This window comes from Heterodontus francisci, chromosome 36 (assembly GCF_036365525.1).
Source record: "Heterodontus francisci isolate sHetFra1 chromosome 36, sHetFra1.hap1, whole genome shotgun sequence".
In the NCBI taxonomy this organism is placed as follows: Eukaryota; Metazoa; Chordata; class Chondrichthyes; order Heterodontiformes; family Heterodontidae; genus Heterodontus; species Heterodontus francisci.
In genome coordinates this window covers 34,324,603-34,396,691 of record NC_090406.1, presented here as the reverse complement: position 1 = coordinate 34,396,691, position 72,089 = coordinate 34,324,603, and the positions used below count along the sequence as shown (strand labels likewise).

The 72,089-nt window shown below is 41.7% G+C and overlaps 1 protein-coding gene across 1 annotated transcript; it reads right to left on the bottom strand.

The window, feature by feature from the left end:
* Window positions 1-16,937: 16,937 nt before the first annotated feature.
* mydgf (myeloid-derived growth factor) lies at window positions 16,938-65,629 on the bottom strand. Its single transcript, XM_068016529.1, has 6 exons — window positions 65,436-65,629; window positions 53,405-53,455; window positions 51,896-51,957; window positions 50,755-50,836; window positions 18,806-18,878; window positions 16,938-17,975 (listed from the first exon to the last, which is right to left on the bottom strand). The coding sequence occupies exons 1-6, from the start codon at window positions 65,571-65,573 to the stop codon at window positions 17,896-17,898; spliced, it is 486 nt and encodes a 161-aa protein (XP_067872630.1). The 5' UTR covers window positions 65,574-65,629; the 3' UTR covers window positions 16,938-17,895.
* Window positions 65,630-72,089: the final 6,460 nt, after the last annotated feature.

The following is a 72,089-nucleotide window of genomic DNA, read 5'->3' as shown; positions in this document are numbered from 1 at the left end:
TTTGGGGCAGAAATAGAGGGCACTTTAGGCTGTATCTAACAGTATGATGAGATCCACGCTTTTCCATTGATTTTGTAAGTTACCTTCCACTATTCTGCCACCTGAGGGCTAAATAATGGAAGATCAGAGGTCACATTTTCACTGCGGGTAGGTAGTAATTTCACTATAATACATGTGAGTTTCTTAATTCTCAGTAGAACTCTGCGTCAGAGCTGCAGAATAATTTCCATACTATACGCTCCTGTGAATCAGATGCCTATGTTGTTCCACAATAGCCGTAATTTTCTCAAGAAGTAAGTAGTCCGCCGCTGGGACGGAAAGAGGGACCGGACCCCACGGGGGTGGGCGGCGGGACCCAGGGTGGCACTTTACTGGTGGCGGCCAATTAAATGGCCACTGCCAGGACTGCCACCCAATTGAGGACTGATAAAAGGTCATCAATCTGAAACATTAACACTGTTTCTCTTTCCACAGATGCTGCCAGACCTGCTGAGTATTTCTAGGGTTTTCTGTTTTTATTTCAGATTTCCAGCCTCTGCAGTTGTTTGCTTTTGCATTGCTGCTGTATTCGTAGTTCTGTCAGTTACAACCCTGCATCAAATTGTACAATGGGATGGTTTCAAATTATTTATAGTTACTATTTCTATGTAGGAATTTATTCGACAAGCATGTTTATCTTACACACATTGTACAGAAAATACAATAGCTAGTCTTCTATTATCTCAAATTGAGGTGTTAGGAGAAGTCTATTTTTTTTAAGTCCTTCCATTTTGTACTAGATATAGAAGCGTTGAACAGATATTTTGTGTCTGCCTTCACTGTAGAAGACACAAGTAACATCCCAGAAATACTTGTAAATCAAGAGGTGAAAGGGAGGGAGGAACTTAATTATAATCACCAGGGAAAAGGTGCTGATAAAACTATTAGAACTAAAGGCTGGCAAGTCCCCAGGACCTGATGGCCTGCATCCTAGGGTCTTAAAAGAAGTAGCTGCTGAGATAGTAATTGGTTATAATTTTCCAAAATTCCCTAGATTCTGGAAGGATCCCATCAGGTTGGAAAATAGCAAATGTAACTCCTCTTTTCAAGAAAAGAGGGAGAGAAAAAGCAGGAAACTACAGGCCAGTTCACCTAACATCTGTCCAAGGGAAAATGCTAAAATCTATTATTCAGGAGGTTATAGCAGGGCACTTAGAAATTCTTAATGTGATCAGGCAGAGTCAACATGGTTTTGTGAAAGGGAAATAGTGTTTGACTAATTTATGAGAGTTCTTTGAGGAAGTAACAAACAAGGTGGATAAAGGGGAACCTGTAGATGTGGTGTACTTGGATTTCCAAAAGGCATTTGATAAGGTGCCACATCACAAAATAAGAGCTCATGGTGTAGGGGGTAACATATTAGCATGGATAGAGGATTGGTTAGCTACCATGAAGCATTTCGGGTTGGCAAGGTGTAACTAGTGGAGTACCACAGGGATCAGTGCTGGGGCCTCAACTATTTACAATCTATATCAATGATTTGGATGAAGGGACCGAATGTATGTTTGCTAAATTTGCTGATGACACAAAGATAGGCAGGAGAGTAAGTTGCAAAGAGGATGTAAAGGGCTGAATTTTACTAGCCCTCCAGCGTCAGGAGTCGTGGCGGGGAGGGGCCCAGAAAATTCTTACGGGAGAGGCCTGCCACGACCCCTGATGCCACGAAGGCCCTGTCGCATTTTACCAGCTGCGGTGAAGCCTTGGTGCGGCCACCCCACCGCTCAATGGCGAGGCCTTCATTTGCCTAATAAAATTTATGCTAATACATGTTAATTAACTTACCTGGACCGGGCAACCGTCCCACGCCAATATTCCAGCTGGTGGCTGGAAGTCCAGCTCCTTCCGAAACCCGTTTGAGGATTCAAGGCGAGATACTGGTGAGGAAGGGGAGGAGTGTAATTTTCAGGTCGGGAGAGGGGGAAGCAGAGAAAACTGATTCAATTGGCTGAAGGAATGGTGGGAAGAGGCTGAAGGGCAAAGAGTATAAGGTTTGGGGTTGAAAGGTAGGGACTGGCAAAAATGGTTTTTCAGGGAGGGAGATGGAAATAAATTTATTGATTGATCTTTGAGGGGGGTGGAACAGGGGCTTTGATGTCTACTTTAATGTTTTTACTTAAATTACATGAGGTTGTGACTTTAAAATTTAACATCAGCTGTCAGGGCTTGAAGCCCTTTAAAAATGGCACCGCCACCAGCACCTGCATGGTTGCACCGGATGCCGTTGCTGGGGATGGAGCAGTTGCCCCCTCTAAGTCACCGGGGCAGCCACTCCATCCCCTCCATTTAAATGAGCCCCTGTGTGAAATATCGCGGGGGCTTAGCAATGGTGGATCCGTGCGGACAGACCGCTGAGATCGGAGCGTGCTGCCGCAATTTGCAGCGCCCTCATAAGATTCAGCCCAAAGAGCCTGCAAAGGGATATAGATATGTTAAGTGAGTGGACAAAAATTTGGCAAATGGGGTATAATGTGGGAAAATGTGAACTTGTCCACTTTGGCAGGGAGAATAGAAAAGCAGAATATTATTTAAATGGAAAGAAATTGCAGAACTCTGCTGGACAGAGGGATCTGAGTGTCCTGGTACATGAATCACTGAAAGTTAGTATGCAGGTACAGCAAGTGATTAGGAAGGCAACTGGAATGTTGTCATTTATTGCAAGGGGAATGGAATATAAAGGTAAGGACGTTTTACTGCAGTTGTACAGGGTGTTGGTGAAAGCAAATTGAAGGTGGTTACATGAATAAATTTGTGACTTACCTTATTTAACAGAAACAATATATCATGCACATTGAAATGAGCTAATCAGTTCAGCTCCCAAGAATGCAGTGATCAACTTGTTGGCCTAGAAAAGAACCGTCTAGTAACAAATATAATTAGCCAATTTGACACTCAAACTCTTGATCGCTCAAATTCAAAGTCAGCAAGATTTATTCATTTATGCCCTGCCCTAAAGTAAGGCAGCTGATTAGTTTCTCTGCCTCAGGGAGTAAAGGAAGCACCTCTTGTGATACTAAGCTCCATCTGGGTTGGGTAATTGTCTTGACCTTGACCTCTCCCAGGCGATATATGGATCCAGATAGGTGAGGACTAGGTGTGATGCATATGGCATCATAACTTTGTGGGACAGGCTGGATGGATCAGTAGGTCTTTTCCTGTCAGTTATTTTTGTATGTTTCTGCAGAAGAGGAAAGTGCCAGGCTCAGTAACAGTCTGTGCTCACCTTGGGTTGATCTCAGTTTGGGTGGTGGTGGAGACACTCTACCAATACTCCTGTTCCTGAGCAACATCCAATGGTTCCTATTGGAAAGTGAACTTGTGGATGGAGAGTGAGGACAAGTGCGCTGACCCTGTGATCAATGTTCTTGCTAAGCTGCAAGTTTGTGTGTGAGGCTGTGCAGCAGCCTGGAAGGTACCGTGCAGGCCTTGTTCCATGTAAATACTGCACATGTGTGGCCCCACAGTGGCCATGCAAAATAAATTTAAAGGGACCATACATTGAAAAAAACTGGCCATGCACAACGACGAAATTTAAAGGGGAACATTAACTGTGATGCCTCTTAGATTGAACAGGTTGCCGACACTTGGTCACAAGCAAAGTTTGGCCACCTCAGGGATATCTGAAGAGCTACCAACACTTTTGGACCAGAACCTTCAGAAGGGAAGAGAAAAATTGGGGGTGGGGGCAGAAGAGAGGAAATCTAGAAAAGTAACTAATATTATGATGCCTTCATTTCCAAACAGGTGGTGGGACAAATAGACCAATTGACCTCGAATCTAAGCCTTTCTGAGGATATACACAAGAGTTACAAAAGTGACACCCTTGACAGCAGTTCCAGTGGAGTGACAGTGTCTACTCTGGAGAAATCCAAAGATCAGCCAAGAGTGATTATCAGGACTGTACCAACTTCAACAACTGTCCTGACAGTGCTTCGCAAATCAAAACCCCCACCCCCACCACCACGGAGGACACCAGTCAGGGTGATGAGTCCAGCAAAGCCATCTTGTATAAATAACAGTCATAAAATAAATAGTGATGTCATCCACAATGGAACACATTCACCTACAGACCAACTAGTGGGCGATAGTGCAGGATGCAATCCAATTTCTGACACTCCAATGTGGGTGCCCCAGAATCAAATGGAAGCTGCTGGTCACACCAAACCACTGTCAAACACTGCTCATTTTGGCCAACAATCCTCAAAATGTAGCCTTTATCCCACCCCAACCACCAAACACGAGCTTCCCATTCAACAGCGGGACGTGTGCACTGCTAATGTGCATTGCTGCTGTACCAGATCACTCCTCCACCCCTGCCTTCACCGAAGAGCACCAGTATTCTGTAGCAGCAGCACCTCTATGACAACAAGTGTAAGCACAAAATTGCATCCAAAGAATCCCCAGACAGCAGTGAGAAAGCCTACCTCCACAACTGTTTGAATCATACATTTGGAAACAAACAATTTATCCCAGATATCTGTCCAATGGAGTTACATTGTCTGCCATCTTGGAATGTTCAGATCAGTAAGACAAGCAGGTAAGTGGTCCAAGAATAGAAAAATGTCACCGCAAAAATACCCTACAGTATAATCTCATGGGAGGAGCTAATAGTATTGTCCAATGTCTGTTTATAAATTGGTTTCATTGAGGCTAAACTGTTTCTGATCAGAATGGAACCAATACTGAATGCAGGGAGAAGAGGAATTGGGTTTTTGTGCTCCTAGCATCCTGAAAACATTGGCTTATGCTGGGCATGTTGCCACTGGTGCTGGTAGCCCCTAGGTACCTTACCCAAGTCGCTGTTCTTTGCGCATGAGTCTGGAAAGCTTTCAGTAGGGGGTATTGTGGCTCAAAGTTAAAAGGCTACTTGACGATGGAGTACATGACATATTAGCATAATGTTATCCATACAAGCACAATAGTAGGCCTGAGATCTGGATCTGCCATTCAATTAAATCATGGGTGATCTGTACTTCAACTCCACTTACTGATCTTTGCTCCGTATCCCTTGGTATCCTTACCTAACAAAAATCTATCAGTCTAAGTCCTGAAAATTTCAATTGACCCAGCATCCATAGCGTATGGGGGGAGAGAGTTCCAGATCTCCACTATCCTTTGTGTGAAAAGTGGTTCCTGATTTCACTCCTGCATTGTTTATAAGGATATGTCGCCTTGTTCTGGATTCCCCACCAGAGGAAATAGTTTAGAACTTATCAAATTCCTTTAACACTTTAAGCACTAAAGTCTTCTAAATTCAAAGAAATAGAAACCAAGTTAATGCAATCTGTCCTCATAATTTAACCCTTCTGGTGCCAGTCTAGCGAATCAGCACTGTACTCCACCAAGACCAATGTATGTTTCCTGTGGTTCAGTGCCCAAAACTAACCAGAAGTCCAGCCAAATCTCTGTACAACTGATATATCATTTTCTTACTTTTATAAGCATACAAAATTGACAGGCAGGAACAGACCAGCTGGTCCATCAGGCCTGCTGCACACCAGGATGACCTAACCTTCCCCGTGCAGTCAGGAACTCGTCCAGACTCCCTTTGAAGGCATACAGAAAGTCAGCACCTAACACACCAATGTTTTCCAGTGGCTCACAACTCTCTTGGAAAAGAATAGCCTAACATCCAATCTATTCCTAATCTTGCATAATTTAAACTCATGTCTCCTGATTCCCCCCAATCTGCTAAACTGGAATAATCTAGCAATAGAAATACTATCCAGCCCTTGAATTATTTTATAGGCCTCTATTAGCTCATCTCTAAGTCTAAGCTGCTCCAAAGTGAATAGATCAAAATCATTGAGCCTGTCTGAGAAGGTTCTTTAAGTTAGGAATCATTCTTGTAACTCTCCTCTGGGCCTCATCCAAAGCCACTGTATCATTCACTATGTGGGTGGACCAAAACTGGGCAAAGTACTCTAGATGTGGTTTGACCGGTGTTCAAATGATGTCCTTTGATTTATACCGAATGGTTCTGTTAATACAACCTAATGCCTTGCCAGCTTTACCTACAGTTTATCTACATTGGTCATGAACATTTAGTGATTTGTGCAAAATAACACTAATATCTTTTTCTCTATCATCCTCTTTCAGTATTGTTCCTGAAAATGATATGTGTATTCGTGTTGGCCCTACCAACATGCATGGTGTACAATGTGTGAAACAGTGAGGATAGTAGCAGACTTCAGGAGGACATATACTCGTGAAATGGGCAGAGGCATGACATGAAATTTCATGCAGAGAAATGTGAAGTGATGCATTTTGGAAGGCAGAGGAGAGGCATTATAAACAAAGTAGTGCAATTTTAAAGTGGGTGCAGGAACAGCAAGAACTGGGGGTGTACCTACTTAAATCTTTGAAGGTGGCAGGACAAGTTGAAAAGGCTGTTAAAAAGCATATGGGATCCTTGGCTTCATAAATAAAGGCATAGAGTACAAAGGCAAAGAGGTTATGCTGAACCTGTATAAATCAATGGTTACGCCTCCGCTCAAATATTATGTTCAATTCTGGGCACCACACTTTAAGAAGGATGTCAAGGCCTTGGAGAGGATGCAGAGAAGATTTACTAAAATAGTACCGGTGATAAGTGACTTGAGTTATGTGGAGAGATTAGAGAAGCTGGGATTGTTCTCCTAGGAGCAGTGAAGTTGAAGGAGAGATTTAATAGAGATGTTCAAAATTTTGATTGAATACATAGGGAGAAACTGTTTCCACTGGCAGCAGGGTTGTTAACCCGAGACACAGATTTAAGGTAATTGTCAAAAAGAAAAGCAGGGCAGCTGAAGATTTTTTTTTAAACAGAGCAAGCTGTGATGATTTGGAATTCACTGCCTAAAAGGGTGGTGGAAGTAAACTCAATAGTAACCTTCAAAGGGGAATTGGATAAATACTTCTAAAGGAAAGATGTGCAGGACTATGGGGAAAGAGCAAGTGAGTGTGACTAACTGCACAGTTCTTTCAAAGAGCTGAATGGGATCCTTCTGCACTGTACAATTCTATGAAAGTCAAACAGGTGCTGAAGTAAATCGTAAGTTTTTGTAATATCTTTAATTAGTCGCATACAGCGTGCACTTTCGGAAAATGTCTATCATTGGATGTCACACTTCAGCTCATCCTCTGACATGCCACAAGACATGCCACAGGAGATCTGTTAGAATTTTCTTTGTTCCCATCTCACAATAAAAATAGTGACTCTTACTGAGATGATATTCCGGATGCATCAGCCAACCTCCAGTATTTCACCCATGTGGCCATTATTCATACTTGTGCCTGGGAAGACTACAGAGAGGCTACAGTACCATTGTGGACTTCACATCAAGTCCATATGCCCAGACTTTCCAGTGATGTTCACTGGATAGTAATTTTTTTTTGAGATTGAGAAATTCAGAGATAGAAATCAAGTGAGAGAGAAAATAAACAGAGGTATAGACCAGTTGGGGTTTCTCTGCTGTAGATTCTATGTAATCCATTAGCAGTTTTCCCAGCTGCAGGATGTTGATCAAGCTGAGATTCTTGTTCTCCAGCAATATTATTTTGTTAGAAGCCATAGTCAACCCATATTCTAGAGCGTTAGTGAAAAAACTCTCAGCAAATAGAACCATCAGCCCACGAGGAAGTGCCTGGCCTCCACGCACCAACTGCCCACAACACCATTATAGAAATCATCTCGCTGTGTAAGGAGATGCAGAAGTGATGTAGGGTGACATTGACAGTGCAATCAAGCTCAACTTAAACAGCAGTAAATTGCTCACCGATTCTCAGTTTGGGTTCTGCCAGGCTCCTGACCTCATTACAGCCTTGGTCCAAACATGGACAAAAGAACTGAACTCAGGAGGTGAGGTGAGAGTCATTGTCCTGGATATCAAGGCAGCATTTGACTGAGTGTGGCATCAAGGCACCCTAGACAAATTGAAGTCAATGGGAATTGGGGGGAAACTCTCCAATGGTTGGAGTCATAGCTAGCACAAAGGAAGATGGTTGTGATTGTTGGAAGCCAATCATCTCAGCTCCAGGACATCACTGCAGGAGTTCCTCAGGGTAGTGTCTTAGGCCCAACCATCTTCAACTGCTTTATCAATGACCTTCCCTCTATCATAAGGTCAGAAGTGGGGATGTTCGCTGATGATTATAAGATGTTCAGTACCATTCGCAACTCCTCAGATACTGAAGCAGTCTGTGTTCATATGCAGCAAGACCTGGACAACATCCAGGCTTGGGCTGGTAAGTGGCAAATAACATTCTCACCACACAAGAGCCAGGCAATGACCATCTCCAACAAGAGAGAATCTAACCACCTCCCCTTGACATTCAATGGCATTGCCATTGCTGAATCCCCCACCACCAACATCCTGGGGGTTACCATTGACCAGAAACTGAACTAGGCCAGCCACATAAATGCTGTGGCTACAAAAGCAAGTCAGAGGCCAGGAATTCTGTGGCATGTGACTCACCTCCTAACTCCCCAAAACCTGTCCACCATATGCAAGGCACAAGTCAGGAGTATGATGGAATATTCTCTACTTGCCTGGATGAGTGCAGCTCCAACACTCAGGAAGCTCGAGACCATCTAGGACAAAGCAGCTCACAACCTTAAACATTAACTCCCTCCACCACTGAGACACAGTGGCAGCAGTGTGTAACATCTACAAGATGCACTGCAGCAACTCACTAGGCCTCCTTCGCCAGCACCTTCCAAACCCTCGACCTCTTCCACCTAGAAGGACAAGGGGAGCAGATGCATGGAAACACCACCAGCTGCAAGTTCCCCTCCAACCCACACACCATCCTGACTTGGAAATATATCACCATTCCTTCACTGTCACTGGATCAAAATCCTGGAACTCCCTCCCTAACAGCACTGTGGGTATACCCACACCAGATCGACTGTAGCGGTTCAAGAAGACAGCTCACCACCACCTTCTCAAGGGCAATTAGGGATGGACAACAAATGCTGGCCTTGCCAGTGATGCCCACATCCCATGAAATGAATAAAATAAAGCACACCTATAGTAAATTTTCTACCTTAGAGGGCTGTGGAAGCTCAGACATTGAGTATATTTAAAGCAGAGATCGACAGATTTCTAAATACCAATGACAGAAAGGGATATGAGAATAGTGTGGGAAAAAGGCATTGAAGTGGATGATCAGCCATTATCGTATTGAATGGCGGAGCAGACTCAATGGGTCGAATGGCCTACTCCTGCTCCTATGTTCCTAAACTAGCAAGAAATACAGGACGAATTGTAGAAGCATTTACAATGTAAAAAGGAAAAGATTAGTGCGGGGCAGAGGCAGGAGAAATTACAATGTGGAATAAGGAAATGGCAGAGACGCTAAATATTTTGTGTCTGTTTTCACAGCAGAAGACACCAAGAAAGTCTAGCTGCAATTATATGGGGCTTTGAGAATGTCTGGAGTACTGAGTACAGTTTTGGTCTCCTTAACTAAGGAAGCCTCAGAGTGGGTGCAGTGAAGGCTCGCTAGATTGGGATGGTAGGGCAGTCCTATGAGAAGAGATGGGCCTACATTCTGTCAAGTTTAGAGGAATGGGAGGTGATCTCATTGAAACATATAAAATTTTTAGAGGGCTTGACAGGTTAAATGCTGAGAAGCTGCTTCCCTGGCTGGAGAGTCTAGAATTAGGCGTTGTAGTCTCAAGATAACGGATTAGCCATTTAGGACTGAGACAAGGAGAAATTTCTTCACTCAGAGGGTTGTGAATCTTTGGAATTCTGTACTCGAATGTTGTGGATGCTCAGTTGATGACTATATTGAAGACTGAGATTAACAGAGTTTTTGGGCACCAAAGGATATGGGAATAGAGTGGGAAAGTGGAGTTGAGTTAGAAGAACAGCCATGATCTTTTTGAATGGCAGAGCAGGCTTGAAGGCCATATGGCCTACTCCTGCTCCTATTTTTTATGTCCTTATGAATGTTCCATCACTCTCAGTGGGCTGAATTTTACGAGGAGAGTCGGGACCCCAATGTTGGGGTAAAAAGTGGGTCCTGAGTCCACACTTACCAGCAGCAGGATCTGCTGTGATTTTACCACAGATGGCCTCCTAATTGACTGCCTGCAGGCCCACTGTCCAAGTAAAGCCATCGGGCAGACTCCTGATGCTGCCAGCTCAATTAGGGGCTCAGCAGTTCTGAAGCCTCAGCAGCCCACCAGGAAAAGGTGGTGGCTGATGAGGAATACAGAAGACCTGGACTCTACAGCAAGTTAGAAAAAGCAGGAAAAAAAAATGGGGCCTCCAGGGAAATCATTGGGGCCGCGGGAGCTGCCTTCTCTGTCGATGACCCCCTCTTTGATGCATAGGATCTCCCCCCCCCACCCCACCACCCCACCCCGGACTACCGCTGGAAAGCTTCCCCTATTTGGCTGGCGGCTTCCCCACATGCCGACGGCACTCTAAAATATCCCCTTATTGGGTCTTTAATTATGGAAATTGGCTGCCCTGGAGTGGGCAGTCTCTCCGCTTCCAATCCCTCCGTCGGTAAAATGCCCGGCAGTGGGACCGCAGCAGGGATCTGATCCAATGCAGTTCCCCACGATTTTACCAGCATCACTGCAACCACCCCACCCCCCGCCACTTCCTGGGAGCTGGTAAAATCTTGGCCAGTAAGCACCCAGATTTTGACCATACTCAATATAAGCTTCCTGAACAAATTATGCCATCCCTTGCTAACTGCACTGTGGGCGTACCTACCTCACATGGACTGCAGCGGTTCAAGAAGGCAGCTCACCACCACATTCTCAAGGGCAATTAGGGATGGGCAATAAATGCTGTCCTAGCCAGCAATGCTCACATCCCATGAATAAATAAAAAAAAAATCCCTTGGCACAAAACATGGAAACACAATGTAATTGTGATGTAGTCATCCTTTATCTTCAGCCATAAGCAGGAAATAAAATCAGAAACAAAGGTTCAGGATTAATAAAGTGAACTGCTACTCTGGATGCCTTCTATTCCTCTTGCCATGTATTTATCTAGCTTCCACTTGAATGCATCTATGCTAGTCGCCTCAACTATCCTTGTTCTAACCACTCTTTGGGTAAAGAAGTTTCTCCCAATACACTATCGAATTTATTTGTGACTATCTTATATTTACGGATGGGCTGAATTTTACCAGAAGGGATGGGGTCCCGGTGTTGGGGTCCAAATCAGGTTGTATGGCCGCATGGGAGGGTGGTGGGACAGGAAATTGGATTTTGATGCCAGCATCTAATTGGCAGGCCTGGCAACCAGCCAACAAGGGTGGCGGGCAGGAGGAAGTCCCAGCAGCTAAAATGAAAATGCCATCTTTAAAGGGACGGCAGCACTCAGATCAAAAGCATCAGATAGAGGTAACTGGAAGGGAGGCTAAACAAGGGAGGCTTTCAAGGAATGGCTGCAGTTAGAGGAATGGTGGCTCCCATGTTTAGTGATGCCTCCCTGGATGTTTTCCTCCAGGCAACAAGGGCACATAGAGAGGTGCCTCTTGCCAGTCGACGGGAGGAGGAGGCCAGCAAGCCTCGCCAAGAAGGCATGGCTGGAGATTGCAGAGGAAGTCAGCAGCTGTGGTGTGGTGGCACGAACATGGGTACAGTGCTGCAAGTGATTCAATTATTTGGTGCAGTCTGGCAAGGTGAGTGGCATTCATAACACCAAGCTCGCAGTCCTGCATCTAACAAAAGGCTCCAATGAAATGTGTGAAGAGGTTGCCGACCCAGGCATCAGGCATTACCAGGAACCAGCGTTCACAGCAAAATGCATAGTAGCCTTATAGTGGAGGCCTCTGGTTAGTCACAGTTGATTGCTCTATTGCCAATACTGAATGGCCGCTTGCAGCAGGCCTCCCAGTGGTGCAATGCTGGACATTGAAACTGGTACAGAATGACAAGCACAGCTTGAGAGACGAGTGACACGGTGTATGTCTGTGTTTGCTGGAGAAGTGAGCTCACAATGTTAACGAGCAGAGAAGAACTAGAAGCGGATTGCCATTGCTTGCTGTATTGACACCGATGGAGGAGGAGGCAGTAGAGCTAAGAGGGGTTGCAGTAGGGCAGCCTGTCGCTGATGGTAGGTGGGGTGTGGAGCCCATAGAGAGTGAGTAACTTCAAGGAAGTGGCCATTAAACCTGCTGACAAGCACTAACTATAGCACATCTGTGGCCAGTGATGAACACAAGGACTGCAGATGAAGGACAGGCAGAAGGAGTTGGTGGAAAGTGCAGCATCCTACCATCACTCTTCTCTCTCTCGCAGGTCAAATAGCAGACGAGGCACCAATGACAGCATCAGAACCATATAAGAGCTCAGAGGAGACAGTGTCACATCATCCTAATACACCATCCAGCAATGCAGATACTCTCAAGTCGGTGGGCATTGGCACGTGGTTAGAAAGGGTGGCACCAGTTGGTGAGAATGGCACAGATATGCAAGAACAACGAACTGAAGCTGTGGCCACTTCCCATCGGAGAACTGAAGAAGGGCTCAGCAATGCTCAGCTTCACAGATGCCAAGCCTCGGGAGTAATCAGCAAAGCGGCAGATGCTGCAGCAGAAGTGTGAAATATGTGGACATCTGTCTGAGATTCCAGAGGCGGTTCACACACACGCACAGATGATGGCAGAGTCCATTCATGCCATCAGTGGTGCCATGGCTCTGGCATGTGAGTGCATGGCCTCCTCCGTTGAGAAAGTGGTAATCTCATGGAAAGCCACATGCAGCAAACCACCCAGTGGATGCAGGAGGGCCACACTGACCTGCATACTATCGCCTCATCCATGAGCTCTGTGGAGTGATGGGTGGGAAAGATGGGCCTGAGAAGCATGGACCCCTAACCAGGTGCTCAAGAACTTCAGGAGCACAGGGAAGGGCAGGTGGGCCTTGAAAGAGTGGAGGAGTAGCTACTGAAGCCGCTGGTGGTTCTTCTCAGGGTGCTCCTGGCTAAGACGGCGCTTCCTTGGCCCTCTTGACAGTGACACCAACGCTTCACAAAGCCACAATGCCAGAGGTGGCTGCTGCACTGATGCAGTTGGACCCCCATGTGATGGGACCCTCTATGCCTCAGGCACCCAGAGGACGTCTGCTAGTCATCTAATGCACTGGAGCAGAAAGGCAAGCAGCCTGCCTATGCAGGAGCACCTCCAACCATTCACATAAAACCACCTAGTTTCACTTGGGTCTCACTGAGTGATAGTTTATTGTTGAATGTCAAAGGACTGGCTAAATGTGTCAAATGAAAGATCATGTTCTACTTCTGATAACATTTTGAATCCTCATGTCTGCACTATTAGGCCATCACCAGCTGGTGAGCTCTGAAGGAGGTCATGCAAAGGTCTGCACTGTATGAGGGCATTAGTTAATGCATGCCATGGCTTCATGTCATGATGGGCAAACTGAAATGGTAAGAACATTCAAGGAGAGGCCACCAAGGCGATATGAGGGAGAAGAGTGAAGCATTTACATGGGCATTAAAGGGAGCCTCAGGAGAAACGTGTCTGTTTCGCTTATCTTCCTGGCATGCATGTCAATGCCCATCGTCATTGCCTGTGGTCACGATCCCTCCAAATCTTCTCCTCGGAGGAGGAGATGGGTGCGCTCAAAGAGGCCCTCATTCTCCAAGACCCTCTGGAGTGCCAGGTTCTGCAGAGCACAGTTTTCCACCACAATATGTGAAACCCTTGATGGAGCATACTGCAAGGCTCCTCCAGATCTATCCCAGCACCTGAACTTCATTTTCAGAAGGCCTGTGGCCTGTTCAGTGATTGCCATTGAAGCGGTGTCCTCTAACTCTATGTTGGGATTCCACACAGTGTAAGGAGCCATGTCTTCAATGCATCGCCCTTGTCACGCAGTATCCACCCACAAAGGTGTTCAGGCAGCCTGAAAAGCTGAGGCACCTGGGAATGTCGCAGGATGAGGAGTTGTAGCACCTTCGTGGAAACCTTGCACACACCTGCAGGATCCTTTTGTGGTGGTCACATATTAGTTTCACATTCAGCAAGTGGAAACCCTTCCCGTTGACAAAGGCTCCTGTGCAGGAGCTTTGATGGCTATATGTGTGCAGTCTATTAGCCCCTGCACCTGGAGGAATCCAACAATGACACCGAAACCAACCTCTCAGCCTGACTGGCCTTATCTATGAGAAACCTTACGTATTGACCTGCCCTCTGGTACAAGGAATCAGTGACCAGTTTAATGCAGAAATGCACAGCTGACTGGGATATCCCATAGATGTCTGTAGAGGATCCCTGGAATGATCCTGAGGCATAAGTATCGAGAGCCACAGTGAGCTTCAGGCAATGGATGGCCACCACATTCCATTGGCCTACTCCAGCATTGCACAGAGCTCCTAAACCACCTGCCTGGATAGACGCAGTCTTCATTGACACTGATACTCTCTCATATCCACGAAACAGAGTCTTTGTCAGTAAATCCTTTCGCTGGGTAGCGCCTGCTGCAACCATGAGCCTGCAATCGTGGCGTCTGCAGCCTCCTCATCCACGTCCCCTTTCACCCTTATAAAGCCTGCTGCTCCTCTATGTGTTGCAGCCCAGTTCCCTGTGGCTGCATTTCTCTTTTTTTTCCTCCGTGGAGCATTCAAAAATCTGAATGCATGAGGCCCAATGCTAACTGATGCACCAAATAATAAATTTGCCTGCATGAGTTGCACTTCAGAGAGACCCTTTCAATAATCTGCCTCCAATGTGTGCATCCACTTTGCAATACCTCCAGCTAATCCTTCCCGTGCTTTAATGCTTCTCACTCTTCCTGTGTTGCAACACTGCAGCTCTCAATGGCTTCCATCTCCAACCACCAATCACCTGCTGCTGAGCTCTTGCCTCCTTATAGCTGGTGAGCTGCTGAAGCTTTGTAGATCCCATGCGCCCCCAGTAAAATTTAAAAAGCATCACAAAATAGCAGTCAATTAGCTTAACAGGCTTAACTATCTGCCTGCTGCCACTAGGCAAGCTCTTGACCCTGCTTCCCAACTGACTCTGGGAAAATTGTCCAGGGGGTAGGAACATGTCAGGGTTCCATTCTGATGTGTTCCCTGGCAATTATACCAGCCCCCCACTTCCAATCCCAACCCGGGGCCGGTAAAATTCTACCCATAATCTCTGCGTCAACTCTATAAAACCTTTTCTTAGTCTTAAAGACCTCTAAAAGGTCACTCCTCAGTCTTCTCTTTCCTGTAGAAAAGAGCCCCAAACCTGTTCAATCTTTCCTGATAATTATAACCTTTCAGTTCTGGTATTATTTTAGTAAATCTTTATTGCACCTTCTCCAGTGTCTCTATTTCCCTTTATAATATGAAGACCAGAAATTTTGAGTTCTCCAAGTGAGGTTAAACCAAGGTTCTATACATGTTTTAACAATTTCTCTGCTTTGTAATTTTATTCCTGTAGAAATAAACCCCAGTGCTTTGTTTGCTCTTTTTAACGGCTTTACTAACCTGTGTCGCTAATATTAGTGATTCTCATATCTGCACCCAGATCCCTGTTCCTCTAATCCATTTATGACTTAGTTTCCATTAAGTATGTGGTCTCATTTTCCAACCAAAATGTACCACCTCACATTTAGCTATAGAGTTCATTTTCCAATTACATTCTGCAAGTTTAACTAAATCTCCCAATTTAGTGTGGTCTATAAATTTTGAATTGTACGTCAGGTTAGAGTCCAAATCGTTTATGTAAATGGTGAACTACAGGAGACTCAGAACCAATCCTTGTGGAACACCACTTTCCATTATCTGTCCATCTGAGTAAATATATTTAACCCCTACTTTGATTTCTATTTTGTAGCCAGCTTGCTATCCATTCTGCTACTTGTCCAATCCACGTTCTGACCTTTATCATGCACTGACTATACAGTATCCTATCAAAGGCATTTTGGAAATCTAAATATATTACATACTTTTATGTATAGTACATTACCCATATCTACCCTTCCTACTACTACTTCAAAGAGTTCAATAAAGTTAGTCAAGCATGACCTTCCCTTTTAAAATCCATGCTGACTACTGTATTTTCAGTTTCTAGATGTTTTTCTATTATACCTGAGTAACGATTCCATTATCTTTCCTACCACCAACATTAAGCTAATTGGTCTATAGTTTCCTGGACTTGTTCTATCTCCCTTATTAAATATATGAATCACATTAGCTGTCCACCAGTCCTCTGGTACTACTGAAATCAATAACCTAACTTGTAATATGTGCAGGTGCAATCCATCCAGACCTGGGCTTTCATCCTAACTTTGATTAGTTGATCAATTATCTCCCCCTTTTCTAACTTTTTTTAAATTTCTTTGAATGTCAGGTCTTAGTCTCCCTGGTAAATAGTGAGGCAAAGTAATTATTTAATATTTGTCATTACTTGTGTGTTACCATGTGTTACCTTAGTGGTCCTACCCTGATTTTTCTTTTGTTCTTTACTTGTCTGTAGAATGTTTTGCTATTTCCTTTCATATCTTTTGATAAATTTAATTTTGTAGTTTATGTTTGCTTTCAAAGTTGACTTCTTTCCTAATCTTTAATACTCCCTTTTGACATCCTTTGTTGTCAATGTTCTTAGTGTATTTTTTTAAGTTTCAATTTTGCCCTTTTTTAAATCATCCATGTGTGTGTCATTACTAGCTCGGTTGTTTTTGCTTTTTAATGGGATATACTCCCCTTGATTTGAACACCGTTTTGAATGTTTCCCACTGTTACTGTATTTCCTTGTTTTTCAGTAATTTTTTCAAGTTTACTTTCCCTACTTCCAATCTCATCTCCTTTAAAATCAGGTTTTTACCAATTCAGACTTTGTCTTACTTATGTCCTTCTCAAACCTTATTATCACTATTGCAGAGATACAATGTTATAAAATAACAATTCAAGCAGTCATAAAATGAGATACAAATGAGCTGACATCAGTAATTTATTTCCCTTCGTAACAGAGTCCTGGGATATAAAAGAACAATGGATCATGTGTAAAGTATAACCAAAAACAAGGCTAACTGTAGATGGTACCTCAGGTTTATAATCGCAGAATATAAAGGCATATGTTGTCCCAAAACACAATGATGCAATCTCTGTCCATTATCCAGATTATAGAAGAAATCCAAGAATACATAAAAAAAACTCATTTGCACCTCACTATCTACAGCTGCATTCATTAAGCACTATGTAGAAAAGATTTATAAATTAACAACCATGTTTATTGAACAATTTGCTGAAAAACCTTTCCATAGAAAATTATTTTTGCAAGGACATCTTATACAGGTCAAGGTTCATTCTGACAATTGCAGATACAAGTTTCATATTTTTGGTGTCTATCACAGACAAAAAGCACCCAGTGTATGTTAACTGATGGAATGCACTTCAACTAATGCAAAAATAAGTCATTGTCAAAAGGCATACTTTTTAAATGCACAATTTGTGTGTCTGGTATTTAAAACAAATTTAGGTGAAGTACCAATGGTAATTTTAACAGCATGGACTCCTTGGGCAAGTCTGTTCAGTACTGGGAGTACTCTGACCTCATGTAATCCTCCATAGACGCTTTAATGCCTCTTCCCAGGTGGACTAAGTAAGGCACCTTGTTGGGACCAAGACCTCCATCTTAACTTTTATGAAAAAATAACCAGCTAGGATATCTGTCCTGCCCAAAAGCTCACACATGATGCCAAATGAGATTGCTTTAAAGTAGCAGGTCAGCAATCCACACTGACCTGCTGCTCCATTAGAAAAGAAGAGGCTGAAAAGGAAGATATGAAGGGGTTGGGGTGAAAATGTTCCTATTAACTGACGTATGCAGCTAAAAATGCATTTATCCTAAAAGATTTCAAAATTTTTCAACCAATACAAAAACAAGTCACCCAAATCACAGTTCATCATGTTGTGAGCGAGCAACGATTAGAAGCTTGGACAGCTCTGATTTAAATGATCCATCCTTGTGGGTCACTGCAATAAGAAAGAAAAGATGCTTTATCAGAAACTAAATGATTTTCTACCCTGCAGGTTAGGCTGCATCACTGCTGTCAAGTTCAGTACCGCGACATGAGCTAAATTATATCACTAATCAATCGTAATGTTAGCAGAATTGCAACAGATTATGCATTGAAAAGATAAAAGCAGAGGATAGATGCAAGTTATTTAACCAAGTAGTGAAGCTGCAATGGGAATTCTGCAACCTCATAGTCCCAATTTTCCAGTGTGGGGCCTAAAGTATTCTCTCATAAGCTGTCCTTTCTCATTATCAATTTCAGATAAACCGATGGGACATATTTAAGTAAAACACAAAACAGCCAGTTGAGGAAAGCCCAGTTGCCAAAAGCTAAAGTTATGAACCATAATGTGCATGTTGCGCTGGGGCCATGAACTTCACTCAATTACAGAGCAGGTACCGCTGCACCTAGAATAAGGGGTATTATGGATCCATTTACTTTTGAAGCAGTAATGCAATTGAATTTGAAATGGACAAAATACAGAGATAGGGAGATATTAGCTTACAGAATTATATTGGAAGGCCCATTGGAATCAAAGTACATCACTTGTGAAATGTAGCTGGGCAAATCTCACTAATGCTAGATGGATAAGCTGGAATTTTTGCTAGATTATATTCAGAATTTGGAGATATTTCAGACAGTTTCTCTCCCTTCAATTTCACCCTGTTGCTGTTTGCATCTCTCGAATTAAATCAATTTAGGAGAATGCAGGCAGGGCAAAGTGTTCATAGTCCAGTAGAAAAGGTAGAGATAAATGCCTTTTCTTGTTCTGTACTTTGTACTTACCAGTATTCTCACCAATTATATATTCATTTTCTTTCAGGGGAACATCACTGCGGCCTTGTACTGCTGCTTGAGACTAGAAAGAAGAGTGAAAAGTGGAACATTAGCAAATCATATTATTTGTGCCACCTAAGGGAATAAGAACTGGAAACCAAAAGTAATTCCATCTATTAAACATCAAAGTGCATGGCTATTGAAAGCTACTTTTCATTGGTAGAAAAGCTACAATTTTCATACGAGAATCCCCTATACACAATGGGGAAGTTGACAAATAGCATAATCAGCGCTAAAGCCTGGCTCGGGTATAAAATTAAAACCCGACCCGAGCCCTTTAATTTTTTTTTGTGCCCGACACAACCCAACACGAATCTCCTTCATCTGTTCCGGCAGCAGGCTATTCCTGCAGCTGCAGTTGTGGGGAATCATGGGTAAGCCTGATCCCGTGACTTCCCAGAAGTCCAGCCCCAACCAACCCGAACCCAAATGCTGGACTCGGAATTTCGACCCGACCCGTAGTTGAGTCTAGTCGGGTTTGGGTTGGGTAACCAGGCTTTAATCAGCACTAATATGACATACTTCGCCTTTGTTTAAAAACAGTCTCAACTTTAAAAGGGCATAGTGTTTACGAGAGGATGCGGGAATCTACGGGTGTCTGGAAAGAGAAGAACTGGGCATCATTTTTCATATTGCCACACGATGATGCAATTTGAGATTTGTGATATGGGAATTGTGCATTTTAGGACGAACATAATTCCCATGCAATTTTTATTCATGAAGACATTATCCTTTTAAAAGGAGACAAAAAGAAATTCATTAACTTAAAAGGTCACTGGATGTCAATTTCATTGTCCAGAATCAGGTGCCTATTATTTACTGCATTTTAAAGGGGGCAGGAAAAATCCAGTGTTAAGGAAGATAAAAGATTCTCTGTTAAAAAGTCACTTTTCAGCATTTAGGGGGAAAAAAATTCACACTTTGAAGCATTAATTTAGTTACCCCTTGGAGAACCAGCAATTCTAGTCTCCTTCCCCAGCCACTCCATTGTTTTAGTTACAGGGAAAGGCTGCCTTTACCCATCATCAGAGCACCTCTGGAGAAAGACCAGTGAGGCAGCAAAACAAATGTTATTTTAACACTAGCATTATATCACCTAATTCTTACATTATTCTCAAGATAGGAATGAGGTAGTACTTCCCTTCCCCAGACTTTTCACCCCCGTTATAAAGGATCATAGGAAATAGGAGCAGTAGGCCATTCAGCCGGCGAGCCTTCTCCGCCATTTTAATAGATCATGGTTGGTCATCTATCTCAATGCCATTTTCCCCCACTATCCCCATATCCCTTGATGCCAGTAGTATTCAGAAATCTATCAATTTCTGTCTTGAACATGCTCAGCGATTGAGCTTTCACAGACCTCTGGGGTAGAGAATTCTCCTCAGAGTAAAGAAATTCCTCCTCACCTCAGTCTTAAATGGCCTGCCCCTTATTCTGAGACTGTGTCCCCTTGGTTCCCGACTCACCAGTCAGAGGAAACATCCTACCACATCTCTCATCATGCCCTGTAAGAATTTTGTAAGTTTCAATGATCACCTCTCATTCTTCGAAACTCTAGAGAATACAGGCTCAGTTTCTGCAATCTCTCCTCATAAGACAATTCCACCATCTCAAAGATTAGTCTGCTGAACCTTTGTTGCACTCCCTCTATGGCAAGTATATCCTTCCTTAGATAAGGAGACCAAAACTATACACAATACTCCAGGTGTGATCTCACCAATGCTTCATAAAATTGAAGCAATACATCTTAACTCCTGTACTCAAGTCCCCTTGCAATGAAGGCCAACATACCATTTGCCTTCTTAATTGCTTGCTGCACCTGCGTACTAGCTTTTAGTGACTCATGAACAAGGACACCCAGGTCTCTTTGAACATCAACAATTCCCAACCTCTCACCACTTAAAAAGTACCAGTGTATCATTTCACACTTAATTCACATCATATTCCATCTGCCATGTTCTTGCCCATTCACTTAGCCTGTCCAAATCCCCTTGAAATCTCCTTGCATCCTCCTCACAACTTACATTCCCACCTAGTTTTATGTCATCCGCAAATTTGGAAATATTACAATTGGTCCCCATATCCAAGTCATTTATATGGATTGTAAACAGCTGTAGCCCAAGCACTGATCTTTGAAGTACCCCACTAGTAACAGCCTGCCATCCTGAGAATGACCCATTTATTCCTACTCTCTACTTTCTGTCTGTTAACCAATTCTCAATCCATTGCAGTATATTACCCCCAATCCCATGTGCTCTAATTTTGTTTACTAACCTCCTGTGTGGGACCTTATCAAAAGCCTTCTGAAAATCCAAATGTACCACATCCACTGGCTCTCCTTTATCTATGCTACAAGAAACATCCTCAAAAAGGTTTGTCAAACATGATTTCCCTTTTACAAATCCATGTTGACTCTGCCCAATCATATCATTATTTTCCAACATTTTCCCTACTACTGACAGCTAACTAACAAGTCTGTAGTTCTCTGTTTTCTCTCTTGCTCCATTCTTAAATAGTAGGGTTACATTTGTTACTTTCCAGTCTGCAAGAACCTTTACAAAATCTATAGAATTTTGAAAGATAACTACCAATGCATCTACTATCTCTACAGCCACCTCCCTCAACACTCTGGAATGTAGCCAATCTGGTCCAGGGGATTTATCAACTTTCAATCCTATTAATTTTTTGAGTACTACTGCTTTATTGATACTATTTACTTTCAGTTCCTCATTTTTGCAAGTTCCTTGGTTCCTTAGTATTTCTGGGAGATTTTCTGCATCTTCCTCCGTGAAGACAGACACAATTGTTTAGTCTTTCCATTATTTCCTCATTCTCCATCACAAACTCTCCTATCTCCGCCTGCAATGGACCCACATTTGTCCTTGTTAATTGTTTCCTTTTCACATACCTAAAGAAGCTTTTAAAGTCCACCTTTATGTTTCTAGCTGGATTAGGTTCATAATCTTTTTTCCCTTTCTTTATCATTTTCTTGGTCCTCCTTTGTTGGACTCTAAATTGCTCCCAATCCTCGGGCTTACCACATTTTCCTGGTGACCTTATAAGCCACTTCCTTTGACCTAATACAATCCTTAACTTATTTTGTTAGCCACGGTTGATTCACCCTTACTGTTGGGTTTTGTTTCTTAGATGGCAAGATGCCAGGGAGTTGTAGCTTTCGCATCCAGGATTTTTTGATATATATAACTCACTCAATATCACATACCTACAATCCTAAAACCATTTTTTTTCCAAAGTGTACAGTTTCACATCCACAAATACTTGAATAACTGTCCATCTGTATTTTTCTACGAAATAAAGGTTTGAAAATCTTTCAGTAGAGTACTGGTGGCATTTATAAGTACTGCTGTGAAAATAATCCTGAAATAACTCGCATGAGTTATTTTGCAAATAGACAATTATCTCACGTATACCAATTGGTTAGCAATTTATACAAACACACCTCCTTCACAAAGGGCCTATAGAATATTCTACTGTAGGAAAACAGCAAGCTTTATTAGTGTGGAACCCAGAAAGCGCACGCTATGTTAAAGAGTACAGATCAGGACTGGCCATGATGGGAACACGTTATTAAATATTCATGTAACAGCAGTGATTGTGGCATTGGATGCTCGCTGGTATGTATGAATGACCAGTCATCACATCAGGAAAAATTGGAGGAAAATCAACACAGGAAAATTGGAAAAAGTTAAACTGCTTAAGAGGCATTACCCTTTAAAGTGTTGTTACCACAGTTTAGGTAAAGTGTAATGGTTGGCAAGTGAGACTTATACTTAAAGTGATAAATCCCAGTACCACTGAGAGGTCATTTTGCAATGGATAACATTAAGGTAATTATAGCTCTACAACTGGTTTTTAAAAAAGCAGATTGAGGTGATGAATGAAAGAGTATGGAGTACAGTGTGATTTTTTTCCCCCAAGTGTATTGGACCCATACATTAACTAGTTCAGTGACAACATTTTAAAACATATCAGATTTAGATTTTTCTATTCAGACTGAACAGATGCAATTAACTTGGACCTGTTCCAGAAGCAATTTAATTATTCTGCAATTCAGAATATTCACTAAAAAATGGCATTTCAACAGTCAGTTCAAAGATTTAATGATCTGTGCTCCATTGAAGTATTCAGTCCATTCTTCCTAGATCAGTGAGACAAATTAAATCTCATTAAAATATTGAATTTAGCTTCTGGAACAGAGATTCCCAGTTGCAAAGCACACACCCAGGTCATTCAGCACAGTTTTACACCAACTTCCAGAATGTCTGTTCCATTCTACATGCTGAGATTCAAGTAACATCACCATCACAAACATTATACATATGCAACAAAATAAATTTATATTGCAGCAAGATCTATGGGAGGTAGGATTGGGGGTTATTCATATAAACCTTTCCTGAAGTTCTGATTATGACTCAGTTGATACACTGGCTGCACAATCTGAAGAAGTCTCAGGTTCAATACTGGAGTAGCTGTACAATAGTCCAAATAGCTCTCAGCTATTAGCAACAGTACATTTAATGATCTTGCTTCCACATTTGACCTCTCTCCACAAACCTCTCTGAATTGAGTCATCCCCCAAAACCTTCAAAAGCTTCTTTAAAACCTACTTCTTTGGCTGTACGGTTAATCACCTTCACAAACTGCCCTCCTCCTGCTTGGGTCCATAAGAACAGGAGTAGGCAATGTAGCCCCTCAAGCCTGTTTCGCTGCCCTCCTCCTGCTTGGGTCCATAAGAACAGGAGTAGGCAATGTAGCCCCTCAAGCCTGTTTCGCTAGTCAATGAAATCATGGCTGATCTGCAAGATAACTCCGTGTATCTGCCTTTGATAACGTATTAAGGGATATGGGGCAATCTGGATTTAAAATTAACAATTGATCAAGCATTAATTGCTATCTGTGGAAGAGTTTTCCAAACTTCTACCACACTTCTACACAAAAGGGTTTCCTAATTTCACTCCTGAAAGGTCTAGCTATAATTTTTAAGCTACGCCCGCTAGTCCTAGACTCATCAACTAGGAGAAATCGTTTCTCTATCTACATTGTCTATTCCCTTTACATCTTGAAAACTTCAATCAAATCACCCCTTAACCTTCTAAATTCCAGGTAATACAACCCCAGTTTGTATAATCTCTTCATAATTTAAATCTTTGAGTCCAGGTATTATTCTAGTAAATCTACACTATGTTTCCTCCAAGGCCAATATATCCTTTTGAAGGTGTGGTGCCCATAACTGTGCACAGTACTCCAAGAACGGTCTAACCAGGGTCCAATCCTGAACAGTGATATAGAACATTTTTACTATGTTAAAGGCATTTCATAAATTTAGCTGCTGTGTACATACACAATTTTCAAAACACCAAGCAATAGCTTAGCTCAATCATTTTTATCAGGTTATGTTTTGTATATTTCATCAGAAAGTTGTATTTTGGATGATAATTATTCATTTGGAGGTTGGAAAAGTGAGCAAGTTCCAAATTGCACAATTTTCAGTGCACACACTTAAGGTGGCACTTTATTACATCAAAATAGTTTGCAATTAGTGCTGAGTTAGTAGAAGAGGCCACCTCAACCCTACTCCCGAACTCCCTCCTGAATGTCGTTAGAGTCAGAGTCATTACGGTACAGAAGGCTATTCAGCCCATTGAGTTCATGCTGACTCTCTGTAGAAGAATCCAGTCAGTCTCATTCCTCCACTTTATTCCCTATACAATTTCCTTTTGAAATCATTCATTATCTCCGCTTCCACCACCAGGTCATTACCACTCGCTGTGTAAAAATGTTCTTCCTCACATCGCCTCGGTAACGTTTTCCCAAAACCTTAAATCTGTGTCCCCTAATCCTTGTACCAGCAACTAACAGGAACAGCTTTTCTTTGACTACCTTATCTAAACCAGTCATAATCTTGTACACCTCTATCAAATCTCCCCTCAATCTCCTTTGCTCCAAGGAGAACAATCCCAGCTTCTCCAACCTAACTTTGTAGCTAAATTCCCTCATTCCTGAAACCATTCTGGTAAATCTCCTCTGCAACCTCTCAAGGACCTTCCTAAAGTGTGGTGACCAGAACTGAATGAAACACTCTAGTGGTGGCCTAACCAAAGCTTTAAAGAGGTTCCGCATAATTTCCCTGCTTTTGTAGTCAATACCTCTATTTTTGAAGCCCGGGACCCATATGCTTTGTTAACTGCTCTCTCATTATGTCCTGTCACCATCAAAATTCTATGCACATGAACCCCTAGGTCCCCTTGTCCTGCACACGCTTTAGAACAATGCCATTAACTATATATTGTCTCTTCCTATTCCTTCTGCCAAAATGCATCATCTCACATTTCTCTGTACTAAATTTCATCTGCCACTTGTCCGCCCATACTGCTAGCCTTTGTAACATTGCTATTTTCCCTAATCTTCAAGAGTTTCATCAAAACTTAGCTTTTCAATCATGCCTTTGGTTAGCTCTCCTATTACTACTTGGTGTCCGCACTCTCCTTGGAGTGCCATGGGAACATAAAAATGCAAGAGTTGTCTGGCTGAACAAAATAGTTTACCTTTTCTCAATATTCCCCATGAACATGCAGTGCAATAGTGTTGATTATTGGATCATTTGTTCTGCTCCACTCAGTTCCTAATCTGAAGCATGCCAAGTGAGGAGGGCAAAGAAGATATGGTTGGCAAAATTTCACCCATTCATTCATTGCCATGTAGCACCTGTTGCAGACACCACCACTCGGCCGCCTCCAGTCACCATTATATAGAATCATACAGCACAGGAGGCTGCCATTCATTGTGCTCTATGAAAGAGCTATCCAATTAGTTCCATTCCCAGCTTTTTCCCAATAGCTCTGTAAATCTTTTCAACTATATTTCCAATTCTCTTTTGAAAGTTACTACTGAACCTGCTTCCACCACTCTTTTAGGCTGTGCATTCGGCGGAGAAATTCTTTTGTGTAGCATTACTTCTAGCAGTGCTACGCAGACCCGCAGCGATTCCACAGGGGCAGTGGCACTGCGGGCCTCTACCCACACAACCCGCGTGGCATTAGAATTAGAACATTACAGCGCAGTACAGGCCCTTCGGCCCTCGATGTTGCGCCGACCTGTGAAACCATCTGACCTACACTATTCCATTTTCATCCATATGTCTATCCAATGACCACTTAAATGCCCTTAAAGTTGGCGAATCTACTACTGCTGCAGGCAGGGCGTTCCACGCCCTTACTACTCTGAGTAAAGAAACTACCTCTCATATCTGTCCTATTTCTATCACCCCTCAACTTGAAGCTATGTCCCCTCGTGTTTGCCATCACCATCCGAGGAAAAAGACGCTCACTATCCACCCTATCTAACCCTCTGATTATCTTCACATCTTCACTGATATCACCATGCAGGCAGTGGCCTGCAGCGCTGCCTGCCCCCAGGGAAATCAATGTCGTCTGTGTAGTGGAAGCGACACAATGCGAGGCATATTTCTCCCCTTCCAGATCAAACAACTCACTGCGATAAAAAAATTCTCATCTTGCCTCTGGATCTTTTGTCATTACTCCTAGTGGTGACAGGCAAAAGTTTGGAAAAAAGCCACCTGCTCTCCCATCAGTTGGAAGTATAGGACACAAGCAGAGTCTGCACATCCAGCTGAACAAATTGTGGGTATGTCTCATTTGCAAAAGTGATTAAAAGCGCCCAAATTAAAAACACCACCACATAAGAAAAATCCATTTCAGCCATCTTGCTTAGCAAATTGTTAAAGAATAGAGTTTGCTGCTACAGCGATCTAAATGGCAAGTTCCTGATTCAACTGAATTCCCAGATGGATGCTAGCTAGAAACAAGGCATTTACCTTATGGGGGAAAAAAAATTAAATTCCAGGCTAATGTTCTGCACAGCAGCTAACAGCAGGATTGACACCAGGGTTGGCAAATGTCTAGTTTATATTACTATAAATGGCAAAATGTCAGATCACCTGGAAGCCAAACTTCATTTCCAGAAAGCATTTTGAACTGGAGGCTCAAGTGGAGTCAACCTTGTTGGTATTCCGACCTTCATAGAAGGAAAAGTAGTTTTATTTGGGGGTAGGGGGAAGGGTGAAGTGTTTGTTCTTCACAGCTCCATTTCTTCATGCATACCTCACATATACTATTAACACTGGCAAAGATTTGAAGCACATGTTTAATCACAGTCCATCTAGCCTATGCCTGTTTACATGACAATTACATATCTATGTAACATACATTTGTATACACAAAATCTGGAAAAGAGTATCAGGATCTAATATTCTTCGAAGGATGGACAGTTGCCATTCACAATTTGACGCCACCTCCAAATCAAGTCTTCTAAAGTAAAGATGTATAATTTTCAAAGTCGCATTGAACAGAAGTTCACAAAATCATCAGCATATGATCTGAACAATTTCAGTTCAGCATAATATTGCAAAAAAATACAAAATCAGTGATCTGCATGTACTGTACATTATTTTCGTTCAAAAACAGTTAATTTGTTTTTAAAGTGTGTTAAAAACATTTATTTAATTGCTATTAGTTGATCTCACGAGAGGCAGGGAAAATGGGGAGTCAAGACCAAGTGCAGTTTCCATGTCAATATAACTAATTAATGAAAATTGAAAAAATTTGGGAAGGCTGTCTTTGCAGTAGAGGCTGAGGAGTTGAGATGCAAAACTGAAACACTACAGTGTCATTACAAGTGGAAAAGTCTAATTACAGCATGACAAGTTTACATACAATTTCCATTATAAATATGAACGAAAGAACTAACAAAAAAGTACCAAAAATGTGACAACAGCACATAAAACTTTATAGACAGGAACTGTGCACAGATGCAAGTTTAATATATTATCGATGGAGATTGAGGTTGAACAGCTAAGATCCATACTGCAGATACAAGTTGAATCATGTAGAAAACAGTATAATCACTATTTAATTTTTCATTCAGCTACACTGTAGAAAAAAAAACGATAACAGCATGCTCTTCCAGTTTTGAGATCTTAAGAATGAGTTTGAGTAGGAAGCAATTGAGTTGAAAGTAATGCAATCAGTTCTGATTTCAACATGAGGAAGTACGGAAGAGAAAGAGCACAAAGGACAGGGTAATAAAAGCAAAATACTGTGGATGCTGGAAATCTGAAATAAAAACAAAGTGCTGGAAATACTCAGCAGATCTGGCAGCATCTGTGGACAGAGAAGCAGAGTTAACGTTTCAGGTCTGTGACGTTTCATCAGAACTGGCAAAGGTTAGAAATGTAATAGGTTTTAAGCAAGTGAAGTGGGATGGTGGGGGGGGGGGGAAGAGAACAAGAGGTGTGTGATAGGGCAGAGGGCAGAAGAAATTAACTGACAAGGTGGTCATGGGGCAAAGGGAGAGTGCTAAAGGTGTGGTGAAAGACAAAGCATTAGTGCAGAGAGTGCTGATGACAGAATAATGAACAGTTCTGTCCAAAAGCACAAACATGAAAAACCAAGCTGAAGGCAGGCACATGGTAAAAGATAAAATAAAACAAAATCAAATAATCATAAAAAGGACCACAAATGCTCTGAAATTACTGAACTCAATGTTCACTCCGGAAAGCTGTGGAGCGCCTAATTGGCAAATGAGGTACTGTTCCTCAAGCTTGCTTTGATGTTCACTCGAACATTGCAGCAGGCCAAGAACAGAAATGTGGGCATGGGAGCAAGGTGGTGAAATGAAAAGGCAAGCAATCGGAAGCTTGGGGTCATGCTTGCAGACTGAGCGAAGGTGTTCCGCAAAGCGGTCACCCAATCTGCGTTTGGTCTCCCCAATGTAAAGCAGACCGCATTGTGAGCGGCAAATACAGTATACTAAATTGAAAGCAGTACAAGTAAATTGCTGCTTCACCTGAAAGGACTGTTTGGGGCCATGGATGGTGAGGGGAGAGGAGGTAAAAGGGCAGGCATTACACCTCCTACAATTGCGTGGGAAGGGGACGAGGTGTTGGGGGTAATGGAGGAGTGGACCAGGGTATCGCAGAGGGAATGATCCCTTTGGAATGCTGACGGGGGAGGGGAGGGGAAGAAGCGTTTGGTGGTGGCATCATACTGGAGGTGGCAGAAATGACAGAGGATGATCCTTTGGATATGTAGGCTGGTGGGGTGGAAAGCGAGGGCAAGGAGAACCCTGTCCCAGTTCTGGGAGGGAGGGGAAGGGGTGTGGGCAGAAGTGGGGGAAATAGGTCAGACCCGGGTGCGGGTCCTGTCACCCACATTGAGAGGGAATCCTCAGTTGAGGAAAAAGGGAGACATACCAGAAACGCTGTTGTGAAAGGTTACATCATCTGAACAGATCCGTCGGAGACACAGAACCTGGGAGAGTAGAACGGAGTCCTTACAGAAAGCAGGGTGCGAGGAAGTGTAGCCGAGGTAGCTGTGGGAGTCGGCGGATTTATAATGAATATTAGTGGACAGTCTATCCCCAGAAATAGAGACAGAGAAGTCGAGCAAGAGAAGGGAAGTGTCAGCCACGTAAAGGTGAGAGAAGGGTGAAAATTGGAGGCAAAGTTGATGAAGTTTTCCAGTTTGGTGTGAGAGCAGGAAATGGCACCGATACAGTCATCAATGTACTGGACAGAGTTGGGGCAGGGCGCTTAAGTAGGACTGGAACAAGGAATGTTCAACATACCCCACAAAAAGACAGGCATAACGAGGACACATGTGGGTACTCTAAGCAACATCTTTACATGGTCTATTGCCAACATTTCTCTTCCCTTCCAGACTTCTCTGTCTCCACCTCTGGGGATAGACTGTCCACTAATATTCATTGTGAGCCCACCGACTCCCACAGCTACCTCGACTACACTTCCTCCTTCCTGTAAGGACTTCATTCCCTTCTCACAGGTTCTCCGTCTCCGACACATCTGTTCTGATGATGCAACCTTCCACAACAGCGCTTCTGATATGTCTTCCTTTTTCCTCAACCGAGGATCCACGCGGCCACCCCCCCTCCACTGTGGTTGACAGGCCCTTCAACCCATTTCCTGCACTTCTGCTCTCACCCCATCCCCTCCCTCCCAGAACCGGGACAGGGTTCCCCTTGCCCTCACTTTCCACTCCACCCCCCACCAGCCTACACATCCAATGGATCATCCTCTGCCATTTCTGCCAGCTCCAGCGTGATGCCACCACCAAACGCATCTTCCCTTCCCGTCAGCATTCCGAAGGGATCATTTCCTCCGCCACACCCTGGTCCACTCCTCCATTACCCCCAACACCTCGCCCCCTTCCCATGGCACCTGCCCAAAAAAATCACAGGAGGTGTAATACCTGTCCTTTTACCTCCTCTCTCCACACCAACCAAGGCCCCAAACAGTCCTTTCAGGTGAAGCAGCGATTTACTTGTACTTCTTTCAATTTAGTATACTGTATTCGCTGCAGACAATGCAGCTGCCTCGACACTGGGGAGACCATATGCTGATTGGGTGACCTCTTTGCGGAACACCTCGGCTCAGTCTGCAAGCATGACCCCGAACTTTCAGTTGCTTGCCACTTCAACTCACTACCCTGCTCCCATGCCCACATTTCTGTCCATCGCAGTCTTCCAGTGAACATCAATGTAACCTCGAGGAACAGTACCTCATTTGCTGATTCAGCACTCTACAGCCTTCCGAACTGAACACTGAGTTCAATAATTTCACAGCATTTGTGGCCCTTTTTTATTATTTGATTTTGTTTTATTTTTACTAAGTGCTTGCCTTAAACTTGATTTTTCATGTTTGTGCTTTTGGACAGAGCTGTTCATTATTCTGTCATTAACACTCTCTGCACTAATGTTTTGTCTTTCACCACACCATTAGCACACTCCTTTTGCCTTTGCCCCATGACCTCCTTGTTGGTTAATCTCTCCTGCCCTATCACACACCTTCCCTTTTGTTCTCTTTCCCCCCACCACTCCCACCTCACTTGCTTCAAACCTATTACATTTCTAACCTTTGTCAGTTCTGATGAAAGGTCACAGACCTAAAACGTTAACTCTGCTTCTCTCTCCACAGATGCTGCCAGACCTGCTGAGTATTTCTAGCGCTTTGTTTTTATTATAGGACAGGGTATTTGCCTCCGAAAATATCAAAATCATTTGGACAATTTTTGAGCTATTTGCAAACTGAGGAACATCTTCAGCTAGCTTAGAATGAAATGGTTAAGGCAGACAGTCAAAAGTACAGAATTATCAAACTATATTTTGGAATACTTGCTGTTCAAATGCTGCAGGATGCCCTCCCGATGTCTTATGCGCGTGAGTTGTCCTTCATGCCACCATTTCACATGGCAAATGAGCCATATAATAAATAAGTCATTTATATGAAGTACAAGTAAAAACGGCTTCCCCTCTAACAGTATTCAAATAAAATAAACACACAATGTCATGAATATCCCATTTAACAAGAATTACATCTATATACATGGCTTGGCCATGTGAGCCGCATGGAAGATGGCAGGATCCCCAAGGACACATTGTACAGCGAGCTCGCCACTGGTATCAGACCCACCGGCCGTCCATGTCTCCGCTATAAAGACGTCTGCAAACGCGACATGAAACCGTGTGACATTGATCACAAGTCGTGGGAGTCAGTTGCCAGCATTCGCCAGAACTGGCGGGCAGCCATAAAGACAGGGCTAAATTGTGGCGAGTCGAAGAGACTTAGTAGTTGGCAGGAAAAAAGACAGAGGCGCAAGGGGAGAGCCAACTGTGCAACAGCCCCAACAAACAAATTTCTCTGCAGCACCTGTGGAAGAGCCTGTCACTCCAGAATTGGCCTTTATAGCCACTCCAGGCGCTGCTTCACAAACCACTGACCACCTCCAGGCGCATATCCATTGTCTCTCGAGATAAGGAGGCCCAAAGAAGAAGAAGAAATCTATATTGCTGTCAATGCAATAAGCTGGTGTTCCTGATGAAATTCCACCCTTTATAAATGAATATGCAGCTTCTCAGTTTACAAGCAAATCAAATTGCAACAAATGTAACAGCGATTAAGTTTTAATTCTCCAGTTAGAACTTTCATTCAAACCTTAGGGCTGAGAAGATTAATTTTTACATTAAATCTCAAGCTACTGAGGAATGTACTAAATGAAAGCACTAACATATGCTGCAATAATGCTTATTTAGCATACTGATAACAAAAGTTAATTACTTAAGCAGTTATATTTCATATGTGTGTCTGATACCATTAATAGAATGCCTCAAATTGCTCTTGCCACTTAACAAGAGATGTTACCAATACCATACCCCAGTATTAAACAGGTTAAGATTTTCTCCCTTAAAGTATCAAATATTTTAAGAGAGAAGCAGCTACAGTACTCAAAGATTTCTGTGATGCATAGAGATGAATGTGAGATTTTGATGCGCCCACTTGTACGGTGAAAATACATACATCTGTACATTTTTGTCCTTCCAAGACTGAGCTGCATCTGAAGACAGCACCCGCTTTTATAACTCTAGTGGGAAGTACTGGAGATGTGATCAACTTGAGGTGATGAATTAAGAGCATTCAAAAACTGTATAAACACAACATTAAGGCACACTGGTTTAAGGGAGATTTTCGCACACTATTTTTGTGCAATGGTAGCAATACACTAAGCAAGTCCAGTCACAACCTGCCTAAACAGCATTTCAACTCATCACCTCAACAACCTTAAACCCTACAGGAGTACTGGACCAACTGCAGTCAGGCATCGCTTTTTCAAAAACATTTAGCATTCTACACTTTCCCTACTTAACAAAATTGCCTAACAACTAAAGAACACATGCTGGCATACATGACAGTGCCCCTAAGCCCCACAAGTTGCAATCTTTAAGTTTTCCACTAAATTTCCAAGCTGAAAATCCAAATAGTACAGCACATACTATTACTGATTGAATAAGCGGGCACAATCTTAAAATTAGAGCTAGACTATTAGGAATGAAATCAGGGAGCACTTTGTCCACACAAAAAGGTAGTAAAAATCTGGAACTTTTCCCTTCCGCCCGTTTCAGGTCTGTTACCTTTTATCAGAACTGGCAAAAGTTAGAAATGTAATAGGTTTTGAGTCAACTGAAATTTTCAAGACTGAGACTGATGTGTTGAAGTGTTCAGTCCATTATTGGTCCAATTAAACTACTCTTTGCTTTTTTTAATTTTAGAGCATTTAATCTATCTTAATCTGAATATCATACCAATAAAGTACAATATTTTAGTAATGCAATCCACTTCTATATATCGGCCTTGGAAGGAGTGCAGCAGATTCACTGGAATGTTACCAGGCCTGAAGAGTTATGAGGCGAGATTACATGAACTAGACCTGTATCCCCCAGAAGACAGAAGGTTAAGAGTGATTTGATTGAGTTTTTTTTTTAGGATTTTAAAAGGGAACTATAGGGTAGAAAAACAAAAACTTGTTCCACTTGCGGGGGAGTCTAGGACAAGCGGACATAACCTTAAAAATCAGAGCTAAGCCATTCAGGTGTGGTTAGGAAACCCTTCTTCACACAAAAAGCAGTAGATGCTGCAACAAAAAGAAAATGCTGTAAACATTCAGCATGTCAGGCAACATCTGTGGAGAGAAAGTTAGCTTTTCAAGTCTGTGACCTTTCATCAGAACTGGCAAAAATTAGAAATGTAACCGGTTTTGAGCAAGTGAAAGAGGGGAGGGGGAGGAGAACAAAAGGGACAGTTTGCGATATGGTTGAGGGCAGGAGAGATTAAATGACAAAACGTTTCATGGTACAGAGTCAAAGGGAGTGGTAATGGGACAAGTAAAGAAACAAAAGATGTTTCAGGACAAAGTGTAAATTGCAGCATTGCAGCTATCTGCACACACAAAAAAAGGATTAAGAAAGAAATGAAGGGAGGGGGAAGGGGCGGGGAGACAAACCAGCAAAAAATTATGATCCAAAATTATTGAACTAAATGCTGAGCCCGGAAGGCTGTAAAGTTCCCAGTCAAAAGATAAGATGCTGTACCTCGAACTTATGTTGAGCTTCATTGGAACACTGCAGCAGGCCAAGGTCAGCAAGGTCAGAGTGGGAGCAAGGTGGCAGCGAGAGGAAGCCTGGAGTCACACTTGCGGACTGAAGAGGTGTTCCGCAAAGCGGTCACCCAGTCTGCGTTTAGTCTCCCTCAATGTAGAGGAGCTTACATTATTGGGACGGCTGCTATCCTGCCATTCACACCTCATTACACAGATCATCCATCATCTAATTGATTGGTGGAACAAGGCTTTGGGGCTGAACGGCTTACTCCTGTTCTAACATTCCTATTTACAGACAGGTGCTTTAAATAGCCCTCAGCTGACTACTTACACTCCCACTGCAATTTTTCTTCATTAATACTTTATCTAGAAGAGCAGTCTTCTATACTTGTGTGCCAGGCAATACATCTCTTCTAAAATTGTAATATATATTTTGCTGGTAATACTGTCAGTAACTCTAGCCATTTTACTTCTATGGCCAAGTCATTCTGACCAGTTAGATTCCTAGGTCCAGCAATATTCAATCATCTTACTTGATGCACCTCCACCATTTGTCTAACATTGCCCACTGCCATGTTTGCAGTCTGAATTCAGTTCACCACAGTGCCATTAGGCTTACCCTCAATGTTAATCATACATTCCACAGACTGGACCTTCTCAATGCTCACTGGCATTTTAACTCAGTTTGCAAAGCTTACCCATTCAATATCAGGATCTGGCTGTCCTGCATAACTACTCACTCAGTCTCCAGGTTATCATTCCCCTGTGCAAATTTTAACATTTGTTTCATATTTCTCTACTCTGCAAATTTGTTTGCATGGAAAGAAAATACCTACAAGAGGCTTATTACAAGTATAGGGCGGCGCAATGGTTAGCACCGCAGCCTCACAGCTCCAGCGACCCGGGTTCAATTCTGGGTACTGCCTGTGTGGAGTTTGCAAGTTCTCCCTGTGTCTGCGTGGGTTTCCTCCGGTTTCCTCCCACAAGCCAAAGACTTGCAGGTTGATAGGTAAATTGGCCATTAGCAATTGCCCCTAGTATAGGTAGGTGGCAGGGAAATATAGGGACAGGTGGGGATGTGGTAGGAATATGGAATTAGTGTAGGATTAGTATAAATGGGTGGTTGATGGTTGGCACAGACTCGGTGGGCCGAAGGGCCTGTTTCAGTGCTGTATCTCTAAACTAAACTAAACTAAACTCCAATGATTCGAATCTTAAAAACCACTGCACCTGCCCCATTGGTATTTTTCAAATGTGTCTGCTAGAAATAGACATGTTACTCCTGTGATCTCATTAATGCTCTATGAATCCAATATGATGCCCGTGAACGTATGCATAATGCGTCTAGCTATAACTCCCAAAATTCAATTTAATTTGGTAGTAATTACCTCACATTGTGAATTACACTGCTGCTATGAAGCCAAACCAATGAAATCCTACCTCTCGATTTGGACAACTTCACACTCTGCTGGGATTAATGTAGGATTAGTATAAATGGGTGGTTGTTGGTCGGCACAGACTCGGTGGGCCAAAGGGCCTGTTTCAGTGCTGTATCTCTCTATGACTGTGCATTTGTTGCAGTGCAAAGCCAAAACCACTCTGCTTCAAACCCTAATGTGTAAATGTATCGTATGGGATTCAATGGTGAAAAGGAAATAAGAATTTAAATAAATTTAAAAGCTAACTTCAAAAACTTTAGAAAGACATCATCTATTAAATTATGTTACAGTACTGAATTCAATATGCTACAAAACAAACATGCATTATTAAAAATAACTACTAAATTATTGGTGAAGCTAAAAAAAAAACTGGTTACTGTCTGGTTACCGGGGCAATTACACTAAATCCTTTTAGGTTTACCACCTAAAATGATACATTGTTAGAAAATGATAAGCAAAATTATGCAGCTAGATAGATCTCTTTTTACATTACTCACTGATATCATGCTTAATCAACAGGTCACATAATCTTGCTGATGCAGGAAGATCAAAATTGAAAGACCATCTTTGAAATACTAACCTTCCTGTCCAATTTTTAGAATGTAAACATGCTCTTTACATGACAAATGAACAGAATAGTATATTTAATTCCTTACAAATATAAAAGCCATTCAAAATTTTACTAACATTACAAAAATGAGCTTCCACAGTTTGGCTGGTTGGTGTGGCATTAGGTCATATAGACCTGGAAGCTTTTGGAACAAGTGTTAGGATAACTGTAGAATAGGTTCCAAAAAAGAAAAGATAAATTACTGCACCCTGATGGCATACACCCTAGACTGTGGAAAGAAGTCAGAGAGGAGGAGCAGAGGCTCTGACCATAATTTTGCAATCTTCGTTAAATATGAAAATTCTGCAATGAGACTGGAGAGTAGCTGGATATCTCTTTGGCTCAAGGAGTCAAAGGAACTTGCCAGTATCCCTTTAAGAAGTTGATCTTTGCAAGAAATCTAGCACTGCCCATTCTGTCAATACAGTCTTCTAAACGAGGAATTGGGTAGGAGTCTGCCTTCGTTACTACATTGACTTTTCTATAGTCTATGGAAAGTTGGGTTGACCCGACAGCTTTAGGCACTAAGACTATTGGTGAACTCCAGCTGCTTTAATTAGGTTTGATTAGGTTGTTTTCCAGCATGTATCGGATTTCTGCTTTTAGTTGGCCCTGTTTGTCCGGACTTAAGCAGTAAGGATGTTGCTTTAAAGGAATGGATTCCCCTACATCCACACCATGTGTGGCTAAGGTTGTACATCCTGGCTTATCCCTACAGACTCTTTTAAATGTTGTGAAAAAGTCTGGTTAGGTCTTCATGTTGTTTTGCCTCTAAGTGCAAAAGCATATTGTCCAATTTTCCTAGCCATTCTGTATTCCCTAACCGGATAGTTGGAGGCTCAATCTGAGAATTGTCTAGGCCTCTGTCTGCCTTATCTTCACTATCCTCTTCTTTCTTAACAGTCCCCATTACCTGACATACCTGTACTGGCTTATCCTCCTCCCTGCGATAATACTGTGTGAGGAAAACCACACCTGCCAAAAATGAGGTATATTAATTTTGTCATATGGAACATTAATTTTAAACTCTTACTGGACTGAAAACATGGCTGCACCTGCATTCTAAAAAGACAGTGGTTGGAAATATTTGCAATCTAAAAAGACAGTTGCCTGAAGACGACAATGGAATTGCTCCTTGGTTCAATTAACCAAATGGATTTTGATCAAACAATATTGAATGTGTGAAAGTCGGCATTCCAGTCGCCTACTGAGGATGTCTACTAAGATTGAAAGAATCCACAAAACATTGCCAGGCAGGTTGTTCCAAAAAAAGAGCGAATCACGATTGGCCTGTTGGCCCAGGTTTGGTTTGAATTGTGTTCACAGAACAGTTTGAAAAGAGACTGCAACTGAACTTGAAGGAAGACAGCATCTCTCTATCTCACGCTCTCTCTCACGAAAAGAAGTAACTGCAACTGGATTTCAAGAAGACAGAAAACCATCGAAACAAGTTTGAAAGTGGGTACTGGGCCCCAATGAGACGGCAAGATTGAACTGCAACCAAATACTTTACATTGAACTCAAAGGACAGTAAATGAACTCCAGCTATTACTTCAAACCTTTCCCCTTGATTCTTTCTCCTTTTCTGTCTCTATCTGCGTGTGCGTTCATAGCGTATGCATACTAGTGTGGTCGCGTTGCATATTTTTAGTAGTTTTAACCGAATTAGAGATTTAAGGTTAATAAACTTACAACTTTCTTGTTTAAATCGAAGAAAACCTGTTTGGTTGATTTCTTTGCCGTTACAATTGAAGAGCAGTGAACAAGGATTCACTGAGGGAAGCTAAAAACATGGTGCTTTAAAAAATTAAACACTGCTACAGCCAAACCAGAAAAAGGCTGAGAGGGAACCCCAAGACCCCTTTCTTACCTGGTTGTAACAATTGTGTTAACATATTGATATGACACAAACTATTCTTCTTCTGCCGATCACAGGTGTCAATCAAGTAATCTACCTCATCTACTCTTTGGATCACTTCATATGGGCCACTGAACCATGCTTTTAATGGTTCTCCCTGTAACAGTAACAACACCAATACTTCATCCCCTGGTTGAAAATTGCAAGTGTCTGCATTCTTGTCTGCCCATTTTTCCATATTGGCTTGGGATGCTTTAAGGCGTTCCTGAGCCCTACAAAACTGCTTCATGTCCTTTGTAAGACCTGGCCAGTAATAATGTCGACTTATATGTGATTTAGTCTTCCAAATCCCCCTAAGTCCTGCAAAAGAAATGTCATGTGTTAACCTTAATAATTCCTGGCGATATTTAGGTGGTACCACTATCTGTTCAACAAGTGTCCAGTCTCCGTCTGCAGGTCTATGAGGCGGTGTCCACTTCTTCCTCAAAACCCCATTTACCATACACTAGCCTTCTGGCACTCCTTGAGCCTCAGCTTCTGTCAGAGCCATTTGTGCTATGCGGTATAACTCTGGACCAGTTTGCTGTGCTGCAATTATAGAAGATCTGTTAAACATTTCATTTGGATTACCTGAATCCCCAAACAAGGTTTCAGATACTCGGCTCTCTGTTTGTGGTGCCACTTTTACCTCCGATAATGAAACCTCTTTAGCTATTGCTCGGGTTACTACACACGCAGGAACTATTCCCGGAACTTGTTCCTGTAATTGTTCCGTTTCTTTAACTTCACTTGGTTCCTCTGTAATTATAGGAGAAAATGATACTTTTGATCCAACCAAATCATTTCCTAGGAGTAGGTCAATTCCCTCAACTGGCAAACTTATGGACAACTCCTACAGTTACCATCCCAGATATTAGGTCACACTCTAAGTGCACTTTATATAAAGGTACAGGTATATACTCCCCGCCAATTCCATTAACTAAAACTTTAGCATTCAGGGCGCTCTCTGGTAGAAACGTTATACCTTTCCCCAGCAAGAGTGATTGGGTTGCTCCTGTATCCAAGTATTATGATAGGTTTTCCTGCCTCACTTAAGGGATATAGAATTACTTTCCCCTCTGATAAGAATTAATTATAACTTTCGGATATCTTATTCTTAACCTTTACACTCACTTCAGTTTTTGTTCCTGGTTTTACAGCCACCGTTAAAGCTACAGCCTGGTCAGCTATACTCTCAGTCAGAGCTCTTTTCTCTGCATTAGCTTCACGTACCCCAACAAGTCCTACGGGTATACCTCGCAACTTCCAGCATTCTGAATGAAGATGACCCGTTTTGTGGCAATGATAACACTTCGGCTTGAGGACCTCACTCCGACCCTCATCACCTTCCTTTTTGGCACGAGGTGATCCTGGGGCATTCCCAGCTGTTTCTTCTTGTCCCTGGCTACTTGCCTTCCTTTCACTCTCCCACTTTCTATCCTTCTTGGGTTTATGAGGGTGATGGACAAAAGGTTTTTGCTTTTTCACAAGCTCAAAATCATCAGTAATTTTCACCGCTTGCCTAGCTTTTAAAACTTTCAGGCTATCTAGATAAGCTCTCATTACTGAAGGAATTGAATTTTTAAACTCTTCCAAGAGTATCAATTCTGTAAGATTTTCATATGTGGTTTCCATCTTTAATGCCTGCATCTAATGGTCAAAATTAATTTGCTTCACGTTCTCAAATTCTACATACGTCTGCCCAGCCAATCTCCATAAGACAGAAACTTTGGACGGTAAGCCTAAGGAACTACCTCATACACAGCGAGAATAGCCTTTTTGCCATCTCATAATGTGCAGAAGCCTCTTCAGGAAGCATGGCATAAACTTCATGAGCTCTGCCAACCAACCTGCTTTGCAAAAGCAGTGTCCAGCTTTCTTTTGGCCATTTCATTTGTTTGGTTATTTTTTCAAAAGATATGCAAAATGCTTGTACATCCCTTTCCTCAAACTTAGAAAGAGCCAGTATTTAAACAGCCTGGGCTGAATTCAGATTCTTCCTGACCAGAACTATCCCTGGATTCAAGACTATCCCTTTGTCTTTGTTCTATCTCTTTTAACCTACATTCCCTCTCTTTTCTTTCACTTTCTCTCTGAAGTACAAATTTTCTTATTGCTATTGCTGTTCCTTTTACTTGTTCAAGTTTTCTTAATTCTTTTTCAGTCTCAATTTTTTTTGTTTCTTACTGAACTCTAGCCAATACCACTGCATTACTCTCTGACTTACTAGCTTCTTCCTCATCTTCTTCTTCTTCCAATTCCAGATGTTGGGTTATTACGTCAATTATCACTGCTTTTTTGGCACTTGATTTCAACTCCCCAACTTTGCTGCCAAATCTTTTAGTTTACTCTTAGTTAAAGTTGTTAATTCATTGAGGGACACAGTCTCCTTTCCCAGAAACTCTGCTGCAACTGCTAATGCCATTCCAATGGTACAGCCTTTACCCTTTTATACAAGAAACCTGGTTCTTTTATTTTTTCTCTTTCAAATTTTTATTCCGCTTATAATTGACATAATTGGTGTTGGATTTGGATTGGATCCTGGACAATCGAGCCCCCAATTAATATGTTACGACTGAGATGGGAGTAATGCACTGTCAATTTAGTCCTATTATTCTACAGGTCATAGCATATTATTAAAGTTTTCCCACCTGCCAGAAATTAGCCAAATTAAACACTTTATTAACCCCCAGAATAAGACAGACCAAACCAGGTATCTTAAAACAACAAATTAACTATTTATTAATAAACTAAATCTTAAACAATATTGAGATAAATCTATGTCTAAAGACCTTGTAACTTCTTATTTCTCCTAACCTTCATGCACACACACATACATTCAAAAACCAACAGTTAATCGGTTTCAATAAAACTAGAGTTGCTTCTTAGAAATAAATAATTAACTGGGTTGTAAATCTTTGTGGGTTACATTCCCGGTTCAGTGAGGTGTCCCAGAGCGAAACTGTCAGATGCCACTCAAAGTCTCCAGGTGAATTCAACAAACAGTCTTTAATGGATAGGCGTTCAAAGCACTTTGGTTGCAGCAGGCATCGCACAGTTCTTTCAACAAGGAGTATAGCAGCAGGTCTATTTGGATTTTTAAATTGGCAGTCTATCAGTAGAAATTTATTGAGAATTCCAGAACTCCCAGAAACACAAAAAGGCAACAGAAAGTCACTCCTGAGGCAAAGACTTCTTAGGGAGTGGAAGTAAAAAGGAATTTGCTACCTCCAACAATACCAATATTCTTTTCCAGGGTTTTTTCCTCTCCTTGGGCAATACACAGCCTGTAGATTTTTCTGCTGAGAGACAGAGATCCTTCCTTCAGTGAGCATGCTTCGCTGGTCTCCAGATCAAACTGGTTCTAGCCAGTCTTTACACACAGTTAACTAATACAATACAGCAGGTGGCTTCCCTCTCCTGCTGTGGCCTAGGAAAACAGGCTTGCTGCTTGCACACACTGTTCCCAGAGAGAGAGAATAACTCTCAGTCCTAAAGATACATAGCCCCCCTTAGTTTTTAAAGCAGAGGAGAAAAAAACTGCACTTCATGACATATGTTAGAGTGGGGAAGGATAGATTGGTCAAATTAAAGTCCAGAGAAATAAAAGAGCTTGGTGACTCAGCTGGCTTCAGGTTGAATTCTGTGGTTTGAGGATTCTGATTTGAAGACGCGGTTGCTAATTCAGTGGGTTTCCGGGAGACAGTTATGTCACTGACTTCCTTCAAGGGAGATCAGTCTGTTTTTTCCGGAAAGTTCTCTCTCAACTATGCAGCTGATGGAGGTTTCTGTCTCTCTAGTTCCCCCTCAGGCATAAGTCATAAAGCACAGTGAGAAACGATCGGTGAACAGACTAACACAATCAAGCACTGATCAATTAACCCAATGAACACTACAGTCTGCAGCAGGGAATACGCTCAAGGTCAGCAGAGTTTGACACTTACAAGGCTGGAGTGGTTCTCCTCCACCAGTTTAATATTCCAGCCGGTGGATTAAAAAATCGTTCAACCTAGCACCTTTTCATGACACTTTGAACATAAATACAATGCAGTATATTATGATCTACAGCATGTTCTACATGTCACAAGAAAACAAATCACATATTCCCTGGAGTGCAAGGGAGGTCTATTCAACTGAAAATAAGTGTAATTCATGGAAAACTCTAAGAATAATTCTAGAGATCATATGGTGAGTGGAGAAGTCAGCGACATTCACTTTTAAAGATAAAGCTACAACATACCTTCTTTAAACTTCCTGGCCATGTTGCTATTCGTCTAGCCGTACCATATTACTTATAGGTCTCTTTTGAAACTCAAGTTAGCCAGCAGAGTCAGGTTGGAAAACTCACAGTGAAGATGAATGGCCATCTAGCCCTGAAACCGAAGTCCAACCACCACAAAAAAATGAAGTATATCTACAAAAGCAATAATTGATTTGCATACATTTAAGGCAGGCTAAGTTGATCACAAACATTCAGACTTGTGTGGAATCAGGGGCCAGGATCACAAATGGAATTAAATGTTTTTAGGTATACATGGTTATTGCAACCCAAGCATTTTATCCAATATCAAACATGCTCCTGCATTATACAAAAAAAGAAGCATTTTTTGTACTGACGTCCCACATTCAAATATTTTCCCACAAAGTTCAGCATATGCCATTATACAAGTGAATTCACAGAATATTTCAAAATGTTTTCCCTTTAAAGCAACAGACCAATTAAAGAGATTAAATGCCAGAGGCTGGAGTGGCAGGGAAGAGAAGAGGAAGATGATGATTCTGGGCTTTGCTCATGTAGACACTGAAAATCATTGCTTTACTGTGTTATCCCACACTCCTGAATAAAACATGATCCATTCTAACTGTTAATTACTCGGCAAAGACACTGGAGGGTGCTTTATGGCCAGAATTGTGTATTCTCATCCCAGAATCCGTCAAATCTATAAAAGTCCAGCCCAGCCTATATGGGCGTTCCTTTACCCATGCGTTCCTCATGCACTGTGATCTATTGATCTATGAATTTCATTCATTTTGGAATGATTTTATTTTCCTTTTAATCACTGATTTCCATGCGAATTTTCAGCAAAAAAAAAGTTAACAAAATCTCTTTGCTTCTCTCTCACTTGACCATGTCTCTGTAATGGCCATCTTACTTACTTATTCTATTAGTGCTATCAATTCATCCATCTTGTTATGAATGCTGCGAGCATTCAGATAAAGAGCCTTTAATTCTGTCTTACTATTTTTCCCCACTCTGACCTTATCTGCTGGTGCACTATGTTTGTACGTTCTGTCCCTTCCTGTCACACTCTAGTTCTCATAACCCATATCATTACCTTGCACTGTTTCCTTGTCCTTTCTCTTTAACTTTACAAATCTCCCCTCACATGAACCCTTGCCCTCACTATTTAGTTTAAAGCCCTTTCTATCATCTTAGTTATACGATTCGCCAGGACTCTGGTCCCAGCAGGGTACAGGTGAAGGCCTTCCCAACGGTACAGCTCCCTCTTGCCTCAGTATTGCTGCCAGTGCCCCATGAATTGAAATCCACTTCTCCCACATCAATCTTTGAACCACGTATTCGACTCTGATCTTATTTTCTCTATGCCAATTTACTTGTGATATGATAGCCATTACAGAGACATGGTTGCAAGGTGACCAAGGCTGGGACCTGAATATTCAAGGGTATTTGACATTTCTGAAGGACAGGAAGAAAGGACAAGGAGGTGGGGTAGCTCTGTTAATAAATGATGAGATCAGTACAATAGTGAAAAATGATCTTGGTTCAGAAGATCAAGATGCAAAGTCAATTTGTGTAAAGATAAGAAAAAGTAAAGGAAAGAAGTCACTGGTAGGAGTAGTTTATCGGCCCCCTAACAGTAGCTACAAAGTAGGACAGAGTATACATCAAGAAATAGTGGGTCTGCTTTTTAATTTTGCCGCTAGCAGCTCATACTCCCTCAGCAGAACCTCTTTCTTAGTCCTACCCATGTCGTGGTACCTATGTGGACCACGCCAACGGGATACTTCCCCTCCCACTCCAAGTTCCTCTCCAGCCCCGAGGAGATGTCCTTAACCCTCGCACCAAGCAGGCAACACAGCCTTCGGGACTCTCGCTCTCAGCTGCAGAAAACCGTATCTATCCCCCTAACTATACTGTTCCCGTTTTAAAACTAAACTGATTTTCATCTTCCTGTGCCTTTACTCCAGATTAGCAGTTAAACAATAATTTCTTATTGAGTTGGAAACCAGACACAGCTAATTTAATTAGTACACAAAAGCTTTTGCATCATAGGAAAAAACAAAAATTAAACTGAAAGATGAATCATGCTTGGCCAGTTAATAAGAATATTAACTCTGGGTCAAACAGCCCAGTTATATTGCAGTTCTTCTGGCAGAATATAGCTCTGGAGCAGTCACCAAACTTATCATATTTTGGCAATTGGTGTGAGATCACCTCAGAGATATGGTCTTGCATTGCTTTAGCTTTACATCAGCTTCTAATATAAGTGCAACCAATACAGGGCAATCTCTTTAAAGTTCTCATACTTCTAAAATGTGATTTTTGAACTTTTTATTTCTAGCAAAGAGCCAACAGTTTCATCAGCTCTTCATGAAGACTAAAAATGTAATAAGTGACCGGTAAGCAAAGCTCTCTCCATATTTGTACCCAAAGGTCAGATTTTCTTGAATAGAAAGTGATCTTGATCAGAGTGTGAAACTTAGCACTACTGACTCTGCTTTGTTCCAAAGTAGATATCAATCTCGAACTGGTAGTTTCATGATAATAGTATAGCTTCAAATCTACAATCATTCAGCAAAACCACTCCTGAAGGCTTTCCAGAATAAAAAAAAGTAAAATGTACACAAATATGTTCTATACTCCCACTTATGAACACACACAAATTTCTTACTGTTTATATTTTGTGAAATCAGAATGCTTTTGAACATATAAAAATGTAGTTAGCTTGTATGCACTATAAAACTGTCAGGCCAACAGGAACAAATCCCCCACAAGATTCAACATTTTCCAAATTATACATGGACTTGAAAACAGCACTGTAAACCTGACCTTAAAATAAGTCGAGCACAAAAACTCTCTTTCCCCCTATTAATGTGCCACAATACTACCTTCTGAATTAAAAGTAGGGTTTCAGTGATGTATTAGTGGGTGTTAGTATCTGGTAAGTTCTGTTTATGGATGTTAAATACCAAGTCGTTGATGGTAATAGGGTGAACGGGTGTTGGGTGTTAATTATATATACGTTTGAGAACAAATAACTAAAGAGCCAGCCAGCACTAGCTGGAGATTGTGAGTAGTAGTAAGCTCTGTGGCAAGCAATAAACAGTCTCCACCAAAGCATCCTAGTCTCAGTGTATTCTTCACAAACAGACTTGGAAGTTTCTCTCAGTGTTACTGTCAGTGTACAAGTTTTCATTTCTTTTTGTATTTTGTTTGTTTTCAGGTTGCTGCCATACAATGTTGGTGCCATTATCCAGTAACTACCTTCGAGGCTGGAACCTGCTTTAGACCAATGCAGAGACCGTTCAGCATCATTAACCTATGTTTGCACTTCTTCCTCTATAGGGCAAGAGTTAGTTTCATCAGAACGTATACTGCTCAGAAGTCTACGTAGTAGTGATTACAAAGTACTTTCACTCCCACTAGAAGGAATCATTAAAGTGCAACCCAATTAATAGAGATTTTTGCGATAACAGGAAGAGAAAGACAATAGCATGTGGGACCATACACAACTTCAATTGTAGCATGTCTGTCAGTGTGTTTTCAGCCTACTCGTAATTACTGTTTGTATGCTATGAACAATAACACATTGCTAAAATGATCTTTTAAAATTATTCAGATGAAAATAGCATGAGGCAAACTCCACAAAAACAATCATCCTCAAACACACAGATGCTGCTCTACTACTTTTGGCACTGCAGGCTCCAGCAGCTAATTTCAGTAGAATTTATATCTACTTCCTATCCTCTTAAAGCAAACTATTTCAAGATGCTTTGTGTACACTAACCCAGTACTTGCAGATGACTGGAATATAAATTATTCTGGATAAATGCATAAAACCTTCTCCAAGTAAGTTTTCAGTACCCCAAGCACATTCAGTGTAGTCTTTATAGTCAGAAATTCTAATCGTAGCTGTAACCTTTCCCATCTCTCTCTCTATTGTATCAATACTATTATGGTCATTATTCCCCGAACTACTTTATTTACCTGATCCTATACTCTTTTCTCGTCCTGCTCATTGCATCCTTACTATCAACACTCACACATGCCATCACCTGCCCTAATTTCTTCCCAGACCTCAGCCATGTAACTCCTTGCTTCCCTCAATCTTCCCTTCCTCCTTCAATTCTCCTATAATCCAAACCCCACATCATTTAGCCACTGCTTCCTGTTGCGTCTCACGTTAGTAGCGTTTTATATAATGAATGTTCTAACTCTTCACATGGTTACTCAATAAAAGTAAACATCATAATCCATGAACGCTTACTGTGGTAAACCATTTATGGAGTTGATCTGAACAATGTGCAATATAACTATAAACATTAATTAATACATTACACCTGCCATTTTTGTGAAGGGGAAGGGTAAGAAATAAAACACTGGTGCAAAAAAAATCCCAGCACTGAATTTGCACATCTCATCATGATAGCATTAGTCACAATTATTTTCAACACTGGGATAAGGTGACACCTATTGAAAACTGCACATGTAGGGACATCAAACTCCACTGCAACATCCTCCCCAATTAGTTAGCCCACTGATAAAACTACCTAGACTCATATGAAGGTAGTCAGTTGATAGTGCCCACAGAGTGTCTTCAGAAAAGGAAGAAAACTGGATGAAAAAAAGTGTCTTTTTGGATCAGTGACATGTGTTGAAGCTGCAACTCCATGGCAGCACACCCCAGTAAATACTTCAACCTCAACAAAATGCTGATGTATATATTCTTCCCTATAATAAAACTGAATGAGGATGGATTCAGGTACCACTCAGATGGTGACTTGCAAGAATATTAACATTCAGACTGTATGTCTATCAACAAGATTCCTTCCAAAGACGAAATGTGTTATCTATTGAAATGAACCATGGTAAATTACCTCAGGCAAAAATGAAAGAGCAAAAATGTAATATGCATTTTATATAAAGCCTTTCATGACCTCAGGAGATTCTAAAGCACTCTACTTATACAGACCCTTAGAAAATAGGCGACATGTTTAGCTAGAGGATCTGGATCGGCGCAGGCTTGGAGGGCCGAAGGGCCTGTTCCTGTGCTGTAATTTTCTTTGTTCTTTGTTCTACTCCTGAAGTGTAGTCGCTAATGTAATGTAACATGGCAGCCAATTTATGCACTGCAAGGTTCCACAAACAGCAATGATATAAATTAATAGATAATCTGTTTTAGTGGTGTTGATTGGGGGATAAATATTGGCTGAGAGATAAATATTGGCAAGGACACTGGGAGAGTTCCTCTGTTCTTTGAATAGTATCATGAGATCTTTTACAGCCACCTGAAAAAGCAGACAGAGCCTCAGCTTAAAGGTTTACCTGAACGGCAGCACCTCCAATAGTGCAGCAGTCCCTCAATACTATAACTGAAGTGCAGCCTAGACAATGCGCTTAAGTCTAAGAGCGAGACTTGAATTCACGATATTCTGATTCAAAAGCAAGAGTGCCAACATTGAGCCAAGGCTAACAATTCCACTAAAATACCCTGCATTCATCTAACAAAATTACTATGGCTGCTGGTGGACATTTATGTTTTTCGTTTTAAAGTTATTTTTACAATTACATTTAAGGGAGCAGAGCCAGCAAACCAAAATCTCATTTTAAGATTAATATCACACAAGTAACAATTGATTTACAAATTCATGGAATGTTGCAGGTTTAGGGCGGCACAGTGGCTAGCACCGCAGCCTCACAGCTCCAGCGACCCGGGTTCAATTCTGGGTACTGCTTGTGCGGAGTTTGCAAGTTCTCCCTGTGTCTGCGTGGGTTTTCTCCGGGTGCTCCGGTTTCCTCCCACAAGCCAAAAGAATTGCAGGTTGGTAGGTAAATTGGCCATTATAAATTGCCACTAGTATAGGTAGGTGGTAGGGAAATATAGGGACAGGTGGGGATGTGGTAGGAATATGGGATTAGTGTAGGATTAGTATAAATGGGTGGTTGATGGTGGGCCCAGACACGGTGGGCCGAAGGGCCTGTTTCAGTGCTGTATCTCTAAACTAAACTAAGTTTTATTCTCCAAATAATGGAATGTTGATAATTCTAGAACAAAACCATTAAATGATTTGACAAAATTATTTTTTTTTTAGTTTCCCACCTGTTTATTCATTACACTGAAGTAAACTGAAATACAATATGGAAAGCAACAATTAATGAGAATGTGAAGCTTTCTCCCCCAGCATGCTAAAATCAGAATGTCAGCTGTAGCAATCCTAAACAAAATGGCAGAAGCAGCCAGTTGTCTGGGTATTTTAGCATCTTGGTAGAGAGCATCACCCTTGTCTTCTTGTAATACATATCAGTCCAATTACTTCACTAAACAACTACACCCTGAGACCATTAAAACATTACACATTAAGACATTTTTATAAGTTAAATATTTTCTTTTTCTTAAATCAGCTTCATGGACAGAATATCCAGAGAAAAAGAAAATATGCAGAAGCTCCAGTTGGGGTAAAGACTCGACAAATTGCCATCCACAAGCCAATAGGACTTCCATGAAATAAATTGGGGAATGCCATGCTGTATAGTTTACAAAAAACAAAAACGGCAGTGACACAACAGCTCTAATCACTTTTGATACACAGAACTGCACCCTTGATAAAAGCTATGTTGGTTTTAATTCCTAGTCGCATTATAGGTAGATTCTTTATTTAAACAAAATTCCATAAGGGAATCATTATCCTAAAAAAGGTACCAGGTTGTGACCAGTATGTGTTTAGAGTGAGCCAGGAAAAACAAGTTATGCTATCTCCACTTTGCTCTTTCTTTGACCAGGAGAAATGGGTCTCCGAGCCTCGTGCATGCCTGCACAGACTGATATCTGAATGTTACTTTTAATCTTAATTTTAACAAAGTATCAACATTAAAGAAATGAACAGTAACGTTTATGGAAGTATTGAACCTTCTTCAGATTTCCACCCCAGCACAGTACCGCAACACTTATTAAAGTCACAAATGGCATCCTATGTGACTGTGTCAAAGGTAAACTATCCCTCCTCATCCTGTCTAGAGCCTTTGACACAACTGACCACACCACCCTCCTCCAAAGCCTCTCTCCACTGTCGTTTAGCTGGGTGGGACTGAAACGTAGAAAATAGGAGCAGGACTAGGCCATTCGGCCCTTCGTGCCTGTTCCATGGTTCATTATGATCAGGGCTGATCATCCAACTCTGTTCCCGCTTTCGCCCCACACCATTTGATCCCTTTAGACCCAAGAGCTGTATCTAACTCCTTCTTGCTCTCACCTGGTTCCATTCTCATCTATCTAATCATTTCCAGAGCATGACTTGCAATGACTTCTCTTCCTGGTCCCGCGCCATTACCTCTGGTGTCCCCAAAGATTTATCCTCGGCCCCGTCCTATTTCTCATCTACACCATGCCTCTCGACGACATCATCCAAAAACACAGCGTTAGTTTGCACATGTACACTGACGACACCCAGCTCTACAACACCACCCATCTCTCTCGACTCCTTCACTGTTCCAAAGTTATCAGACTGCTTATCCAACATCCAGTACCGGATGAGCAGAAATTTTCTCCCATTAAACATTGGGAAGACTGAGGCCATTGCTTCCAGTCCCTGTTCCAAACTCCATTCCCCAGCAACTGACTCTATCCGTCTCCCTGACAACTGTCTTAAGATGAAACCAGACTGTTCCCAACCTTAGGGTTAGATCTGACCCCGAGATGAGCTTCCAACCACATATTTGTGCCATCACGAACACCATCTATTTCCACCTCTAGCATCGCCTGACTCAGCACATCTGCTGCTGAAACCCTCATTCATGCTTTTGTTACATCTAAACTTGACGATTCCAACACACTTCTGGCTGGTCACCCACAAACTACCCTCTGTTACCTTGAGGTCATCCAAAACACTGCTGCCCATGTCCTAACTCGCACTATGTCCCATTCATCTGTCACCCCTGTGCTTGCTGACCTACAGTGGCTGCCAGTCAAGCAACACCTTGATTTAAAAATTCTCATCTTTGCTTTCAAGTCCCCCATGGCCCCTCCCTATCTCTGCAATCGTCTCCAGCCCCACACACCCCTCTGAAATATCTGCACTCATCAAATTCTGGCCTCTTGAGCATCCTCAATTTTAACTGCTCCACCATTGGTGGCCCTGTTTTCAGTTGCCTTGGCGCTAAGCTCTCGAGTTCCCTCTCTACACCTTTCCGTTTCTCTACCTCACTTTCCTCCTTTAAGACACTCCTTAAAACATTTTTGATAAAGATATGTTAGGTCACATGTCTTGATGTAGCTGGCTGTCATACTTTGTTTCATTTTGCTCCTTGAAGTGCCTTGGGACTTTTAATTATATTAAAGGTGCTATATAAATACAAGTTGCTGTTGTTTTAAACTTTTCATACATATAATAGCCACTGCACTTTAAAGTAATTTGCTTATATGTGATGTAATTTGAGACATAAGGAATGATGCAAGGTGCAAGCCTTCTTTAACGCAGATTATAATGCATGGCTGAAACAGCACAAGACTATCTCCTGAAGGTGGCCTCTTCTCTGAATCACATTCTGACAACTTCACAACCAAGTTGCTCTACTCAGTATGAACTGATGCAAAGATGAAACCATTTCACATTGACTCAAACCATGTAGTATAAACAGCCTGTAAGAAAGAATTTACCTGATGCAGTAGCTCGTATTACCATTTAGCAAAAGGATGTGACACGAATCAAAATGTTATTATACTTACAAAACCATTTGCAAATTCAATCTTAGCATTGGTAACTTCAGCTTTAAACTCGGTAAAGAATAGGTAGGATTTTCCCTGAGATCTGCAAAACAAAAAAAAGTCAAAATCATCCAGATAGTCAATGCCAAGTTATTTTGAAAAATACACATCTCAAGACATTCTTATTTCCTGTTTTTTGAAAGGCATTTTCCTTTAAAATGAGATTCTTCCTCTTATTCCATTCTATCCATTTCTACTTAATGAATTGGCATTATTCCCTACCCAAATGAAAAAGCTGACAACCGAGGTCCAAGGCCTCTGCAATACCTCTCAGCAATTAGTTCAGGAGGTACGAATGTGCAGGCTAGTTCTCCATATGATCATTAGAATTTCAGTGAAGTATAATGGTGGCTGTGTGAAATGGCCACTTGGACTGTGGAAAACATCAGTATAATTATGGATTTTGTCTTTCCAAATGGTGATCGTATCTTGAGCATTTTAAGCTGTATAAAACTATTGTGAAGTACAAATGGGTCAAGGTCTTCCACTAGTGGTGGCAGCAGGTGCAGGAGCGATTTGAGAGGATTGTTGATTTTTATTTATAAAATGCCGATCAAGCTTTTCCTGCTGGATCAATTTCAGTAATTCAATATTAATAGAACTGCAAAATGTGCAGATATTATTTTCAATGTCAGTAATGAAACCTGAAGTGGTTGCACCTTTGCACAGGTCAGGGAAGCACATACTAAAAATATTGTGAACAAGGTCAATATGCCTGATCAGTTAATAGAAAAATAAGGTGTACACAAGACCATAAATTAGTTGTGCTTTTTCATACAGATATTGCATTTGCTGGTTGTGAAAATAAGCTCAAAAGTATTTATCCCATCAGTGATTTTACCAACATGGAAACTGAAAACAGGCAAACTTAACTTTCTTCTCTCTCCTGGAGAAATTTAGTCCTGTAAGTTTACTGATTATTATTGATTTGATGCTGCAGGAAAGCAACAAAAACTGTACTTCTGTGTTATTTCTAAGCTTGGTTTACTTGCTCAAAAAACTGCACTGATGTTATTAATTTAGTTCAAAATAGGTTTAAGTTTCATGACTGTGGCTGACAAAGTTCTGTACTCAAAGCACTCATAAATCTTTATTCACTTACCGCCAGACAGAGCAGGAAAATAACTTCTTGTCCTCACTGATGCCTACACTCATGTGCCATTGCTGCAGGGAGAAAGCAATTATGCTTCATCAAACAAATACGTTTATAAAAGAAAACCTTCGTTATTGCTGTGCTATAGTCAGTTATTTTACAGCAATCAAAGCAGCTCCAAAGCTTGAAAACTTAAAGCTGCAGTCTCTCAAAGTATGGTTGTTAAATAGCACATTGAAATAAATTTCTTGAGGGGCGGGGGTGAAATCAGACAGAAAAACAAATTGGCATTGGAATATTAATTCAAATCATATATTAAAGGGAGTTAAATAATGGGCAAATATCAACAATTTAAATCCTCACAAATTGAAGTTTCCAACATAAATACTAAAAGCATTTGAAGTTTCTTTAAGCAATTATGAGAAGTTGGTCTTAAATAATGTGCTGGCTTTCAGGTTTCATGGGAACATAGATAGGAAGAAAGATAAATTTGTGGCAAAATAAAAGCATTGCAAATACAGTCAGCATCTGTAAAGAGAACAGATAATTTATGGCATTTCAGATGTGTACCCTACATCATGACAAAAACAGTGGTTTGCAATCCTCAGAGCACCAGTAAAAATCTGACTTCTAGATGATAAAAACAGAATTTTTCTCAGTCACCATAAATAAAAGGTCCAAATCTTGAAGCTGCTTCTAGTTTACTCGCACCTGTGATACAAATCTCAATTATTGTTGTATCTGGGTTTCTGTTCCTGATGGTTATCCAGTGACCCCAATTAAAACTGCTTGGGCATATGGACATTGGGCAAGGGCAGGATCACGCTGAGCTCCGATGCACCCATGACAAAACTGTCTGCCCTGACTCAGTCTGGGTTAATATGTGAAGGACGGTTACTTGGATGAGATACAAACACAATAAATATCAACACCTTAAGGAACAAAGGTAAGGAAGGGAAGGAGATTACAAATAATCCTTGGAATTACAAATTGTAATATTTTAAGTAGTGGATACAATGTAACCACTTCACATTACCATCACATCATCAGATGTCATGAGATATTTAGTTACACACCAGTTGTGCCCTTACATATCTACTGCATGTGTTATTTCAGTGGTACTAAGGCTCCTGTCTCTGAACTACTTGCGTTTATCTGAACTTAAACTCCAAAACAAACCAGTGGTGGCAACCAATTTCATATATGTCTGCAGTCATATAGTAGCAGATGCTCAATCTAGGTAGTCAACTTTGGTGGTGAAGGGGATGACAAACATAATGTGATTTCTGTATTGCAACTTGATACACAGGACACATCCTTGGGTTTCTTCTTTAGTTATCCAATCATAACATAATCAAACATCAGATTAGGTACAGATAGGTGACAGAGAAAATAGTGAAATTATTACGGATAAATGATTCAAAGAATGAGCAGAGTCCATGAAAATAGGTAATCTTTTTCTTTTAAATTGGGAAATTTTCCCTAACACATAGGATGTGAGGTAAACTAACCACTAACCTCATTGGTTCCTCCTTGAGATGCATATGTAAATGTGCATACGTGTTCACCCTAAATGGAAACAAAATATCAACTTACTTTAATCTGAAATTATACTTATTGCTTCTAATTCCCAATTTTGGTTCAGTTTACATTCAAATAAAACACATTTTTCTAGTATGGAAAAATCATTAGATGTTTCACCAAAGCTGGAATGCAAATCAGTGAGAATGGTAATTAAAAACCTCTTTCTACCTAAAGTGCAGATTAAAAAGTGCAAAGGGCATCTTAAAACTATGAATAGCAAATTGAACACTATTTCAGTCGTTTCCAATCCATAAATCAACAAATCTAACGAACGCTTGGCCACTACAAGCCAGTCAACCATGGGGTCGCTTTTCTGACACCTGCTTAAAACGTAAAAGATCAGCAGGAACATGAGGCCTCACTTTCGTGGTCTCTATTCAAACTTAAAAATCAAGATCAAGCGAGTTTTTGCCCTTCGGTTTCACATTTGATGCAGTGAACATATATACATTTGGAGGAGAGGAAGCAAATAGTTGGGAGTAGACAGAGGGTTAAAGATGATGACAGCGTAACCCAGAGAGGAAGTAGTGTCATGATGGGTATATAGGGGTAGTAACACAAGAAGATAGTGGCACGGTGCAAGGCGAGGACTGATTTGAAAGGAGCAGGATGGTGATCAGAAGTGCAAGTGGTTGGGAGGAGATGGAAAAGGAACCAATGTGGACCACATTTTCCCGATAATCCTACTCCACCCCAAATGCAGCCTACAACCATTGGTAGTTCCTTTCCTCAGAACGCCTTTCCAAGACAAGAAATGATGCTCACATTTTTGAAGTTCTGCTCCCAACACAATGTTGGGGCAAGAAAAAAAAATTCAAGTTGCACTGCAATAATTATTCTTTCCCAGTTCCCTGAACTTAACCTAGATAAGGAGACAACCAATAACAGAATATAATGGCACATGTCTCAGGATTTATTGCCAGCGACATAAAATATGGTGGAAGCATAATTTTTAACACAACTTGGGAGGATATAACTGCAGCGGGATTACAAGAGATTTCCAGAAATAATGTTAATCTTCACTCAAGTCAGTGAGGTTTGCTCTATTAATTTTTCTTGACAGTTTTTCTCCCTTCCTCAAGGCATTGACTCTTCCACGATATAGTTCCTCAGGCACCGTATGTTCTCTGGCATCTTCCTCAAATGACCATTCTTCATGTATGAGCTTAGCCAGCAAGTGCTGTCAGTCTGACAGAGGGAACCTTAGAGCTGATCCTAGTTTCATCCTCACGAGATGTTCTCACACCCATGCTCCAACAGGAATTACTAGACAGCAATCATGTGAAAATCCTAGGTGATTTTTCCCTCCCTCCCCTCCAAACAAATCCAAAAGCATTCATATATTTATCTAGCACATTTTGCATCTTCAGGACATCCCAAATCACTTCACAGCAAGTAAATTATTTTTGAAGTGTAGTCATTGTTATGTAGGCAAATGCAGCAGCCAATTCAAGCACAAGGTGCAACAGCTTTAAGATAAATGATCAGTTAAATTGGCTTGGTGGCATTAGTTGAGTGATAATTTGACCAGGACACTGACCTAAAACGTTAACTTTGCTTCTCTCCCCACAGATGCTGCCAGACCTGCTGAGTATTTTCCAGCACTTTTTGTTTTTATTTCAGATTTCCAGCATTTGCAGTATTTTGCTTCTATTTTACTGCTATGATTGGAACCTGTTTTCTGGGGACTGGCCCTTGGCAAATATGAGTTTCTACAGCTGTTTTCAGTGCCTTAAAGAGTTACTAGTGTAACCACGCCATCAAGACTGTCATGGGCAGGGCCAAGATGTTCAAGAGGCCACAAGACTGAAACATTGAAGGGAAGACTGCAACACTCACTATGGACGAGAACGCATCACATCTGTGTTTGCATCTTGGAAGACGAGATCTGGAGACCTACCTGAAAAGTTCAGAGATCTGAAGGACTTTGTGACCGTAAATGGTGCTATCTTTGCTGAGAGGACAGCCCAGAAGATCCGAAAGATCTATTTTTGTCGCATCTCATAATGTGTAATTTTTAAGCTACATGATTTATAAAAGTGAAATCTTGTCTGTTTGGGTTTTTTCCTCTAAATTGGGGTCATTCAGTGGATTGGATTCTTCTGGTTTGTGATCGCCACAGGGATCATAACTGTATGTTAACTCCCCCTTTATTTTTGTAAAGCTCCTATGTAAAATGAACTTGGCCATTCTCAAACCAGTTGTTGATCAACAAAGGCATAAAGCTACGAGAAAACTAGCACTGAAACACTAAAATTTGCTAACTCTCAAAAAGTTTCTGAAGGATAGAGGAGGAAATGAAAAAATGCCATAATGGAGATGTTCAGGCATATTACGAGTGAAAATGTAGCAGATAGAATACTGGTTGATGGGCAAGAATCAAATGGTTAGGGTTAATTCATGTTGCTCAGATTGGTGAATGTTTGGATGTGCCACACCCCAGGGATCAGTGCAGGCCTCACATTTGTTCTCGTTACACAAGTAATTTGGACTTGGACACATGGGACACAATACTGACATTTGTAGACAACAATAAAGTTTTGTGAACAGCATGGAGTGCAAAAGACTTTAAGAGCACATGGGCAGGTTATCAGAATGGACAGATAGATGGCGGATGCAATTTAATACTGAGAAATATAAGTTGGTGCAATTTGGAAGGAGAAACAAAATTTGGGAGCATAAACAATGATAGACGCGAAAGGATATCGTGGGAGATAGCAAGAGAACTAAGGTTGCAAATACAAACCTTCTCAAAAGTCCGTGCTTGAAGATAAGCCATAAAAATAGATGGCAGAAATTAGATTTAATAAATATTCTATGATTCTTTGAATAAAGAGGTTATGACAACCAGTTAGGCCATAGTGATAGCACTATGTCAGCTTTGGACACACCAATAAACAAGCAGCATTTCAGCCTCAGAAAGCATACAGTGTAGATTCACCACCATAATACAAGGAATGAGAAATTATAATTGATGAGACTTGACATTCTGGAATTATTTCCATCAGAGCATAGCGATTACAAGATGACTTACTGGATTTTTCTTTTAAGTTATGAAGGGTTTCAATAGGGTGAAAAAGGAAAGACCAATTCCTCTGATTAAAGGGTCAGTGGCAGTTCATCAATTTAAAATGGCATTAAAAATGTGAGGAGGGATTAGGAGGAATTTATTTACTTGGAATTTGAGTATTGCTGAAAACAGACATTTTGTCGAAGCTTTTCATCTTCACAAGAATACCAACGTAAGGGAAAGCAACAAATTTATATTGTATGAGAAGAGAGTGCTGGTTGGTTGGCAAGTGGACTTTGAATGGTAGAGGTGTTGCCATGGAGAATGCACCAGTTAACTGTCAAGCTTTGTTTGACATTTAAACCAGGCAGCTTGACTCTGATTGGTCAAGGCATTGCCCTGAGGAATGAACCAGCGAATTGCTGTCACTTATTTTGTTCAGCTGAAATAGGCTCAATGTGTGTACACATTCTTTCTGTCTGCAAACCAAGTAAAGATTGTCAGTAGGGCTCGAGTTTGGCACATTTGCACGCACTGGAAGCTACATATGTTAATGCACAGGGCCCTGTTCTTTGCAGACAGAAAGAACACAAACATGTACCAGAAACACACAAGTACAATGGTGACGTTCATAGGTTATGAATTTCCTCCTCAGCAGCACTTCCTCAAGCATCAATAAAGAATCATAAGATTTCAAATATCAGACACTTAAAATCTAACACTCATTTTTTTTAAATGAGACGGAGCTAAATTCTGATCCAGACATGCTGCAAGCATGCTAAAAAAAACCCTTTCAACTTTTCCTCATGGGCTCACTCATTAGACCTATAAAGTTGGCCCAAGGTCTTTAGTGTGATGTCCAAAGAGATGCATTAAAGTGACTGTGTCCAACTGAGCATGTCTCTTTTGTCAACCTGATTAGCCATTGGTTTCACACGTTTTGATTCATTTTTTCCATTATTAACCTAACTTTTACTTACACTGTGGTCAAGACTGCCCCACTGCAAGTGAGCATTTCTCTATTTCTCGCACTAGTCATCCTTGTGCCCTCTCTGATTAAGACTATCCACCTGTGGCAAGTTTTAGGCTATTTTATGCTTTCCTGCATCTAGAAACTGGGTCAAGACCGCCTAACTTTATTTTACACTGAAACCTTAAGAACCAAAGGGATTTAAGCCCAGGTGATAACTAGGTGTTCCATACAAACACCATATAATGCCTTTTTCAATCTTTTCCTATCATTTAGTTCAGCCCTCCCCTCCTGCATTCACCCTGCCCTGACAGTTCAGAAAAAACTGCCCTACTGCTATACTGGGAATCTTGTCCTTGTCTTTCATCTGAGCATTGGATCCTCCAAATCAAGTGTCCAGCAAATAAGATTTTGAAGTACCAACACTACACTCTATAAATGAAGGCAATAATGTGAAAAACATATCATGACCATTTGTATATTAAATGTACATTCATGTACTCATTGTCCTGGAGATGCCATACAAACTCCAACACAAATATCCACCATACTGTACTCAATAGAATAAAAGATATTAGAACAGACAGACAAGAGTACTGTAAGTAAATGGCCTGCATGTTGGGAGGGGAAAATGGTGTTTAATGACCTTAGAGTCAAAGTAGTGTATGATCAGTTTGTATGTTTATGTTTGTTGTGTAGTATAGACTTTACTGAATGCAAATGATTAAAAAGCTCTTTATTTTCCATCAAGAATATCTATTTACCTAGTTAGAAAGTGACTTTTAGCTTTAGCCTCTGACTTTTGAATTTTGACTAATTCTAAAGTACAAAGTACGGATTTTAAACAGTTGCTACAATCGGAAAGTGCTGGAAATGCACAGAAGGTCCACCAACATATAAAAGGAGTAATAACAAGCTATCATTTTGGGTATGGACTCGTAAACAGGACTTGATCTTCTACATCAAAAATGTTAATTGGATCAACTTTTTTTTTGCAGATGCTGGTGGATTGATTTTGATATTTCAAATATTTTTTGTTTTTATCCCCGATTTCCAACATTTGCGTGTTAACAGAAACTGCTACTCCAGTGAAAAAGCTCCATTAGATCCAAGACCCAGGACTGACTAACTTTTGATTAAAAATATAGAATTCAATATAAAGGAGCCACTGGAACAAACTGCAATGCTTTACCTTTTGTCTTTATCACTAGAGGGTGATTAAACTCATCTATTGACAGGTACCTGGGACTGCACCAGAATACATTTCTCTACAATGCTGCCTATAGCCAAACTCAATCCACCACTGCTGAAATGTTCATCCAAATATCTGTCAATGCAGTTTCTTCATTTGTTCTCAAAATATATTTTGTCATAATTTAAAGTTGCAAACAAAACATTAGAGAAATAGTTGAGGTAAGTTACAGGAGCAGAAACTAACTGGTCTGCCAAATGACACTCATTATATTTGAACAGTACCAGAAACACTACACACACTCTGACAAGTTTGACAATTCATAGAATCGAACAGCAGAAAAGAAGGCCATTTGTCCCATCATGCCCTTCTTTGAAAACAATCCAATTTGCTCCATTGCTCTTTCCCAATCATTCTGCAATTTTTTTTTTCCTTTCAGCATAAATCCAATTTCTTTTTGAAAGATACAACAGAATCAGCCTCCCTCACCCTTTCAGGCAGTACGTTCCAGATCATAACTTGCTGCATCAAAAAATTCTGGTTTTCTCTCAAACTATTGCAACAAGAACACAGTCACCACTTTGTTCCTACGAATAAACCCTTACAAATTGCCTCCAAATGCTTGAATTCATATGGTAGTGGCACTTTTATAGTTTAAAAAAAATCATTTTTGGCTAGAATTTCACTAACATGGAACAGTTGGTAGGTGAAACACCCATATTGTGTTCAATTCAACTGCAATCAAAGAATTTTACAGCACAGAGGAGGCCATTTCAGATCATACATGTGCAACACAGAACTATCCCCTTTGACTCCTGCCAATTTTCCCATACTGTTACATTTTTTCTTTTCAATATTTATCCAGTCCCCTTTCCAACATTGTTTCTGATTAGCCATTCTAGATCCTAATAAACCTACATTAAAAAAGGTCCAACTTCTCCCTCCATTCCTTTGACAATTATCTCTCCAGCTCCAATTCATTAAAAAGTGGAAGTAGTTTTCCCAATTGACCTTAATCAAAACCGTTATAATTTTCAACACTTCCATTAGATTTCAATCTTCCTGCTCTAATGAAAATAGCTCCAGTTTCTGTAATCGTAGGCAAGAATATTTAATATATATTACATTAAATTAGAAATAGGGGTTAAAATAAAACTAGCAGAAAGAAAAGGAAGACTAGGCAGGAAATAGGAACATAAGAAACAGGAGGACTCGGCCATTCTGCCTGTCGAGCCTGCTCTGCCATTTTTCCCCACTATCCCCATATCCCTTGATGTCATTAGTATCCAGAAATCTATTGATTTGTCTTGAACATGCTCAATGATAGAGCTTCCATAGCCCTCTGCGGTAGAGAATTCCAAAGGTTCACCACTCTGAGTAAAGAAATTCCTCCTCATCTCAGTCTTAAATGGCCCGTCCCTTATTGAGACTGTCCCTTCTGGTTCTAGACTCACCAGTCAGAGGAAACATCCTATCCACATCTATCCTGTAGGAATTTTGTATGTTTCAATGAGATCACCTCTCATTCTTCGAAACTCTAGAGAATACAGGCCCAGTTTCTGCAATCTCTCCTCGTAAGACAATCTCACCATACCAAGGATTAGTCTGGTGAATCTCCACTGCACTCCTTCTAGGGCAAGTATATGCTTCCTTAGATAAGGGGACCAAAACTGTACACAACATTCCGGTTGCGGTCTCAGCAAGGCTTTATACAATTGCAGCAAGACATCTTTACTCCTGTACTCAAATCCCCTGGCAATGAAGGCCAACATACCATTTGCCTTCCCAATTGCTTCCTGCACCTGCATCTTTTAGTGACTCATGAACAAGGACACCCAGGTCCCTTTGGACATCAACACTTCCCAACCTCTCACCATTTTCTACCAAAGTGGTTCAGCTCACACTTATTCACATCATATTCCATCTGCCATGTTCTTGCCCATTCACTTACCCTGTCCAAGTCCCCTTGAAGCCTCCTTGCATCCTCCTCACAACTTACATTCCCACCTATTTTGTCCTCAGCAAATCTGGAAATATTACATTTAGTCCCCATATCCAAATCATTTGTACAGATTGTGAACAGCTGTGGCCCAAGCACTGATCTTTGCGGTGTCCCACTAGTAACAGCCTGCCATCTTGAGAATGACCCGTTTATTCCTACTCTCTACTTTCTGTCTGCTAACCAATTCTCAATCCATAGCAGTATATTACCCCCAATCCCATGTGCTCTAATTTTGTTCACAAACCTCCTGTGTGGGACCTTATCAAAAGCCTTCTGAAAATCCAAATACACCACATCCACTGGTTCTCCTTTATCTATGCTACAAGTAACATCCTCAAAAAAACTCCAACAGGTTTGTCAAACATGACTTCCCTTTCACAAATCCATATTGACTCTGCACAATCCTATCGTTATTTTCCAAGCGTGCAATTGTCATATCCTATATAATAGATTCTTATTTTACCGACATCAAACTAACAGGTCTGTAGTTATCCATTTTCTCTCTCGCTCCCTTCGTAAATAGTGGAGTTACATTTGCTACTTTCCAGTCAGCAGGAACCCTTCCAGAATTTATAGAATTTTGAAAGATAACCACCAATGCATTCACTCTCTCGATAGCCACCTACTTTAATACACTGAGATGTAGCTCATCTGGCCCAGGGGATTTATCAACTTTCAGTCCAGTTAATTTTTTTTTTTTGAGTACTACCTCTTTATTGATACCACTTTCTCTCAGTTCCTCATTTTACAAGTCGCTTGGTTCCCTAATATTTCTGGGGCATTTTCTAGATCTTCCTCCGTGAAGACAGACACAAAGTAATTATTTTGTCTCTTCGCCTTTCCTCATTCTCCACCACAAATTCTCCTGTCTCCGCCTGTAATGGACCCACATTTGTCCTTGCTAATCTTTTCCTTTTCATACCTAAAAGAAGCTTTTACAGTCCGCCTTTATGTTTCTAGTTAGCTTGCGTGTTTACATTTATCCTTAAAAAAATCAAACTGGAATTTTGTTTATTGATTCTCAAGGCAAGGCATCACTGACAAGACTGGCATTCATCGCCCATCCCTAGTTGCCCTCAAGAAGGTGCCATCTTTGGTCTAGAACTACTGTAGTCCATGCAAAGGTAGGAAGATCCCAGATTTTGACCTAGTGACGATGTAGATATTTAAACAGTTGAACTATACAGGGTTAATATTACAGCAAAAGGGCTACTCCTGAGATTTGAGTAGTTTTATTACCATGCCAGGATTTGGTTCAGCATCAGTGAGTTCTTTTCAAATGCACAAAGAGGTGCTTATTTTAGGCCTTCTGATTATCTATTAGCTTTATACTTCCATGAAACAGTTAAAAACAAAAGTGAAAATAACCATAACCAAATCTGTGCATTTTTAAAATTAAACTAGAAAATGCACAACCAGAAAACTTCAGGTTTATTAGCAAAATAAAGTATTTGAAATAAACTGTCTTCACAAACTATGCTAAAAAAGGATTGAAAGCACATGAGGTGCCAGAGACTGCCCTTGACATCAAGGCAGCATTTGACCAAGTATATCTAGGAGCCCTAACAAAACTGGAGTCAATGGGAATCAGGGGGAAAACTCTCAACTGGTTGGAGTCATATCTAGCACAAAGGAAGATGGTTGTGGCTGTTGCAGGTCAATCATTTCAGTCTCAGGACATCACTGCAGGAATTCCTCAGGGTAGTGTCCTAGTCCCAACCATCATCAAGTACTTCATCAGTGACTTTCCCTCCATCATAAGGTCAGAAGTGGAGATGTTTGCTGATGATTGCACAATGTTCTGCACGATTTGCGACTCCTCAGATACTGAAGCAGCCCGTGTCCAGATGCAGCAAGACCTGGACAACATCCAGGCTTGGGGTGATAAGTGGCAAGTAACATTTGCGCCACACGAATGCCAGGCAATGACCATTTCAAACAACAAAGAATCTAACCACCTCCCCTTAATGTTCAATGGCATTACCATCAGAGAATCCCCTACTATCAACATCCTGGGGGTATATTGACCAGAAACTGAACTGGACCAGCCACATAAATGCTGTGGCTACAAGAGCAGGTCAGAGACTGGGAATTCTGCAGCAAGTAACTCACCTCCTGACTCCCCAATGCCTGTCCACCATCTACAAGACACAAGTCGGGAGTGTGATGGAATACTCTCCACTTGCCTGGCTGGATGCAGCTTCAGCAACACTCAAGAAGCTCGACACCAGGCAGGACAAAGTAGCCCGCTTGATTGGCACCCCCATCCACCACCTTCAGCACTCACCACCGACGCACAGTGGCAGCAGTGTGTACCATCCACAAGATGCACTGCAGCAAATCACCAAGGCTCCTTCGACAAGACCTTCCAAATCCACAACCTCTACCACCTAGAAGGACAAGGGCAGCAGATGCATGGGAACACCACCACCTGCAAGTTCCCCTCCAAGCCACGCACCATCCTGACTTGGAACTATATTGCCATTCTTTCACTGCCGCTGGGTCAAAATCCTGGAACTCCCTTCCTAACAGCACTGTGGGTGTACCTACACCCCAAGGACTGCAGCAGTTCAAGGCGGTAGCTCACAACCATCTTCTCAAAGGCAATTAGGTATGGGCAATAAATGCTGGCCCAGCCAGCGACGCCCACATCCCAGGAACAAATAAAAAAATTTGGTTGTTTCCTCAGCACCTGCTCCCCATGGTATTCAGGCAGCTGTCTACAACAGTGCATGCTCACTCTGGCAGTGTCGTCCACTTGGACTCCACTGGTTGGAGAGTCTAGGAGTAGGAGGCATAGTCCAAGCCAGGCTTTCCAGCAGTGAAACTAAGAAATGCTTCGACACACAAAGGGTGGTAAAAGTTTGGAATTCTCTTCCGCAAACAGCAATTTTAAAACAGAGATTGATTTTTATTCTTCAAAGATATTAAGGGATATGGGGCAAAGTGGAGGGGGTGGTATATGGAGTTCGGCTGCAGATCAGCCATGATTTCAATGAACAATGAAACAGGCTCAAAGGACTAAATGGCCTATTCCTGTTCTTATGATCACAGGTATGATGAATTTGTGAATGTAAAGCTCTTCAATATCCTGTTAAAGGGACTCACAATTAAATTTTGCCAGGGCTGTCAGATTGACGTGATAGGTGATGGGAAAATAAAAGTTGTCTCTGCAGCTGAAAGGTAACCCTACAGGTTCAGCAACATGCCTGGTAAATACTTCACCGCACCTCCCTGCTCCTCCTGGACTGGGAATAGGCTTAGTGGCTACTGCTGGAAACCCTCCACCGCCCATCTACTCTCTGCACAGCTGCTGGATGTTGCCATCAGTTGTGGTGGTCAGCTGAGAATGGGGGGGGCAGTGGCAGGTGGAATGAGCTGTGTTCCACTCCTCCTTTACTGTTTACCAGCCTGTCTTGGGTGTCAGCTGGGGTGCAGTAGATAGCACTCTTGCCTCCAAGTCAAAAGATCGTGCGTTCAAGGACTTGAACACAAATATCAAGGCTGGCGCTCAGCTGCAGTACTGAGGGAGTGCTGCACAATCAGAGGTGCAGTCTTTTGGATGAGACATTAATCCGTGGTCCCGTCTGCCCCCTCAGATGGGCATAAAAGATCCCATGTCATTACTTCTAAATACAGCAGGGTCAGAGCAGGGTCCAGGCTAATATTTAACCCTCTATCAACATCACAAAAAGTGTTATCTGGTTATCACGTTGTTGTTTGTGGGATCTTGCTGTGCATAAATTGGCAGTCACATTTCCTACATTACAAGTGACAATACTTCAAACAGTACTTCATTGGCTGTAAAGTGCTTTGGGATCTCCGGGGGTTGTGAAACACACTACAGAAATACCGTTTTCTGTCTGCGACCCTGAGATGAGCTTCTAATCTCATATCCGTGCCATTACTAAGACCGTCTTTTACCACCTCTGTAAAATTGCCTGACTATTCCCCGTCTCAACTCATCCGCTGCCGAAACCCTCATTCATGTCTTCGCTACCTCCAGAGTTAACTGATCCAACGCAATCCTGGCTGGTCTCCCATATTCTACTCGCCGTAAAACTCTGCCATCTGTGTCTTAACTTGCACCAAGTCGCGTTCCCCATCACCCCAGTGCTTGCTCAGCTATACTGGCTCCCTGTCAAGCAACATCTTGATTTTAAAATTCTCATCCTTCTTTTCAAATCCCTCTATGGCCTCGCCCTTCCTATCTCTCCAATCTCCTCCAGCTCCACAACCCTCCAAAATATTCACACCTCTAATTCTGGCTGCTTGTGCATCTCTGATTTTAATCATTCCATCAGCAGTTGCCTAGGCCCCAAATTCCAGAATACCCTCCCTGCACCTCTCCTCCTCGCTTTGCTCCTTGAAGACACTCCTTAAAACCTACCTCTTTGACCAAGCTTTTGGTTATCAGACTTAAGATCTCCTTTTGTGGCTCAGTCTCATTTTGTTTTATAATGTTCCTGTTAAGAGCCTTGGGACATTTAATTACGTTACAGGCACTACATAAACACATTGTTGCGCTACCAATGAGAACATCGCCAGTGACTGTGAACGTAGCTTTAATGAGGGTCCAGTCACAAGCCCAGCTGCTACCGGGCTCAGCGAGCAAATTCCAGCTTGGTGATCACTGCCAGGTCCCTGGGCAAGGCTGACGTGGCGGCTCCTTCCTAGCCCGACCCTGCGAATCCACTCCCGGTGGCTCTGGGGCCTCCCGTCAGCCCGAGGCCCCGCTCATCCGGTTACGTGTCCGCATCCAGAGCTCCCCCCGCCCCCGCGCTCGCTTACCAGTGTCTCGCTGTGCGAGTGTACCAGGCCCCCAGGCTTGACATCGAACTCCCCGGTGCGCGAGCGCTCAGCTGCGCAGCTCGAGCCGGCCGCGCAAATCAAAATCAGAGCGAGCAGCACGCGCCAGGCCCGCGCCATCACACCAACGTCTCCCAGCAGCAGCCAGCGCCTCACTGCGCAGTCGCCGTGTCTGTGTGGGCTCCCCCGCCAGCCGGTCGTTCGCGCGCATTGTCGAAACGTCTTCGTCAGCTCTCAAACCACCCTTCAGTCTGAGGTAAGCCAGGGCTACAGTGAGACTTCACATCAATAGAGATGAACTGCTCCTTCCTCAATTCAAGGTGTGACTGTCCTCCAACCCTATCTTCAGGGAGATTGGATCCCCTTAAAAATGAAGGTTTACCACTGATATTTGAATGGCAGAAATTAGATATTGCCCCGAATCTATTAGAGCTAATGTTGCTGAAGATTTTGGTGCCTGGCATAGAAAGAACAAAGTGATTCCTGACAACGCAGCCGGCCACTGATGTCATCAGGCTGCGCCAAGGTGCGCACATGCGCAGATTGTTCCGGCTTGCCAAGGCTGGTTAGCGCATGCGCTAATGATGTCATCGCGTTACATGTACATCTTCTGGCAATGCGCCTGGTCAGCATTTGCGCATGCGATTTACGCGTACAGCATGCAACGCTAACAGGTATTCACCCATTCTTCAAGCTCCGCTACCTCCTCCCTCCCCCCTCTGGCCACTCCGCTCCCCCCACCCCCCTCGCTACTCTCTCCGGCCGCTCCGGTCCCCCGTCCCCGTCCCACTCCACTCCCCCCCCCCCCACCCCGGTCCCGCTCCAGCTCCACTCCTCCCCCCGGCCCACTCGCTCGTCAGTCCTGGCTGCTGCCTGAAGTCGCAGACTGTGACGTTTAAGTGGCACGTGCTGCATTTGTGCATGTGCCACTGCAGTGCCACCTAGTGGTAGCGTTGTCAGCAAATGCAGCCTGGAAAGAAAGACTTGTTTTTATATATCGCCTTTTACGACCAGCGGATGTCTCAAAGTGTTTTACAGCCAATGAAGTACTTTTGAAGTGTAGTCACTGTTGTAATGTAGGAAACATAGCAGGCAATTTGAGCCCAGCAAGCTCCCACAAAAAACAATATAATAATGACTCGATAATCTGTTTTTTGATGGTGATTGAGGGATAAATGTTGACCAGGACATCGGGGATAACTCCCCTGGTCTTCAAAATATTGCCAAGGGATCTTTTACATCCACCCAAGAGAGCAGACGGGGCCTTGGTTTAATGTCTCATCCAAATGAAACATCTCTGACAGCACAGAACTCCTTCAGTACTGCACTGGAATGTCAGCCTTGATTGCTGCACTGAAGTCCTGGAGTGGGACTTGAATCCACAACCTTCTGACTCAGGTGAGAGTGCTGCCAACTGATACGTGGTTGGCATCACGAATGTTCCAGGACTAACACTGAATAATGCCAATATTCTGGTGTTGTTTCTGGGTCACATATTCTATTTTATTGAGGTGTCTGGTGGGGTTTCTATACATTTGTACCAAAATCATATATCTGCTCCGTGTAAATGGATGCATAATACTGTTATATGAAGAACTGTGGGAATCTTTCTTCCAGATGAACTTTGAACGATATTACTGTTTGTACTAGGACTGTACAAAAGCGATGGATCACCATTCATAGAATTATATGGCCTAGAAGGAAACCAATCGGTCCATTGTGTCTGTGCCAGCTCTTTGTTTAATTGTGCAACTAATTTTTATACAGAAAAAGTGCTTGTACGTGTTACGCGGAGGTGGCGGGTGTCCAAGGAATTTTTATAACATGGGACGGGTGTTTCAGAGCTAAAAGGTTGAGAATCCCTGATGCACAGTACAGAAACAGGTCATTTGGCCCATCTGTCTATGATGGCATTTATGCTTCACATGAGTGAAGATTGCCAATTTAGTGCTAATTAGGAATCATTTTTTGGTGTGACTCCATGCCCACGAGGAACTGGTATGAGGCTGTGCTCTCGTGATGTCACAGCCAGTAGGCAGAGGAGATTTTATCCCATCAATCTGAACAGGATTTGAACCAAGTTTACTACCAAATGATAGAAAATTCTCAGAGACATCGTCTGAAGTTGTTGACGGCAGCTGGGCGCCAGCCTATAAAGTAAACTCACCAGTTGTCTGTAATGTCAATGAAGGACTTTATTTAACAGTTTATAAGCTCAAACTACAGGGAAGAATCTCAGCAGCAATGGCTTTTACAGGCCTATCTGAATTACACAGAAAGCTGCTTCCCAGGATTGTCTGAGGCTGTGTAAACATTGACTTTGTAACATTGAATAGATGATTCTTGTTACATCGTCACATTTCCGCTAACATCTGGATCCCTCCTGTAGCTCTTGAGTTTGCAAGCCGGGCCAAGGGGAAATAGATATTCTGTCCAGAAAATACAGTCAGCTATTTAATTAACAGCAGCTTCATTCCCTAAAGCCAAACAGTTCTCCTCTTGTTTTTTTTTTATTCTCCTCTCCATCCTGAAGACAGTGACTCTTGCTGTATAGATCCTGGGCACTGGCTGTCTGTGTGATTAGTTCCCTAGATGCTGAATCTTCCTGCAGCACAGTTCCATGGTCACTGACTCTAAATGGGTTACAGTTCCCTGCGTACTTACACTGCCTTGACTGTCCTCCACTGTACCACACAAATGGCCATTCTTCATGTATGAGGCCAAATATTTGGTTGATTTTATAGAATTATAAAGGATAGTAAACAGCACAGAAAAGATACGCCTGAATTGCTACTTTAAATTACATTGCAAGGATGGGGCAGGGAGACACCAGTACAAGCTAATAAAAGGCAAATTTATGGCTGATATCAGGACGTTCCTCTTCATAGACAGAATGACTAACACTTAGAATGGACTCCCAAATACAGTAGTGGAGGGCAAAAGATTAATAAACCATTTAGCAAATGGAGTGTGATTAGAGTACCTGTTGTTTCCCCATTTCCTTTCCTTTCCCTTTCTAAAGGGTTTGATTTTATTTTTGTTTTCAGTTCTGATAAAGGATCTCACACCGGAAACATTAGTCTGCTTTTGCTCTTTCCTGATGCTGACTAACATGCCGTGTTTTGCAGTACTTCATTTTTATTTCAGATTTGCAGGACTTGCAGCTATTTTCCCTCTTTATTGCAATCTCTTTAAAGTTTTTGTCTTATCAGCTCTTGCCAACATTCAGCTTTACCTGGCATTTGGATGCTACAGCTCGGTGTATCCAGTAATGAGATCCCTCTCCATCAAGTTTTGGCCAACAGTCCATATTTTGGCAAACTATCCTTTTCCCTTGAACTGATACCTGTATTATCTCAGTGGTCTAAGACACAGTGGGGATTTTTTAGAATCTTAGATTTCATCTCTTAGTTTGTTCTCAATGTAAGTATACCCACATACCCAATTGCAATTCAGGTGCTATCTAAAAGTAGTAAGTGCATTGTCATGCCACACCAAAGACAGTGTTACGTCCGAGGCAGGAGGAGTGCACTGTTTATTCTAGTCCCACTTCTGCACAGGTCACAACATATATTTCAAATTTTCCCACTTACCGATATGGTCGATCATATCCTCTATTTTTCTCAGAATAGAACACACTAACCAGGTTTCTTTAATGAACAACAAAATTAACAGTTTATTATAGAACATAGAACGTCTTAACTAGTAATGAAGTAACGCATAAACACACAGATTAAAATTTTAAAGTCCCAACGTTAAGTTTTAAAGTTCCCTTTTTACCTTAGCCCCTCACACTCATACGCACACACATACATATACGCCAGTTAACCAAGAAAAAGGGATTTTGGATCAGAGCTCTGTTACAGACCAAAAAAAGCACTTGGGCTGATTACTTGCTCATTTTTGAAGAAAACAGCAGATAAGAATTGTTGTTCCAAAACTGGCATGGAGTCTAACTTCTGAGTACACATAGCTAGGTCACTAGGATCTTCCAAAACAGTTCTTTTCAGGCGGTGTTGAGAATTATTTTTAGCAGGCTTTCTTCAAAGACAGGAGATGAGATGAACTGACACAATGGACTTCTGAGAGTCTTTAGAGTTTTGTTGAAAAATGAAGCTAAGTTGTGGTCTTCTATTCTTCCTTCACTTCTTTAACAGCAGGCTAACTTTTTCAACAGCTCCTCCGGAAGGTAAAACACACACACTGACCCATAACCAAAAGGCTTGCGTTTTCTGCCCATCCCATGTGCGCTCTGCTGCTGCTGGGCTTGTCCAATCAAGGGACGCTGGTCACTTCTCTGCCCCTGTTACCAGGGTTTGTGTTCTATCTTTGACTTGAGTCATGTGACAACCATTAACATTGTTGCCAATACAGTTGCTTCAGTGCCCCCTTGATGGCTCTCTACTTAAAAAAAAAACTGGTCCAACATTTATTCAGTTTAACTGTAAATTCCTTTAAAAATATTTTTAACAAAAAAAATCACTTTCATAACAGGCAAATGATTGACAGTCTAGGTCAACTTGTATATGCATTAAATATTCTTCTCTCGGTCAACACCATCAAAAACAAATAATCTAGTTGTTGATCTTATTGGTATTTATAGGGCCCCGGTCTGCACAAACTGACTGCCATGTTTCACATTACAGTAACTGGATTTCAAAGAGTAATTCATTATATGTAAAGCCCTTTGGACTGTTTTTGGAGAGATGAGATAAGGTGTTACATCAATGCGAGTGAATTCTTTCATTCTTGCTTTCTGTCTGTATCTCTCTCTGTCTCTCTTCCTTTCTTTCCTTCTGTCTTTATCCAGACCAGTATCACTTATAAACAATGTGAGGTTAGCAGATCCAGGTTACACTACCAGCTTTGAGTGACTGTCTGTCCAAGAACAATAGAGCTTCTCCTTTGTCTCCTGGTCTGTATGCACAGATCTCTACTTATTGAGGATCAATTTTAAAATTAAAACTTATGGGCTATCTGCTAACAATTAAAAAAATGGATTTTTTGGAGAATTTTTCATCCTTCACTCTGTGGTCTGGCTGCAGGTATACCAGCAGTTGAGAAGCCCTAGCAATGTGAGCCTACCTCTTGGAGATTGGTCTCACGTCTTGCCCAATTCTAGCAACTTTGCACTGCAAATAACACTACAAAACTTGCATCAATACAAAGCCAAAACATTTTCATGTCAATAGAAAATGCACAATATCACTTTGGCAAAACAGGACATACACACACAAAGCCATTGGTAAATATTTTAGCACTTTAGGTTCATATTCTTTTTCCCTATAAATCACCACTGAACCATCAAATTGCCCTCAATCCAAATTAACTTCATATGTAATGTAATTGCCATTCCATTGTGAACCACAAGGGGCCAGTAATAAACCACATAAGTTACCTAGGGATTCAGTAATACTGTTCTCATAAAGTGACTTACTGAATTAAATTTTCAAACATTGCCATTTTCACTATAATATATTCTTCTTTGATATGATTCTGAATTACTGACAATATGAATTGCATTGCTGGCACTTTTCTCTCTGAGGTGTCACAGAGTCATTATGGCACAGAATTAGGTCATTTGGCCCATTGAGTCCATGCTGACTGTCCGTAGAACAATCCAGTCAGTCCCATTTCCCCCACTGTATCCCCATAGCCCTGCAAGTTTATTCCCCCCAACTGTCCATCCAATTTCCTTTTGAAATCATTGATTGTCTCTGCTTCCAGCAACCTCGTAGGCAAAGCGTTCCAGATCATCAGGAGGAAATGTAACATAAAACTTCCTTCACACACAATGTTACATTTTACAATGTAATCATTAAAAATGCAATGTTCTGTTCTCAAGGCGAGGAATGCTAGTGCTGGAGAATGGAACAGTCACTATTTCAGACATCCACTGTTCACATCAAGCATCCCCAAGGTTACGGTACTGCAAGGGTTACATGCAAAGTAAAGGCCCCTTTACACTGCCCCTACAAGCACTCCCAAGTTAGGTACAGCACAGTTGCTTACAGAATAAAGCTCCAGTTGCTCTGCCTTAACAATGTGTGCTATTCCCAACTCAGAAAAGCAGCCTCCACTGTAGCAATGTGACCAACCATCCACTAGCTTCTCTAAATTAACAATTAGTGCCAAATTAAGGGCAGTTTCCTGCTGTGCACCATTGTCCATTTGGAACTGGGTTGAGAATGGCTAAACTCAATTCACACAGTATCTTCACAACCAACACGGAGAACAGGCCCTCATTTCATCAGGTTAATCGTTTCCACAGAGTCTTAGAGTTATACAGCATAGAAACAGGCCATTCGGCCCATCGTGATAATGCCGACCATAAAGCACCTATCTAATCCTATTTTCCAGCACTTGGCCCGTAGCCTTGTATGCTATGGCATTTCAAGTGCTCATCTAAATACTTCTTAAATGTTTTAAGGTTTCCTGCCTCTACCACCCCTTCAGGCAGTGTGTTCCAGATTCCAACCACCCTCTGGGTGAAATAACTTTTCTCAAATCCCCTCTAAACCTCCTGCCCCTTATCTTAAATCTATGCCCCCTGGTTATTGACACCTCCGTTAAGGGAAAAAGTTTCTTCCTATCCACCCTATCTATGCCCCTCATAATTTTTTATACCTCAATCAG

Excerpts from the sequence above, each read along its gene's own strand:
- mydgf (XM_068016529.1), bottom strand. The coding sequence starts at position 65,573 with ATGGCGCGGGCCTGGCGCGTGCTGCTCGCTCTGATTTTGATTTGCGCG. Across the intron at positions 53,456-65,435 it reads ACTCGCACAGCGAGACACTG|GGTGAACACGTATGCACATT; the intron begins GTAAGCGAGCGC and ends GTTTCCATTTAG. Across the intron at positions 18,879-50,754 it reads TTGAATTTGCAAATGGTTTT|TCTCAAGCAGCAGTACAAGG; the intron begins GTAAGTATAATA and ends TCTTCTTTCTAG.